The sequence below is a fragment of the Vitis vinifera genome, chromosome 18, assembly GCF_030704535.1.
Source record: "Vitis vinifera cultivar Pinot Noir 40024 chromosome 18, ASM3070453v1".
In the NCBI taxonomy this organism is placed as follows: Eukaryota; Viridiplantae; Streptophyta; class Magnoliopsida; order Vitales; family Vitaceae; genus Vitis; species Vitis vinifera.
The window spans coordinates 32,188,328-32,249,275 of record NC_081822.1 but is presented as its reverse complement, the minus strand read 5'-3'; the positions used below and the strand labels follow the sequence as shown (position 1 = coordinate 32,249,275).

General features: G+C 35.7%; 3 protein-coding genes across 4 annotated transcripts in view; all 3 read right to left on the bottom strand.

Annotated features, from left to right (window-relative positions):
* Positions 1–9,979: 9,979 nt before the first annotated feature.
* Positions 9,980–26,002, bottom strand: LOC100248299 (phosphopantetheine adenylyltransferase). Of its 2 annotated transcripts, none has more exons than XM_059734614.1 (7): positions 25,800–26,002; positions 23,895–24,043; positions 23,720–23,791; positions 11,678–11,737; positions 11,035–11,129; positions 10,494–10,563; positions 9,980–10,366 (listed from the first exon to the last, which is right to left on the bottom strand). In XM_059734614.1, the coding sequence occupies exons 2-7, from the start codon at positions 24,012–24,014 to the stop codon at positions 10,250–10,252; spliced, it is 534 nt and encodes a 177-aa protein (XP_059590597.1). In that variant the 5' UTR covers positions 24,015–24,043; positions 25,800–26,002; the 3' UTR covers positions 9,980–10,249. The 2 variants fall into 2 exon arrangements, with proteins under 2 accessions (XP_059590597.1, XP_002278835.1); XM_002278799.5 differs by having other exon boundaries at positions 9,980–10,357; positions 25,800–25,959.
* An 8,356-nt stretch (positions 26,003–34,358) lies between these two features.
* On the bottom strand, positions 34,359–40,024 carry LOC100246517 (immune-associated nucleotide-binding protein 9). The gene is made up of 6 exons (XM_002281960.5): positions 39,814–40,024; positions 38,389–38,621; positions 37,902–38,179; positions 35,287–35,451; positions 35,067–35,201; positions 34,359–34,793 (listed from the first exon to the last, which is right to left on the bottom strand). The coding sequence occupies exons 2-6, from the start codon at positions 38,618–38,620 to the stop codon at positions 34,581–34,583; spliced, it is 1,023 nt and encodes a 340-aa protein (XP_002281996.1). The 5' UTR covers position 38,621; positions 39,814–40,024; the 3' UTR covers positions 34,359–34,580.
* An 18,887-nt stretch (positions 40,025–58,911) lies between these two features.
* LOC100241390 (putative methylesterase 14, chloroplastic) overlaps positions 58,912–60,948 on the bottom strand; it is a 9,440-nt gene continuing 7,403 nt past the window's right edge. The window contains exon 5 of the mRNA XM_002282000.5: positions 58,912–59,674. Within this exon, the coding sequence (XP_002282036.1) occupies positions 59,402–59,674 (273 nt within the window). The 3' untranslated portion in view covers positions 58,912–59,401. The remainder of the gene's footprint in view (positions 59,675–60,948) is intronic.

The following is a 60,948-nucleotide window of genomic DNA, read 5'->3' as shown; positions in this document are numbered from 1 at the left end:
GGACTTCTTCAATTTGCACACTTTCCCAACTCCAAAACTTTCTTCAAAACCTGGTGGAGGACTCATGAGCACTTCCTCCTCTAGGTCTCCATTAAGAAAGACATTTTTAACATCCAATTGGTGTAAGGGCCAATTAGAATTTACTGCAAGGGACAACAAAACTCTAATTGAGTTTATTTTAGCTACGGGGGCGAAAGTCTCTTGGTAGTCTATCCCATAGGTTTGAGTAAAACCCTTTGCCACAAGTTTGGCTTTGTATCTCTCAACACTTCCATTTGCTTTACTCTTTATTGTAAACACCCATTTGCACCCTACAACTTTTTTTTCCCTTAGTAAATCTACAACCTCCCAAGTGCCATTCTTTTTTAAGGCATTCATTTCCTCAAACACTGCCAATTTCCAACTCGGTTCATCTAGTGCTTCTTGAATATTTCTAGGTACCACAAGTTTTGAAATATTTGTAGTGAATGCTCTATAGTTGTCAAAAAGGTTACTATAGGAGATATATTTGGAAATGGGATGTTTAGTGCAGGCTTGGGTTCCCTTTCTAAGAGCAATAGGGAGATCAAGGTCAAGGTCCTATGCAAGAACAATTGGGGCTAATCCTAAACCGGGTTCGGGTACAGATATTTCTGGACTTGGACCAAAGTGTGATGGTAAACTTAGATCAGTAACAAAAGAAGAAGAAACATGTATATGAGTAGGAATAGAAAAAGGGTTACCTGAGACATTTAGAGAGCCATTGCCCAGGGCTTTTGGTTGACCATGTGTTGGGATGATCGACTAATCTTTACTTCTTCCAGGGACTTTTTTCCTTGAATAAACCACAAGCTCAAGATTGTTTCTATTTTTTTTCATTCGTAGTATTTCTTCTTCTGATAAGCCGATTTCATATTCAGATTCAGTAGGTTTAGTTTCCTTATTTTCTTTTTCAAGAGAGATATCAAGAATTACACTAGGCAAAGGTTCAACAATTTCCCAAAAATCTGGTTCCACTAATTTCTCCCCCTGAAGTAAATTTTTGGTAAAATATGAGACATTTTCCATAAAGAAAACATTCATAGTTGTGTAAAAACACTTTGTAAGGGGATTAAAACATTTGTAACCCTTTTTATTAGGAGTATATCCTACAAAAACACATTTTTCTGCTCTTGGGTCTAACTTAGATCTTGACCTTTTTGGAATGTGTACATATGCAAGGCAACCAAATATTTTCAAGGGTAATTCAGAATTAATTTGAGATTCTGGAAATACCTTTTTCAAGCACTCCAAATGAGTGCTATACTGCAAAATTTTTGTAGGCATCCTGTTGATTAGATATGAAGCAGTTAGTATGGCATCCCCCTATAAGTATTTTGGAATATTCATGTAAAACATCATAGCTCGTGCTACTTCTAACAAGTGTTTATTTTTATGTTCAGCTATTTCATTCTATTCAGGGGTATCAAAATACGAGGATTGATGTAAAATTTCTTTCTCGTTTAAAAAGGTTTCCAAAACTTTATTAAAGTACTTAGTCTCATTATCAAATCTCAAAATACTGATTTTTGTTTGAAATTGGTTTTCAATCATTTTGTAAAATTCTTTAAAAATCTTTTCGACTTCAGATTTTTCCCTCATTGAAATGATAAAGGGTCAACTTTTTGAAATAACACTGGAAATAAATGTTTTAAATGAGAGAAACTAGGATGACCTAATTTGCAATGTCAAACCATTATTTGATCACGAACAGAAAGAGAACTAATACTACTTAGTCCTTGAGCAATTTTATTACTAGGTAAATTATCCTCGAAATAATAGAGACCATTGATCATCCTAGCACTACCAATCGTCTTCCCCGGGCTCTGGTCCTGAAAAATACAATGAGATTCATAGAAGATAACACAACAATTAGAATCTCTAGATAATTTGCTAACAGACAAGAGATTACAAGTAAGTTTAGGAACATGGAGAACAGATTTAAGATCTATTCCCTCAGAGATTTTTATTAGACCTTTTCCTGCAATAGGTGAGAAATTACTATCAGCTATCCGAACCTTTTTATTTCCAGGACACGGTGAATAGGATTCAAACACGTTTGAGGAATTGGTCATGTGGTTGGATGCTTTAGAATCGATTATCCATGGAATAGATTTAAAACGACAAGATAGAGCATATAATTCATTACCTATGTGTGCCAAAGAAACACTAGAAGTACCAGATGTCAAGTTGGATTTTAACAATGCAAGAAGATGCTCCATTTGCTTAGTGGTGAAGGGGTTGGTCTCAACCTCATTAGTAGTAGGAATAATGGCTCAGCCTGGTTTGTCACCTGTTTTTCCTTTCCAATTTGCAGGTTTCCCATGGATTTTCCAACAATTCTCACGAGTATGGCGAGGTTTGTTGCAAAAATCACACCAAACATGTGGTCTTTCATCTGATTTGCACTGAAACGCAGCAGCTTTATTATAGCCTCCACCCATGGTAACCAAGGCTGAACCTTTAATAGCAACTCCAGGTCCTTTCTTGCCCAGCATCACATTCCTCCGACTCTCTTCTCTTCTAACTTCTGAAAAAACTTCACCAATTGAAGGCAGAGGTTGTCTTCCAATGATTCTCCCCCTTACCTCATCAAACTCAACATTAAGGCCAGCCAAGAACTTGAAGATCCGATTGTCTTCCATGGTCTTCTTATGATGAAGTCCATCCTAGGCAAATTTCCACTCATAGGTGTTGAAGAAGTCAAGGTCTTGCCAGATCCGCTTCAAGGAGCTGAAGTATTTTGTGACGTTGTCCTCCCCTTGTCGTATCTCACCAAGTTTGAGGGTTAATTCAAAGATCTGTGATTGATTCCCTAAATTAGAATACATCTGATTTACATTCTCCCAAAGCTCTTGTGCTGTTAGATAGCACATGTGATGCGACTCATGGTAGCTTAGCTTTAAAGGCGTATCAACAAAATTTATACCTTAAATACTATTATTAAAGTAGCCAAGCTACTATAGCATAGTGGTTCTAGGATCGTTCACTGGGAAGGGTTTTCGCAAACACAAGTGATATTCAAATTAGGAAAATGGGTGATTTTCTTATGGATGTTAGCTTTAAAAGAAGATGAAAATGTTTTAGGAAGATTTAAACTAATCTAAGCTAACATTAAAGACTAAAATGAAAGGGTGTAAAAAACAAGTTTCTCAAAGATAGGATAGCTATGCTTTGGCTCTTATGCAAATTGGAAATCTCAGGATAGGCTCCTCGCGTTGGGGTTGCAACTATGGTGATGCTTGCTTCCCGAACCGGTATGGATTTAGCAAATCAAGTTTTAATCCTTTAAAATGACAAAACAGATGGTAGTGAATTTCATCAATGGTTATTCACCTTAGACTTCCTTTGAATGGCTCGTAAGAGATAACTAGTGGTCTAAAGCCAAAAGCTTACCAAATATTGGCAACTCAAAGTCATTCCAGGTGATAAACTCACCTTTCAATGGCCATTGAAATTGGTTCTAACAAATTAATGCAAAACTTGGAATTGAAAACCTTAGCTTCCAATAGCTCGTAGGAGATAACTAATGGATAGAAATCCAAAAGCTTATCAAGTATTGGCCGTTGGAAGTTGTCCAAAGGAAATAAAAACCGAACTTTGCATCAATGAACCATTAATGAAAAACGACTACCTTACCTTCCAGGTGCGAGAAATTTCCATGGGATTGCATCCAAGCCATCACATAACATCCATACTTTGAGAAACTAAAAGTTTTAGCCAATCATCCTCTGAGGAAAAGCCCTCAGAGGCTGTTTGGCTACTAAGAAAATAGAAATGGAGAAGAACAGGAGAAGAGAGAAAAACAAAGCTTTATATATCTCTAAGTTAATGTACAGAGGATCGATCCCCAAAACATCCCCTTTTTTTTTTTTGGAGGTGTTGTGCACCTCTATATATAGCAAAATTACAAGATAAAGCTTTATGTCGGCTGAATACAAGGTTACAAAAGGAATTTACATGAGAAAATATCAAGCTAAAAATATTTGGGAAGTCGGTGGTGCGTGCGTGGAGAAACAGAGGATTCAAAGGAATTTCGCAATGTAAAAGGCACATTGCGAAATTTTCGCAATGTGAATTACTCATGATGCGAAGTGCCATATTTTCGCATCATGAGTTAATTCACCTTGCGAAATTTTCGCAATGTGAAATTCACATTGCGAAATGGCAAAATTTCGCACCATGAAGAAAATCTCCTTGCGAAATTTTCGCAATGTAAAATTCACATTGCGAAATTGGTCATTTGACATGGTGCAGTTGTCTTCCGAAGGCCATATCTTCCTCATTTCAGCTCCAAATCATACACGCTTTGAAGCGTTGGATTCTTGACTTCCTAAGCTTTCAAATGGTATATAGCATGCAAAAAATGGACTTCGGGAAGTGCTCCAAAAGTTCAAAGAAAGACTGCAGCTGTTTTCTTCACTCTGTTTTCCTCTTCTCCATTGCTTGTGCTCGTGTTTCCACTTGAAATTCAAGCCTGTAATCATCCAAAATCCTTGCTTAACTCGCCCAAATAGCTCCTCCATCAATTGGCATGCTTGAATTGGTTCATAAGCTGATAAAAACATGTAAACTTGCCACAAAATGGTTAAAACCAATTACTAAGGACCTTAATGAATTAATTGGGTTAAATGAATATGATTACTACACAAAGGTGCTTAAAACCATTATTATTAGGTCTACAAAATAGCACTTTTTGGTAGTAATCAACATGTAATTAGAGCTAATGTCTTCTTCCATAGAATTCACAAGCCATGTCATCACCATGGAATTCTCAGCATCCTATATAGCATAGTTCGGATCATCCACTGCAAGAACCTTCTTTTCACCCGTCAAGTAGCCCATCTTTCCACGTCCTCTGATGTACATCCGAACTAATTGAGACCATCTCAGAAAGTTGTCACCATTCAAGCGAATTGTGGTGATTTGGACAGAGTGAGATTCTGAGGTGGTAGGACTGATTTTTTAAGAATCAATGATGATGGGATTGTTCAAAGAAGGTTGAGGAACAGTAGTGGACTCGTTTGAAATATCCAACATGGTTTGAGAGAACAGGGATTGAAAGAAAGGAAAAAAGAGGATTTCGACAAGCAAATTGCTAGCTCTGATACCAAGTTGAAAAATAGGGTTTCACAGGAATAATTTTCTTTCATTGAGATTATTCTTTTATAGAGTTTACATCATATACAAATCCTTCAAATTAGGAAACTAAATCACTGATTAAAAGGAAAGAATAACTCCTAACAATTACTTTCCTAAAAATACAAAGATTGACAACTAATAAATAACTCCTAATAATTACTTTCCTAAAAATACAAAGATTGACAACTAATAAATAATTTACAGCTTTACAAAATTATTTCTTTCCATATCAATTTTGGTTTTCCAACAAAAAGTCGATATCTCATCTTTCTCCAAGCAAGTGTATGGCAATGTTTGAAAATTGTAAATGTTTTGTAAACTATGAATTAAGCAAGCAAAACATGAAGTTCACTAAATTATTAGTACCATAAATGGAAGAGAAGGATATTCTAAGAGTTGGTCAATGTAGGGGTCTTATCCCATGTGTCCACCTATGAATGCTTCCACGTACCTGTCCACGTGGCACCGTCCCGTCTAGACCACGTGTCACTTCTTTCATCACTGTTCGGACCACCTTCGAGGCATCCGAGAGCATCCTATTCGGACCATTTGTGCTGCCGAGCGGCCCGCTCCTCCTTGATAACCTCAAGTCTTCTTTGGTGTATGAGACCATGCCTAACTGACATCAAATTGACTGATGAGACTTTTCTCATCCTCACGTCTGCTTCAGTAGGTAAGCATGCTCAGTCTCAGGCCATCAACAAATGTGAAGGGATGACAAGCTATGTCATGATGTGTCTTTCTGACACAACCCCCAATTGCCCTACGGTTGTGATGATTGTCATGTCACTACTACGAATCATCACTGCAAAGGCCAGCTCATCACTACAGAGCCTGGTTTTACCTTTGAACATTATAAAAACCCTACTGTCAGAGAACAATAAAGTTGACAAGTTGCTGGCAGTCGGGTTCATTAGAGAAGTTGAATATCCCGATTGGTTAGCAAACGTGGTCGTGGTCCCAAAAAAGGGAAGGAAATGGCGAGTCTGTGTCAACTACACTAACTTAAATGACGTTTGTCCAAAAGATAGTTTTCCTTTGCCTCAGATAGATCAGATAGTGGATTCTGCCGTTGGACATGGAATGCTCTCCTTCCTAGATGCTTTTTTCAGGTACCACCAAATTCCCATGTACCGACCAGGTGAAGAAAAAACCGCTCTCATAACACTGTACAAACTCTATTGCTACAAAGTCATGTCGTTAAGAATGCTGAAGCCACTTACCAAAGGTCGATGACAAAGATCTTCAAACCTCTAATAGGACGTACAGTAGAAGTGTATATTGACGACATTGTAGTAAAGAGCAGGACCAAGAGTGAGCATGCCCAACACCTAGAGGAAATCTTTCACTTGATGAGAGGATGCAACATGAAGCTTAATCTGGCCAAATGCGCCTTTGGAGTCAATGTGGGAAAATTCTTAGGATTTATGGTTACACAAAGAGGGTTCTCTAACTCTCTCTCTCTCTCTCTCTCTCTTTAAGGGTTTCTAATCTGACTTGAGCTTCGGAGGGTGTGTCCGGACAACCCATCCAGACATCTTTGTGCAAGGAAGCAAGAAATCTAGATTCCGGCGTCTGAGCGGGAGCTTTCACTGCCACCTAAAAAAGAGGAATCCATCCTCAGTTGACCTAGTATCAACAGTCAAGACTCATGATAAGAAAGTTAATTGAGCAGAATATCAATCATAAGAATTACTTGTTTGATAGTGAAGACATCACAAAGACAAAATGACCAAAACAACAATCCAATTATAAAGCATTTGAACTCCAATTGGTCATTGACCACAAAATACGATCACTGGACTTGATAGTTGAGCATACACATCATGCGTTCCTATTGGAGTAATCGGAAAACTGGCTGGGCTAGATGAACAGAGTTTTTATATTGATAGAGTAGGCGGTTAATCTTTCCAATACACCACCAGCAGGAGTAGCATATCATTTAATGATGTTATCTTGAAACTAGGGGTAAACTTCATATATGATTTTACAGAGAGTAGACTCAAGAAAACAGAAAAAGATTAGAAGAACAACAAAAATCAGCCCTATAAGTTTCTTGAGATAGAGAATAGACCTATTACTAGTTGTCTGGACTCTCATATTAACGCGAGCATCTGAAGGATGAGAGATGCTGTACCTACAGAATGTTACCCTTTGATTGCATGATAAGTATACAATCCACTTAGATAGTAATCGAATAAAAGCTTCTCCAGAAACATAAGCAATATCCAAAACATAAAGATTTCTTCTTGTATAAAAGGGAACAGTAGAGAAATCAGAAAGTGCATCCATCAAAACTAACAGTCTAAGATAGGATATTAGTTTCATAACATCTCTTCCAAATCTGCAGGACTAAATATTTTGTTTGCTTTTGCTACTAGGTTAAATGATCCAAGAATGTGGAGTCCATTTTCATAACCATAAGCAGGAGCTTACAGTGACAATTCAACACATTTGTATGACACCTTCAGATAAAACTTACAAGTTGAACATGGTTAAAACTCTATTAAAGATAAAATCACAGTTTGTCAATGACATACAGATGATACATAGAAACAAAGGCAGGATTGAATACACCATCCTTCAAGGAATTGGAGTTCTAGAAGAAAAAAATCAATTCATCCTTTTCTTTCTTCTCTCTAAAAGACATGCAGACTGAACTGGATAATACAAAGCATTGTGATATATAATATTGGTAACAATGCATAATTTGTCAAGCACGAAGTCAAAGTTGAAGTACAATGTTGACACTCAGGCGTTTAGCTAAAATCCTCAAACATGAGTCACAGTCAAAATAAAAACAGAGGTGGGATGAAGGAGCACTGACTCTTGATTCAAGGTGAATCTGATAGACTTAGCAATATGATTTTTCAAACCCTCACATCTTCCTTCTGTTTTTGCCATAATTTAATTAGTGGTTAATCTATAGATTTAACTGAAACAAAAGGCATATGATGCAAACTTGGATCGTCTACTATTCTAACTCTTTTATCCTGTACTAATACTCTAGCAATACCACCACAAGGATAATACTATCACGCAACTCATACTAAAGCAACCACACTCAACATACAGAATAAAAGGTTTTGTTCATTGAATAGTAGTTGTAGAACATGAAATATGGAAAATATTTACTTAGTGTTCGTTTGAATATACTTCCCCTTTTTAAAAAAAAAATCGAAAACTTCTATGCGAAAGTAGAACATTTTCTACAAAAAGCATAAATTTACTTTATCTTTAAACAGATTTTACAATCCATTACATTATCAATGTAAAAGTGTGTTTGACAGTGATTATAGAAAGTATTTTTAGCATTTTTAATACAAATATTGAAAACACTTTTTAGAATCACAATCCAACGCGTTCTTAGAGTCCGTTTAGTAGTAATTCTATAAAGTGTTTCTAACATTTCTAACACTTCAAAATTTTTATCACAAAAACGTTTCATAAAATCACTATCAAACACACTCTAAGTCTCTAAGAGTTATTGCATGTTATATAGAAGTTACTACTATTTTCTATTTTTATAAACAAAACAAAAAACAGGAAATGTATCCTAACAGTCTCATGCTTATTTTGTTTTTTTATTTGTTTTAAAAGGATATTCCTTGGGTTCCAATAGCGCCTTCCTCCAAACACTGGGAATCAACTACCAGCACTTCTCTATTTGCAGCAATGCTGGAAAGATCCATAGAACAATCCTTTAGAGGGATAGCCTCACATTGAAATCATCCCACCGTCTACTTGTGGCTTTCTACATATCCAAACCAATGCCTTTCTGCCCTCCCCAATGATCTTGTTCTAACTATTTATCACCCAAATCTATACCAGCTTGACCTAGATTTATACTAGCCAAGCATCATTGTAATGTCATAAATACTAGCAGAACTAGTTGCCCTGATGATTGAGAGAGAAGGGGAGACAGTTTTACAATCCATCATGCATTGATAAGTTAAAAAAACCATAATCAAAGTTCAGGTTTCTTGACCAACACAACTACCCATGTGATAATAATGGAAGAAATATGTACAGAAACCATAATGAAGCCAATCCAAACAAGAATTGCTATAAAAAAAAAACATTAAAGGATATTGCCTACCTTAATATAAGCCAAAAAAAACTATCTACCTTAATATAAACCAAAATTAAAAACCATAGAACATTTATCCATAAATATATGTCACCAACCAAGGTCATAAAACTAAAAGCCATGCAAAGACAGATACTTGAAATTCCCAGTAAAGTATGGAATGGAAACTCGAGAGAAAATAAGAAAGTTAAAAAAAATATATATGAAACTAATTCAAGTAACAATTTGATTATGTCAAGACTTCTCCCATCAAGATCATACTTCACATGATTCAGTTTACAGTCGTAAACAAAAATTGAAATCTAAATGAACAGTGATCAATCAATATTATGAAAATGAACGATCAGGCAAACAAGTAAATTCACTCAAGAAGTTTGCTCAGCGACCATCCATAAACAATACATAAAACCAAAAATCAATGGGCGGTATGAAGGATTATTGATAAACAAGAGAGGCACAAAATACAATAATTAACTAAAGAGAGGAAAACCCATAATTCCAATGGATCCACAAAAAGATAAATATATCACCTGAAAGATTAGAAAATGTACAACCAAAATCAATGGCATTCAGATATACTAAGAAAATGACCCAGATAAGCAACAAAGAAATATAGAGAACAAAAAAATAAAAATTAAAAAAGGGAAAAAGAAAAAGACAGACAAAAAAATATAGAGTAAACCCTAGCCAACATTTAAAGGGAAAGGAAAAGGAGAAAAGAAAGGAAAAGAAAAGAAAATTCACCACTCATAGGGGGTGGCGTTTTTCTCATACAGCCAAAATACTGTTATTGGAATTACATTTCCAAGTTGGCATTAAAATTAGAAGGCCTATTAAAAATAAAATATCCATAAATGACATCAATCAAATGCCCATTGGAATTAATCCTTCCTAAAGTACACAGCTTGCCTCAATTCTGTCTTAGAACACAGAAACTCATTGTCTGTTGGCTCCCGAATTTTCTGCTTCTAAATTTTCTCATATTCCGCCAAACATTATTCAACTAAAAGCAGCATTCACCATGTTCTCAGCCTCAAGTCTCCTCAATGTTGTAGAACTCAGCTTTTCTCCAGTTGATTCCTCAGGGAGGATGTCAATAACTTCAATCTGCACAAGCTACTAACAAGTAAAAACCGAAACTGACAATCTTCTCAAGTAATTAATGAAGAAATTGACTTTGCCTAAAATACATATAGTTGGGAATTTCAAATGGATCAAGTCTACAGAAACCAGAAACTCAAACCTTTAGTTGCGAGAGGCCTCTCTCAGCTCTCTTCTTATTTACTGATAGTCCCCCAGGTAAAGTCTCCTTGCTGCATGGCATCCAAATCCAACTAATAAAAAAAACCCTGCCAAAACTTGCTTGGGACAATTAATGAGAATTATGGCTCAGATCGACCAGTTCTATTCTCATAAGTCTTTTGTTTAACTCTATAATTTCATCAAGAACCATAAAGCCAGAACAACTATAGGTAAAAGTCACCCAATTGGCCCAATTCACAAAGCCAGACTGACAGAAATTTGAAAGCAAAGTTCGCATTCTTCGAGTTACAGGAACAGGAAGGGACATGGAGGAGGCATTAGACAGAAGATAGAGAATGTTCAACCATCCAATCATTAGACAACTTATTGATTCCCAATATAAATACAAGTTGCATATAGGCATATAGTTAATAAACTAAGAAAAATAACAAAAATAAATATGCAAGGGTGCTCTGCAGCCTATACATAAAAAGTAAAAGGAAATAAAGTAACATGCTATTGATGATTGATTAGTGACAAACCTGACAACAATAGCCTCCAAATTCTCATCAACGATTGAAGGACCATAGGGGTCAATAATTGGTTCAACTTGCACTACTAGCTCTGGTTTGATAGACTGAGCAAATACTTGCAGGAAAAAAAGAAAAGATAAATTGTCTCTACCACAATAAAGAAAGAAATGGTTTACTTTACACTAAATTCCACTGTTGAAGTGAGCACATAGGGCCTTTAGTACCACATTGCATCCAAGCTTGGGAGTCTGTCTTATCAAAAAATAGGTTGTGGATTTCATGATCTATGTGTTCTGTCAATTTATAATTTACTTGTATGGTAACTTTCAGTTCAACAAGCTTCTGTCATAACTCATAAGTATGATACACCAGCGTTTCCTCCTTAAATATTTTCCAGAAAAGAAAGCCCCACTGTTAGGCATGCGATGGAAGGAAATTAGGCTGAAAAACACATAATGAGACCATAAGGTGGGGAGGCACGTGATGTACTTCAAAGTTCCCATCTCACCTACGATCAGCAGACCTGCCTATACACCCCTTATTATTGTACTTCGGCATATGAAACTCATTTCATGCCAATTTTAGGAATGACTGACATGTGAACACTGAAACTAAATAGAAGAAACAGAACACAGCACATTCTACCTTATACCTTAATATACTCTTTAACATCATGCATCCTTTTCTCAATCGGTGCTATTAGATCAGCAAACTGCAAAAGAAAAAGCAAGTTGATACAATTGTGCATATCTTGACTGTATATGGAACAAAAGAAGTATAAAACTGTCAAAAGCACAATACAATCAGACTACAATATAAAAGAAGGAAACCCACTAAAACTTGTAAAGCAAAATTGTCTCTAAGTGGATGGCTGATTGCAGCCGGAGTATAAGAAAAAACAGCACCGAAATCTTATTATTTTTTAATAGGAAGTACAACAGGATTTATAGATGACTCTAGGATTCAAAAATCCTTATATTGAAGAAACCAGAAACCTTATCCTAACAACCTGGTTGATATCCAACCCTTATTTGAAAAAATAACCCCTAATCTGATAAGATTTAAAAACAAACAAATTAACTTCTAATCTTAACAGACTTCAGTGACTAATTCAAATCAACAAATATTTGAATAATTCAAACTTCAAACTTTTCGACACTCTCCCTCAAGTTGGGTTGTACAGACTGAACATGCCTAACTTATTGACTTGTTTCTCAAATGGCTTCTGTTGAATATAATGTATGTATAGTATACTATCTTTCCTTGTTAATATAGGTCACATGTATGGTAGTTAGGACTCCTAGCCTTGTATATATATATCTCTCAATTGTAAGTAGAGATTACAATGAATGTGAATAAGGTTTTTCTCCTTTCTCTCTCTCTCTCTCTCAACATGGTATCAGAGCCAAGGAAGAAAACCTAATTCTTTCCTGTTTTCCGTGTCATCAACTCCGGGAAACCTTCCGGTGACCGTGTTTCTTTCCGGTCACCTTCCCCATCTCCCAATACTTTCCAGTCAGTCGGATCGTCGTTAGAAACCACTCACCGCTGGCAAATTTTCCGGCGAAATTTTCCGGCGAACTTTCCGGCAAAATTTCCCGGCGACCTATTTTTCCGACACCGACCATACCAGAAGGAGCGCCTGGAGGAGATCTCCAACTTTTGTGAAGGCACCAGCACCAAAAGAGCAGCCACGCGCAATTTTCCTGCCGGCGGTTGAATCTCACGCGCCGGCGCGTGGGGGCGCGTGAGAGCTTTTCCGGCGACGCGCCTCCTCCTCCAGCTTCGCCTGACGCCGATCAGCCTTCCCACTTCCCTGGTTCTCCCATCCGAGCCCTGCACGTACCTCTTTTGGGGATTTTTGTCTTCGTCGGCCCTCCAAACAGTCTTTCCGGCGAAGCTCCGACCACTTTTTCTCCACTCCAATCCCTGCACGTGCCTTGGGAAGTGTTCTTCTCCCTTTCTGGTGGTACCACACCGCGATCTGAGGCCGTCTCCCTTTTTCGGTGGTGCCACGCTGCAATCTGAAGCCGTATTAGGGCTCTCTTCGATCCAAACATACTTCATTCTCCAGATAAGTGGATATGGCTACTAAAGCTTCCATTTTTTCCTCTGTCATATCTGGATCTCCTATGATTACTTCGGAGAAATTAGTTGGGAGTGAAAATTATCTTTCCTGGTCTGCCTTTGTTGAACTTTGGTTTATGGGTCAAGGATATGAGAATCACTTGATTACACAGGAGGCAGATATCCCTGAGGTCGACCGCGTACTTTGGAGGAAGATAGATGCACAGTTGTGTAGTGTATTATGGCAATCGGTTGATCCCCGAATTCTTCTTCATCTTCAGGCCTATAAAACTTGTTTTAAATTTTGGACTCAGGCCAAAGGATTATACACGAATGATATCCAGCGTCTTTATAAGGTGGCTTCTACTATTGTCCATCTCAGCCAACAGGACTTGGATCTATCTACTTATATTGGCCAGATTGCCTCTCTTAAGGAGCAGTTCTTGACTGTGATGCCTCTTACTCCTGATGTTGGGGCTCAACAAACACAGCTTGACAAGTTCTTCATAGTCCTTACTCTTATCGGCCTCCGTCCGGATCTTGAGCCTATTCGTGATCAGATTCTTGGTAGTTCATCAGTTCCGTCCTTGGATAATGTGTTTGCTCGCCTCCTCCGTATCTCGTCCACTCAGACTTTGCCATCTGATAGCGCTTCAGATTCTTCTGTGTTAGTTTCTCAAACTACCTCTCGAGGAGGACGCAATGGTACCCGAGGTAGAGGCCAACGTCCTCATTGCACCTATTGCAATAAACTTGGCCACACTCGCGATCGTTGCTATCAGTTACATGGAAGACCTCCTCGCACTGCCCATATGGCCCAGTCCTCTGATTCTCCGCTGCCTCAGCCTCCGAGCTCCTCCGCATCTCAGACATCTCAGGCTTCTATTGCCTCTGTTGCCCAGCCTGGTAATGCCTCTACCTGCCTTACCCACACATCTTCTCTTGGACCCTGGATTCTAGATTCTGGAGCATCTGATCACCTATCTAGTAATAAGGATCTTTTCTCCTCTATTACTACTACCTCTGATTTACCTACTGTTACCTTAGCTAATGGTTCTCAAACTGTGGCTAAAGGTATTAGTTTGGCCCTTCCTTTGCCTTCTCTACCTCTCACTTCTGTCCTTTATACTCCTGAATGTCCTTTTAATCTTATTTCCATCAGCAAAATCACTCGTACTCTTAATTGCTCTATTACCTTTTCTGATAAATTTGTGACCTTGCAGGACCGGAGTACGGGGAAGACGATTGGCATAGGACGTGAGTCTCAAGGCCTCTATCACCTCACCTCAGATTCATCTCCTGCAGTTTGCATTTCCACTGATGCTCCTCTCCTCATTCACAATTGTCTGGGCCACCCTAGTCTCTCCAAGTTCCAGAAGATGGTTCCTCGTTTTTCCACTTTGTCGTCACTTCCGTGTGAGTCATGTCAGCTTGGGAAACATACTCGTGTCTCGTTCCCAAAGCGTTTGAATAATCGGGCAAAGTCTCCTTTTGAGCTTGTCCACACTGATGTTTGGGGTCCTTGTCGGACTGCGTCTACTTTAGGATTTCAGTATTTTGTCACTTTCATTGATGACTATTCTCGATGTACTTGGTTATTCTTAATGAAAAATCGAGCTAAGTTATTCTCTATTTTCCAGAAATTTTATACTGAAATCCAAACCCAGTTCAATATTTCTATTCGTGTGTTACGCAGTGACAATGCCAGGGAATATTTTTCAGCCCAATTTACTTCGTTTATGTCTCATCATGGGATTCTTCATCAGTCTTCTTGTGCTCATACTCCTCAACAAAATGGGGTAGCTGAACGCAAGAATCGACATCTTGTTGAGACAACTCGTACTCTCCTCCTCCATAATCATGTTCCTTTTCGTTTTTGGGGGGACGCTGTTCTTACCGCTTGTTATTTGATTAATCGTATGCCCTCCTCTGTCTTACACGATCAGATTCCTCACTCCCTTCTTTTCCCTGACCAACCACTTTATTTCCTTCCTCCTCGTGTCTTTGGTTGTACTTGCTTTGTTCATATTCTCACTCCTGGACAGGACAAGCTTTCCGCCAAAGCCATGAAGTGCCTCTTCTTGGGATATTCCAGACTTCAGAAGGGTTATCGTTGTTATTCCCTTGAGACTCATCGATACTTTATCTCCGCTGATGTCACCTTCTTTGAAGACTCACCATTCTTTTTCACCACTTCTGAGTCTCTTCCTGTTTCTGAAGTCTTGCCCATTCCCATTGTCTCCCCACCTGATGCTATGCCCCCTCGACCACTTCAGGTTTATCATCGTCGCCCTCGTGTCGTTGCTCCTCTCCCTTTTCCTGAGGCACCTGCTGACTCACTTCCTATCCCTTCGGCTTCACCTGCCCCGGCTCTGCCTTCTCCTAATGACTTACCCATTGTTGTTCGGAAAGGTACTCGCTCTACTCGTAATCCTCATCCTATTTACAATTTTTTGAATTATCATCGATTATCTTCACCCTATTCTGCTTTTGTTTCTACTATATCCTCTGTTTCTCTTCCAAAGAGCACCCATGAAGCTCTTTCCCATCCAGGCTGGCGACAGGCAATGGTGGATGAAATGGCTGCTTTGCACTCTAATGGCACTTGGGATCTTGTTGTTTTACCCTCTGATAAATCTACAGTTGGTTGTCGTTGGGTCTATGCAGTTAAGGTTGGTCCTGATGGTCAGGTTGATCGCCTTAAGGCCCGCTTAGTTGCTAAAGGCTATACTCAAGTTTATGGTTCTGATTATGGTGACACATTCTCCCCTGTTGCCAAGATTGCTTCTGTCCGCTTGCTTCTGTCCATAGCTGCTATGTGTTCTTGGCCTCTTTATCAGTTGGATATTAAAAATGCCTTCCTTCATGGTGATCTTGCTGAGGAAGTTTATATGGAGCAACCTCCTGGTTTTGTTGCTCAGGGGGAGTCTGGTTTAGTGTGCAGGTTACGCCGCTCTCTATATGGCTTGAAACAATCTCCTCGAGCATGGTTTAGCCGTTTTAGTTCTGTTGTTCAAGAGTTTGGCATGCTTCGCAGTACAGCAGACCATTCAGTTTTTTATCATCATAACTCCTTGGGGCAGTGTATTTATCTGGTTGTTTATGTGGACGACATCGTCATTACAGGCAGTGATCAGGATGGTATTCAGAAACTAAAGCAACATCTTTTTACCCACTTTCAGACCAAAGACTTGGGGAAACTCAAGTATTTCTTGGGAATTGAGATAGCTCAATCCAGTTCTGGTGTGGTCCTTTCCCAAAGGAAGTATGCTTTAGACATCCTGGAAGAAACCGGTATGTTAGACTGTAAACCGGTAGACACACCTATGGATCCGAATGTCAAACTTGTACCAAGACAGGGGGAGCCTTTAGGAGACCCCGGGAGATATCGACGGCTCGTAGGTAAATTGAACTATCTCACCATTACTCGTCCAGACATTTCTTTTCCTGTGAGTGTTGTTAGTCAATTCCTACAGTCACCATGTGATAGCCATTGGGATGCCGTAATCTGTATTCTTCGATATATCAAAAGTACACCAGGCCAAGGTGTATTGTACGAGAACAAAGGTCATACTCAAGTTGTTGGTTACACAGATGCAGATTGGGTTGGCTCACCCACAGATAGACGTTCCACTTCAGGGTACTGTGTTTTTATTGGAGATAATCTAATATCTTGGAAGAGTAAGAAACAAGATGTAGTGGCCAGATCTAGCGCTGAAGCCGAGTATCGAGCTATGGCTTTGGCAACATGTGAACTCATATGGTTGAGACATCTTCTTCAGGAGTTGAGATTTGGAAAGGATGAACAGATGAAACTCATCTGTGATAACCAGGCCGCATTACATATTGCATCCAATCCAGTCTTTCATGAAAGGACCAAGCATATTGAAGTTGACTGTCATTTCATTAGAGAGAAGATCGCATCAGGATGTGTTGCTACAAGTTTTGTCAATTCAAATGATCAACTAGCAGACATCTTCACTAAATCTCTCAGAGGTCCTAAGATTAAATATATTTGTAACAAGCTTGGTGCATATGACGTATATGCTCCAGCTTGAGGGGGAGTGTTGAATATAATGTATGTATAGTATACTATCTTTCCTTGTTAATATAGGTCACATGTATGGTAGTTAGGACTCCTAGCCTTGTATATATATATCTCTCAATTGTAAGTAGAGATTACAATGAATGTGAATAAGGTTTTTCTCCTTTCTCTCTCTCTCTCTCAACAGCTTCTTTGCAAGTGCCTTGTAAGCAAATCAGTTACGTGTTCACTTGTGGGAACATAAACCATACAAATGGTGTCATCTTCAATTTTTTCCTTCATAGAATGTCTATCCACTTCTACGTGCTTTGTACGATCATGATGAACCAGATTGTGTGATATGCTAATTGTTGCCTTATTGTCGCAATACATCTTCATTGGTCCATCTTCTTTTATTTCCAACTCTTTCAAGAGATGTTTTAGCCACAAGATCTCACATATGCCATAAGCAATTGCCCGAAACTCTGCTTTTGCAGAGCTTCTTACTACAACCAGCTGTTTCTTGCTGCTCCATGTTACCATGTTTCCCCATGCAAGAGTACAATAGCCTGAGGTTGATCTTCTATCTTCCACAAAACTAGCTCAGTCTATATCAATTATCCTTCAATGCTCCTTCATTCTTCCTAAAGAAAAGTCCTTTTCTAGGAGTCCCCTCAAGGTACTTTAGGATTCTACAAACAACTTCCAAATGCTCTTCACAAGGTGCATGCATGTATTGACTTACAACGCTTATTGCGAAGGCAATATCTAGCCTAGTGTGCGAAAGGTAGATTAGCTTCCCAACTAGGTGTTGATATCTACCAATGTCAACGGGAGTGCCACTCTCTCGATCTCCTTCAGAATATCAAGAACATACTTCCTTTGAGATATTGTAATACCAGATCTATTTCTCACCACTTCCATTCCCAAAAAATACCGTAGCAACCCAAGGTCCTTGATTTCAAACTCGGTAGCAAGTTTATTCTTCAGCCGCTCTGTTTCTGCTTCATTATTTCCTGTTATAATGATGTCATCAACATAAACAATGAGAATGGTAACCTTCCCATCTAGGTGTTGGTAGAACATAATGTGATTTGGTCCGTGTCTGGTTGTAACTTTGCTGCAAAATTGTCTTAGAAAACCTCTCAAACCAAGCTTTTGGAGATTGCTTCAACCCATAAAGAGATTTTTTGAGCCTGCAAACCTTCCCAATTCTTCTGTCTTTATCAAATCCAGATGGCAAGCCCATATATACTTCTTCTTCGAGATCTCCATTTAGGAAAGCATTCTTTACATCAAGCTAGTGGAGAGGCCAATCTAGATTGGCAGCAAGATATAGAAGGACTCTCACAATATTAAGCTTAGCCACTGGAGCAAGCGTCTCTTGATAATCAATTCCATAAGTCTATGTGAAGCCTTTCACCACTAATCTTGCCTTGTACCTCTCAATGGACCCATTTGATTTGTATTTCACTGTAAATACCCACTTGCACCCAATTGGCACCTTTCCTTCGGGCTTCTTGACCAAATCCCAGGTCTGATTTTTCTCCAAGGCTTCTATCTCATCCATCACAGCATGTCTCTATTTCAGATCCCTTAATGCTTCTTGAATGTTTTTGGTAATTTCAGCACCCAAAAGTCTTGAGACAAATGCTTGCAGTGATGGTGAGAGATGTCTATAAGATACAAAATTAGAAACGGAGAGATGTGTATAAGATACAAAATTAGAAATGAGATGTCGGGTACAAGTTCTGACTCCTTTTCTAACTACAATGGGAAGGTTAAGATCAGTTACCTCAGGAAGAGCATTCGGATCTGATTCTTGGCAGGACTGAGGGTCCATTTTGTTCTCCACTCCTTTGGGATTGCTCCTACGCAAGTAGACCCGTTTCCACTGTGCTGGGATGCTGTTGAGTCGTTGACACTCCAGATTTGGCAGGAAATGGCACAGCTGTTTCTGGGTTGGCTGTTTCTGGTGGGCTGTTTTTGGCTGGTACAGATGGATTGGCTGTTTTGGCTGGTGCTAGCAGCAATAATGGCACACAGAATCTGATTCTTTTTTGGGTGGCTGTTGCTGAAATTGGCGAGATGAAAAAACTGGCAGAGCTGAATCCCACTCCCAAAAATTCTCTTACTCACACTCTCCCCTCTGAAGTGAATTTTTGGGATAATATGGCTGATTGTCAAAAAACGTGACATCCATGGTGACAAAGTATTTTCTTTTTTCTAGAGAATGGCACCTATAGCCCTTTTGTGTGACCGAATATCCAAGGAAATTGCATGACAAGGCCCTGGGATCCAACTTGTTTTGGTTTTGGTCATGTATATGGACAAAAGCTTTACATCCAAAAACTTTTAGAGGTAGCGAGGTTACTAATCGAGTATGGGGAAGCATTTGAGGAAGTTGTTTAAGGGAGTTTGGTATTGGAGTACTCGGGTTGGCATACGGTTTATAAGGTAGCAAGCTATAAGAATTGAATCTCCACAAAAGGTTTTTGGAACATTTGTGGTAAACATGAGGGAATGGGTCACTTCTAATAAATGTCTATTTTTTTCTTTCGACAACCCCATTTTATTGGGGTGTGTTTACACATGAACTCTGATGAATAATCCCTTGTTCCAAAAAATAATAATTAAGTATAGTGTTGAAATATTATGTACCATTGTCAATACATAAAATTTGGATTTTTGCATTGTATTGATTTTGAACCATTAAATGAAAATTTTTAAAGGTTTGTTTGACCTCACTTTTTTCTTTCAGTCAATATACCAAGATGACTCATGTGATCATCAATGAGTGTGATAAACCACTTTTTCCCAATTATGTTCTAAGTGCAAGATGGCCCTCAAATGTCACTGTATCATGGAAAACGGTTTGGAAGATTTGTATGATTGGGATGGATAAAAAGAGTGTTGGTGTTTTGCAAGTTAGCAAATTTCGTATTGAAAAACATCTTTACTTCTAAAAAGAGATGGATACAAATGTTTTAAATACTGAAAATTAGGGTGGCTTTATCCAAAGTGTCACAACATTATTTCTTGCTTCCTAGACAAAGTTGAAGATTCACAACTAGTAGTTAGAGTGTGCTCATTCGCCTTGCTGCTTTCCTCAAAATAGTAGAGTCTATCACGTTCCTTAGCACTGCCAATCTTTTACCCCGGAGTCACTTCTTGAAATTCACAATGAGATTGTAAGAAATAGGCAGCATAGTGAAGATCTTTGGTAAGTTTACTAATAGATGGTAAATTGCATTAGTGTTTTGGAATATGGCGAACAACAGAAAGAGTTATATGGGTCCCTAGAATTATTTTACCTATCCTTGCAACTGTTGCAAGGGATCCATTTGCAATTTTGACCATAAGGTGACTAGAATCAAGAGTATAAGTGGAAAATAAATTTGCACATTCTATTATGTGGGTAGTTGTTCTTGAATCTATGATCCAAGGAACAATTGTCTCCAATGAAGTAGTCAAGGCATTTTGAAATGTACCTTTCTAGGCCAACAAGTATCGATTTGATTTTGAGAGGCATTGGTGATGGATGTTAAAGGAACAACAACCAAAGATGGGGTTTGTTAGGACGATTAGTCTACATTGTATGTTGGCAATTTTGTTCCATTTTATTTTATGGCTTAGGAAACTTTTTAGATAGTAACTTATTCTCCATTGAAGATTCAAGGTTATTATTCGTTCAATCAAAAAGTCATAGGTAAAAAGGTTTGGTTTATGACAAGTTAGCTGTTTAAAGGGTGAAAAGTGAATCGGCATATTTTTTGTGGTTAGTTTATTATTTTGGAAAAATAGGGGACGGTCAAGCAATGGAAGTAGCACTTCAACGCTTATATAACACTCAAGCAGTTATAAAACGCCTGAGGCGCTCGAGTAGTAGGTAAGTATAATCGAGCACTCATCCCAAATATGGCAGAATATTTTTTGGAAATTCACAAATATTGTATTTGGAAAATTTGGGATACCGATCTCCTTGGGCCTAAAGGCTTATATAAGCCCTTCTTTTAACCCATTTTGGGTTGGACACTTACCAAGAGGTTTAACCTAACTTGTCTTGCCATTCCCAATCTCTCGAGAATGATTCAAAACAGTGAATCTTAGGTTGCTAGAAGACCTACATCCCTTCAACGAGGTTGAAGAGAATTCGTTAAAGCAATTGGAGATTATTGCGTCGCAAACATAGATCAAGTTATAGCTTTTGGAGAGTAAGTCTTTAGGGTAAAACAGTCAGGTAATTCTGTGTGACTTGATCTCATATAGTGGATATAGATTTGAGATCTTAAACCCTTTGGTTTTTTATCTCCACGATTAATATGAGGATTTTCCACATAAAAAAAATCTTGTGTCCCTTGCATATTGATTTGATTTTGGATATTATGTTTATCCCTAATATCTCTTGAATTAATATGGGTATATAAATTTCAATCCTTATATTATAATTTTTAAAAATACATTCATTCAACCCTCTCTAGGTATTACCTTACGGACAGTGGTTTTTCAAGGTCAATAGTTTATATGACTGTTCTAATTGATTTTTATTCAAGTGGACATTGAAAGGGCTCTCTCCCTAGTTATTTCCAGCTTCGGATGAGACTTGCTAGCCTCTGGACTCCCTCCTATTTCCACAATTATCATTCCAATTAGGCAGTTTACCATGCAACTCTCAATAGTTCTCAAGCTATGATTTGATCGTTAGCAATGGTCGCACCAAAGATTGTCATTCTTGCAAGTATTACGAGCATCCCCATGAGAGGCATCAAGCCTGCAAGCAACCAAGGCAAAGTTATCAACAGGTACATTGGGTGTTTTAGGTGTTCCAAGCATAACCCGTTTTCGGGCTTCTTCACAATAGACTTCAACGAAAATCTCTTCTATTGCATGAAGTGGCTTGATTCCAATATACGTCTCTGTACTTCGTCAAGATCTCTATTAAGTCCAACTAGGAAGTCATAGCTCTTCTCCTTGTTGATTTGAGCTTGGAAGCATTCACTGTCTTTGGTACAATTCCACTTAAAGTCATTGGCGACATCTAATTCTTGTCATAGTTTAGAGAGCATTGTAAAGTACATTGTGACATCAGTTTCTTCCTAATTCATATTTCAAGCCATATTTTGTAGTTCAAACAGTTGGGCTGAATTTTCCTTGTTGGAATACAATGGATTGAGCGAGTCCTAGATTTTCTTTGTTGTTGGGTAGCATAAATAATTGTTCTGTATTTCGTCCGTCATTGAGTTCACTAACAAAGACATGACAATTGAATTGTTAGCATCCCAAATTGGATACAAAGGATCATTCTCTCCTGGTTCACAAATGGAGCCATCAGGGTAACTCATCTTCCCTTCACCTTAGATCACCATCTAGACAGCACACAACCATTTAAGAAAATTTTGCCCATGTAATTTCTTTGTTGCAATCTGAAGTGGAGCATTTTCTGAGATTAAGACGGTGGGAGCAATTGTAGGGGCATCTAACAAGTATCCGCAGACTCTTTCAAAACGTTGTCGCTACTTGCTCCAATCATGGCCATGTTGACCATTGTTTTCTCTCGACTACTAACCGGTCGGCTCTAATACCATGAAGTTGGAGTAGAAGAAAAAACAGAAAGCACCAAAATCTTATTATTTTCTAATAGGAAATACAGCAGGATTTATAGATTGACTCTAGGATTCAAAAATCCTTAAACTGAGGAAACCAGAAACCTTATCCTAACAACCTGGTTGATATCCAACCCTTTTTTGAATAAATAACTCCTAATCTAATGAGATTTAAAAACAAACAAATTAACTTCTAATCTTAACAGACTTCGGTGACTAATTCAAATCAACAAATATTTGAATAATTCAAACTTTCAAACTTCAAATTTTCCAACACCGATTCTTAAAGTGTACTCAAAAGCAAATTCATGGGAAAATGAGTTCTAATGACCATTACAATTGAGATGCAAGTGCTTAAGATCAGTGAAACAATCTCCAACCATTAGAAGAGCTTATTCCATAAAGTTTACAAGAAATTGTTATTGATGTAATTCTTAAATGAATAGTTGCCACCAGCTTTCCAGAAGGACCTCCCAGGAGATCATTTTAAAGGAGGTGGTTTAAGAAGAGCTAAACCAGAACTAGCCATTAAAAGTCATCCTAAATTCATCCTCCATGAAACAAAATTTCAAAAATCCCCTTTAGGTTCAATTAAAAAATATATATATATATAACTTTGTACTTTAGGAGATCAACAAGTGAAAAGTTTGTAAGGAATAATTTAAAATTTTTGAAAGTAAAAATAGACTACCAGATAATAAGAGGTTGCATCAATGAAAATTGTAAGTATAGGATAAAATCAAGATAGAATAAGCTCAATGCATGCAACAGTTGTTGAGCCAATATGCAATAACATCCAAAGTTTATCAGGGCTAGGTTGGAGTTCATAGGGAAATAGTTACAAACACCACATTTATGCAACAGCCTACCTAAACATTCATGTACACCCTCTCTAATGAAAAGGCTAAAAACAAAGACCAGTTGCCAGTCAGTAGCATGCAAGAGTTAATTACATACATGGGTAAGTAATCCAATAATATATGCAAGGCTGACATCTCACCTGTTTTTTACTCAACATGGGTCCATCACTAACCCCAATGACAATGCGATCCCTTGCAACCTCAGCCGATGCCTAGACCAAGCATTTCACCACCATTAAAGAGAAACAAAGAGGAACCAGAAAAGCACCATTTTTATGTTTTCCAGAGGTTTCTGGCAAATCAAACTGAAGGAACCTTGAGAAAAAGCCGGTGGCCATCATGCAATCTATCAAAAGTTCCGCCAAGAACAACAGCTCCATGTGAATTTGGTGGAGAGATATTCGAATAGGCAACAGAGTCTTTCACAATCGCCATCAGTGAAATGAGGTCTACAGAGAACAACTCTGGTCGTGGAACAAAAATATAAATTAAAAAGAATTAAGCCTTAGGAACTTTCAGACAGGATTTTCATTTCATATATCAGGAAAGGAAACCCAGAATTCACCTGCCCCACCAACCACTTCACTCCCCAGGACACATTAACGTTAACATTTTAAATATTAGCATTTTACCAATCTTTAAGAAGATGCAAGGACTTGGATTGTCATGAGCAATACATTGTCAAAGATCTCTCAACCATTTGGTGGGCCTATATTTGTAGAAATTTGACTCAATGTGCCCTGACCAACCCAAGATGGACATTTAACATACTACTAATATTAACATTTGTTGGGGTCCAAATGAGGTCCATCCACATAAGGTTTGGTATCTTCTACTATGATCAGTTTTTGGCTCTTCAAAGTGGTGAGCAAGCAACTGCATGTTAAGCCCAAAATGGGCCGATTTGGCTCTTAATTTTAGACCCAAAAGTGGGCAGCAGCTGACTTGTTTTTGCAGGCTAATTGAAATGGGTATTAGTTGGTAATGAGGACAGCAACAAGGGAGAACTTTGGGAGTAACCCATGCAGTATAAATTGATCTTTACCTAGGGAAATCTCCAACCAAGCAATTTTTTACAAGCAAGACCCAACCTCAAAGTCACAGTTTCAACCATGAAACAGCACAAAATAAACCTGCCGATAAACAAGCACATACACTGACAACCCACCAACAACTCCATATTACTGGGATGCACAACCTAAAGAATGACAGTAGCTTTCAGTCCTGGGAACTGACATTGCAAGGGCATGAGATGGACATTAAAGGATCAAGTTGGACCTCGCCCAGCAATGATGTGGCAGTTCTCCCACCTAAAACTCCTAAAATATCCCTACTCATCACTGACTTAGAAGGTTGAGGGTGTCTGGCTACTACCACACTGTTGTCTAAAGCAGGCTCCTACACCTGAATTTTCAACACCTGACCAGAGCTTGCATTAAAATCAAACAAGAAGAATACCAATATGGGGCAAACCGAGAAATGGGAGGCCGGTTGACGTAGGATATAGAGTGCAATTCTTTATTTTCACAAAAAAATCCTGTTAACTTGTTTACAAGTCCTTGAGGTAGAAAATTCACATACCCACTTCAATCTCAAAGCCTCAAGTTATATCTGATGACTGTTAAGAATTAAAATGCAGCTCAGCAAACATCTTGCAACACATTCTGTACCACTAAAGCATAGACAATGCAAGATGCTCAAACAACCTAAAAAACAAGAAGCAGGTGATAACTCTAAGGAGATGTTTCCATGGTCAATAATCAATATTGACCACCATGTAAGAACTATCAATTCCACACAGACAATGGCATAGTAATCAATCAAAGAAATACCAACAAAATTAAGGAGATTTCCAATGGCTTTCCTTTTCTAAATTGTCCCAAGTTTTAAATCTCTCAGTACTCCAAACAAACCAATCCAAAACACCATTGAACATAGGGAGGAAAACCCAATTCGCAAAGTTTGTCACAAACCAACATCATTCAATAGAGCGAGAAACAAACAAAATCCAATTAATTAAACCCATGTGTTGAATGACAATGAGAAAAGGAGTTTCTGAAGAAAAAAGAAAGAAGCAACAAACCCACATTGAGAACTAGATTTCAAAGCGGAGAGACAATGAAAGAAACACACACACACACACACACACACACACACACACACACATATATATATATATATATATATATATATATATAAAGAGAGAAACAAACCGCTAACCTAAGACGTAGTATAGGTAAGGATTTGACGGTGGCGCAGACGACGTCGTCAGCGGTGGCGATGTCGGCGACCGCGGAGAGGAGTGCAAACTAGTAACTACAGAGCTAGCTATGAGTTTTTCTTTCCATGGAAGGACGAATGTGAGCGTGTTTTCTTTCCAAGCCCATTTGGGCCGGAAAGATGAGCCCTAATGAAATGGGCCTATTTTCACTATACTCATATCTTTAAAGCAGGTTCATTAGTGTTGCTAATCTGATTTTTTTTTCCCTTGAAAACAAGTTTTTAATCTTGAGTTTAACTTGAATGCCTTCAATTTTATGGCTTAACCTAATATAAATACTTGTTTTCCCTTGAAAACAAGTGTTTAATCTCGAGTTACAATACTTCATTTAATTTAATCCTAATATAAATTCATAGATATTTAATCCTTCAAATATTATAAGATTAAGGCGGTATTTGTTTTTTAGATAAATAGAAAATGTTAAAATATTTTGCTTTTTCTATTCATTTAAATGTAACATATTGATATCAACCAATATAACTAAACTGAATATATTGATAATGAGTTCACTTTAATTATATTGATTGATATCAACATATTACTTTTAATTGAATAGAAAAGTCAAATATTTCGATTTTTTCTATTCAACCAAAGAACAAACACCATCTACGTTATTGAGTTCAATTTTGTTTCTGTCATACCATGTTCTCCTAATAAACTCATATGTAGCTTCTTGCTATCATTGAATTACTTTACTTCAGAAGCAATTGATGACTCAATTGTGTGCCATTGTCCGATTTTCTTAAAATAGTTATTCCAAATATAATTAAGTTGTTTCACTAGCATTAACTTGCCCTAAGTATGGAAGAGGCTAGAAAAACCTTTTAAAAGAGTATTCTCTTGACATTTCCATCTCATGTTCTTTATATTGTATCTAATCATTTTTCATGTAATCCATGTTCTTAATGATAGGACAATTTATCTAGATGGTTTCTTCTTCTTGTATGTAGTCATAGAAAAATTTTCTTCGTTTTCATTTTCTAAAGGAAAACATTTACTAGAAGGCCCTAATAGAAGGCATGGCATAGTATAGAAGAAGTATACACAAAACGTCTAATGGTGATAAGGGAAATGAACAAAAAAACCCTTCACCTTATACTCTACAAAATCTAATATAGACATTAATCTTAGATCTACACAATGAAAGCAATTCCAATTTTTAAAAAATTGATCTTTAGGATTAAAAATCTAACCTTTAGGCTTGAATATTTTCAAACCTTAAATTCCAAATGTTTAAGTCAACCTCGAAGACCTAGAGATTTTCCACTTGATGACTCGCCCTTAAGTTTTGGCATAGAAATGATGGAAATATCCAAAAGTGGAGGCTAAGGTTCTCTTTAAAATGTAAGGGACAAGAATGAAAAAATGAAACCCTAACCTTATAAAGGGTGTTTATAAGATTCCTATTGGGCTTAAGTGACTTGAGCTCATCATGGGTTTAGGTCACTTAATTTAACTCAAAAATAGTCATAATTGATTAATTAACTCAATAGGGCTCCAATTAATCAATTAACTCAATCCGAATATGTTATTCACTAATTCCTGTGCAACCTTACATAATTACCAAAACACCTTTATACACATAAGTGAATTTAGAGTTGATCTAATCCTCATAAAATATACTAACAAGGTATATGAGCTCAGATGGGAACCACAAGGACCCACAGACAGTACTAGCTCCCTCATAATCCAATTTTAAAGTTGACTCAACATCCCACTATAAAGAGTCAATTGCACTTCAATACCTTATGTGTGTTACTACGAGACATAAAGTGCTTGAACCATAACTCATTATCCATTGTATACAATCTCCCCATAAATCGGTGTTCATAATCTAACAAAGTGAAAGCTATCAACCTCTCAACTTTACCTCTACCATCCTTGAGTTTCAAATCCTCTTATAGTGTGGTCAATGACATATTTTAGCTCACCAAAGCTAATGTCAAGTTCCAGTTAAGGAACTACTATGGTCATAACTTACCTGAACACACATTCTTAGGATCACCAAGGGAACACATTGTCTCAATTTCATGAGATATTATAGTACCTCTATAAAGAATACGTACTTCTACCGGTTTTCACTAATAATGACCCAATCCATAGGGAATATGTGATCACTTTAAGATCTTACCTATAGATCAAAACCACTACTAAAATTGGCACAAACTTGGTATTCTTTCAAAGTTGAGAAGCAATGCACCATAGTAGTTTAATGAAGTCATAACTACCTAATAGCCTTATGTCATGACTCATTGTAGGTCCTATCTAATGTGTAACCATATATACTAGTGCACTCACCATGAAAAAATTATTTCGATGACCAAGACCAATCATCTCTCTAATTAGGAGGTAGTGCAATACAACCTCTAATGGGTTGCCTAGGCCCATAATCTGGTTGTGAACAAAACATCTATTTGTAAGGAACCCATTACTTGAATCATTCATGCAATTCTTAATACATCTAAGTCATGTACAATGAAAGAAATGCTAGGTGAAAATGCTCATAAAGTACAATACATAGAATAAGGATAGATAAAAGTGAAACTTAATTATCATTAAATAAATAATAAATTTCAAATTTCTTACATCATGTTATACTTTTAAGGGCTCTATCCTAACAACAATGTGATCCTCTACATATACCTTAGCCCAATTCCCAAAAAAATATAAGAAAATGGATTTGATTGTGTAGTTAAACTACTTAACATCATTAAAAGCCCTTCGATAAACATAAGAGATCAACCTTCCACACTTTTCATTCATTTTTTTCCCATCAAAATAGTCATACCAACCCAACAAGTTCTCTATAACTGAAAAATGCATAACCCACTACACTTCAAGAAGAGAAAAAATCAAGTACCATATCACTCTTACTTTAGAACAATATAGAAGCAAATGATCTATTGTTTCCTCCTCACTTTTGCACAAGTAACATCAACTCAAGAGAGTCCAATCCCTCCTTTTGAGTTGGCTAAGAGTAAGGATTCTATCCCATGACACTTCCCAAGCAAAAAAATTAACCTTCATTAATACCTAAGACCTCTACACTTGAAAATTAACTAGAAAAGACTCTTTATGTCCCCTAGAAAATGAAGAATATAGAGATCTAACTAAAAACTTATTGTACTTGAATTCACTCTAACTCAATTTGCCCTCTACTCCTTTTTTAATTAATAATGATTCTAATTTATGAAAGAAACACTCCACTTCAACCAACTCCTAATCATTAAATCGCCTTAAAAAACAAGGGCTCCAACCAGCCTCATCCCATCCAACTCTAAAACCTTTGTCACTTATCCATCTTTGTTGGAAGCTAGAGAAAATAAATGCAAGAAGGCTTCTTTCAAATTTTGATCCTCACACCACAAATCTTTCTAGAATTTAATATTTTTCTCATTCCCAACTAAAAGGCGAGACCTATTCTTTATAACCTCTCATTCATGTCTAATAGCTTTCAATACTCTCACTCCATAATCATTTCTCATCCCTCACAAACACCATTCCATGTCCTCCTCTTCAAACTTCCCTGTTATGATTTGTTTCCATGAGGATTCCTTCTTTGTAGTAAATCTCCAATTCTACTTACCAAGCAAAGCTTTGTTAAGGATGGAAAGGTTGAAAATTCCAAGGCCTCCATCTTTCTATCTTTCTTTTCCAAACAAACAAACAAAATTCCAATTACCTAAATAACACCTTTTCTCTAGAGCTCCATCTTCCCATAAAAAAATATCTTTAGACATTTTCATGTTTTAAACTAACCTTACTTAAGATGACAAACAAGGGCATGAAATAAATCGAAAGACTTGATAAAGTGCTTTTGATCAAAGTGAATTTCCCACCCTTAGAATGGAATTACCTTTTCCACATCACTATTCTTTTCCTAAATCTCTCTTCCACTACATCCTATACCCTGGAAGATTTTAAAAAGGCTTCTAAATGTAGGCCCAAATAAGAAGTGTGCAACCTCCTAATTCTACAATCTAACATCAAAGCCAATTCCTCCACTTTAGCTACTCTTCCAATAGGAATAATTTCAATCTCATCCAAATTAATTTTGAGGCTAAAAAATGATCTCAAATCACATAAGCACCCAACTCAAATATCTTGACTGATCACAATTGGCGTTGTCGAAAATCAAAGTATTGTTGGCAAATAAGAGGTGAGACACTTCCAACCTCTCCCACCTTAAAACTTATAATGAAGCCCTCATGCACTCTTGGCTCTAGTCAACATTTGACTAAGAGCTTCCATAGCTAAGATGAACAAATAAGGGGATAGGGGATCATCTTGTCTCAAATCCCTAGAACTTTGGAAGAAATCAAAAGAAGTGTCATTAATGAGAACAAAAGAGCTTGTTGTAGAGATACAACATTTTATCAATCTTATCCACCTTTGTCCAAACCCCATTTTTAGACATGACCACAAATAGGAAATCTCAATTGACATGATGATAAGTCTTCTCAATATCCATCTTTAGAATAAGCCTAGACAAGTTGTTTTTATTCTTAAGCCATTGGCTTTAGTATAAATAAGAATTGCATCTAGAATTTGTTTGCCCTCTATAACAGAATGTTGAAAATCTAAAACTACCTTTCCCACCACTCTCTTAATCTTGTTTGCGAGCACTTTGGCTAGTAACTTGTACAATCCCCCTACAAGACTAATGGGTCTAAAATCTTTTAAATCTTATACCCTACGCTTTTAAGGAATTAACACCAAGAAGGTGGTGTTTAAGCTTCTTTGGGAAGTGCCTTGAGAGAAAAACTCCCTAAAAAAACCTATGATCTCAAGATTGATGAAGTCACAACAAAACTACCAAAAAGTCATAACAAAACCATCTAGACATGGATCCTTATCCTCGCTAAGATTGAAGAGAGCATCAAAGACTTTCCCCTCTAAAAAGGCTCCTCTAAGCTCTTGGAACTATCACTCCCCAACACCTCAAAACCTAAGTTGTTGATGCTCGATCTCTAATCTCTCATCTAAAAAAGAAGAGCATGAAAAGCTCTGCACACCCTTTCCTTAATCTCGTTAACCTCCTTTAAAATAGCACCATTTACTCTCACTTTGGTCATCAAGTTTCTTCTACTTCGTGCATTGGCCATTTTATAGAAAAACATGGTATTCTTATCACACTCCCTTAACTAGGTTTCTCTCGACGTCTATCACTGTATCAACTGATTCATGTCCAGCTGGTGCTCCTTGATTGAGGGAGTAATCAACAAAATTTATAACCTATTACACCATGAACTAGGGTAGCAAAGACAAAGCTACTATAGCATAGTGGCTCTATGATCGTTCACTAGGAAGGGTTTTCAATTCATAAATGATACCAATTCAAAGTGAATTGGTGCTTTTTCATTTCAAGGTTAGCTTAAGAAATAAAACACAAACTTTGATTGAAAAAGGTTTAGGTTTAAGCTAACGGCAAAGGAAGTAATGGAAATTACTTATGAAGAAAAACATTCCTTAGAGGTTTAGGTTCACAGGGGAGGTTCCTCATGCAAAAATAGAGCTCCGATCATTTGGTTCATTTCGTCGCATTAGAGAATTAACATATAGTCAATTCTCTAATCGGTGTTGTATAGATGCATCCTTTAAATGGATTTCAGCTCTAATTCTCTCTCACTGATGCAACTTGCAATGGCTCGTGCCTCTCACCTAGCATTTGCCATTCAAGGTGATCTTTAACTTTGGACTTCCCTTCTCAAGCTCGCAAGAGATAACTAATGGATGTCTCCTTGGAGTCCAAAAGCTTACCAAGTGTTGGCAATTCTAGAAAATCTTACCTTCAAGTCACTTCTCAAAAGCTCGCAAGAGGTAAATTAGTGCATCTCCATGGACGGAGATCACTTGCCTTACCAAGGGTTGGCTCAAGTGAATTGAAGGTGTTTTAAGTTAACTAAAAACATAGAAATCATTAAAGGATCACACTTTCTCTTCATTAATGGCTGAAACCATAAAGCTACAAATTCTTGCACTTGGAACCTTTCCCGGCAACCTTAACTCCAAGGAACTAAAAGTCTAGCCACTCATTCTCTGAGAAAACATCCTCAGAGCTTGTTTGGCTAGTAAGAAAATATAATAAAAAATGATAAGATAAAGCAGAGCAAAGCTCTGTATTTTTCTTCCTTTGAAACTATACAAAAGTTGTGTCGTCCCCTTGGGAACAGGCTCCCGAGAGATATTTATATGAAAATTACAATAATAATATATACAAGGTTATTCGTCCTTTTTCCAAACTTAATAACTAAGGAATTCTATAATTGGTGGGTTACAAGGAGAGTTTGGGGATTTAGACATCAAATATCTAAAGAAAAATATCTCAAAATATCTAAAGTAAAATATCTCAAAATGTCGGTCGCACATATCGGGAAGCTTCAGGAGAACACTGCGGCACTGTGCAAAATGGCTGCAAAACTTTCTGGGTAAGCGCTATCAGAGGATCCAGATATGTCTAACCGGGGAAGTTGAAACACCCTCCTTTCCCATCCGGCGTCAGGCACCGGATGTGAAATATCCGGATGGAATGACGGCGGAGAAGAATTTCGGATGTGATACATCCGGGTGGAATGTTGACGGAGCAGAATTCCAGATATGAGACATCCGGGTGGAATGTGCGATGCCACACGTCGCAAGGAGGCCGTCTGCGTGTGCAAGGTGTAGGGACCCCTCCGAATGACACGAAGCCCACATCGCTATCCGGAGCAACTCCATCCGGATTTCCCAAGAGGACACATGGCGCGCTCCCCTATCCGGACTCCCTCAGGGAGAAGCACACGGCACTCGCGATCATCACACCCGGACGATAGCATATCCTATCCGGATATGTTGTCCAGATGAAAAAGACAACCTACCACAGCTCACGCGGCACTCCGATGGTGTGTCCGGACGCCCTGTGCCTTACCATGGATTCCAAAGAACTCTCTTCAATCTTGGATTGCTTTGGTGATCAAAAAGCTATCAAAACACCAAAACTTAACACAATTTGATTAGAATTGATTGCAAGGGTCCTTAACATGTTAATTGGGTTAAAAGGTGGTAACTACTACTCAAAAGTGTTTAAAAGAGTTAATTACAAGTTATGAAATAACACTTTTTGAGTAGTAATCAATCACCAAGAGGTTTCTTCTATTACGACCTACTTTTTGTACTCCTCCAAGGCAACCCTTCTAGCCTCTACCTCCTTACTTGAGAGAGGAGAGACTATCTTTAGAATCCCAAAATCTAATATGAGAAAGAGCCTCTACCTTGTTAAAGGACACGTTTTCAAACACTTCTTTATTCCCCACCTTAAGATCCTTTTTAAGGGCCTTTAGTTTCACTTCAAGGCAATGACACGTAGAGCCATTGGCAACATAACCCATCCACCAAAATCTATTGAGATCTTTAAATCCCTCCACCTTAAGCCATATATTTTAATGATTCTAGATGTATTAAGAGATTGAATAGTTTCAAGCTCATGTAGTTTGAAACTAGTTTTGAGGTCTCAGTTTTAGCAATATATGTAATATATGCTTCCATATGAATCTCTACATTTGGACTTCTTTTCTTTCTTTTTGCACTACAGCAGTATTCTGAGTCTCCATTGTGGTCTTATGTCACTATAGCACTAAATCTTTTTTATCGTACAATATAAGAAAATGTTAATGAAATCATTGAAATGATCAAATTTTCATGTTTCTCCAGAATGAATGTTATATTTGCATACAGAACGTCGTGGTTAGGATCACCATTCAGGCAGACCCTTTGATAATTTAGTTTCAATTTGGAGATCTTACATGGCATGCCAAAATAAACATCTTAATTTATCTGCAATGCTGTCATCTCATGATTCAAGTCTAACATGAAACTACTTCAATTACTTTCATCTGTATTAGCAGATTGTTTTTAGTGAACTTGAACTCGATTTCTTCTCCCATTTCAACCATTAAAAAGAGAGAGAGAGAGAGAGAGCAAGCCTATTCCGTATGGCCAGTATTCTCCAATGAAGTTTGCGGTGAAGATAAGTCTCTAACATTGGGGTCCATCCGTGGACATTAATGACAAGGAGGGTTCACATGGCTTTGCCTCCCAACTAATAATATGATTTTTGGTGGTTTTCCTTCGGAAACTTATCTGCTGGGATCACCATGGCCTGCCTGCTGCTTAACTAGCAAAACAAACTTGAAAAACCCACTAGAAATTTTGCTAATTTACTTGGAGTGAATTTTAATACCAGACATGAGATCCAGAGAAAAAAACTGCTGCTCAGACGAGTCTCCATGAGGATTTTCTAGTGGAAAACCTCTCCCCCTCCCTCTCTATATATAAACAATTAATATTTTTTGCAAATAAAAAAATAAAATAAAGGTTAAATTTGTCTTACACGGATGGATATACAAAGTCAGTTAATTGGTTGGAAGGAGTAGTGTGTGACACTCCAGCCTGCCCTGCGAGCTAATAAACCTACATTCTCAGAAGAAATGGAAATCAAATTTAAAAAACAACCCAAGAAAAAATTAAAAGAAAAATATATAAGACGTACCTCTCTATATCTGGATCTATAATCTCTCTCTATGTCTAAGAATCCTAAAAACCCATACTATAATAGAGTAGTAATTTACACAGAAGGATCAAGTTATTCCCCAAGACTGGAGAAAAAGAATTCACTCTCTTGGATCACCGTTCATCCAAAAGCAAACCAAGCGTATTATTTATTTATTTATTATTATTATTACTCATAAAATGGCACACTTGCCACTTTCAGCTCGCTTCCGGAGCTCCTCCGTCTCCCTCTGTGCTCTCTCTAAATTCTCCCTCAGCTTCCGAATCTCATCATTTGATGCCAACTGTGCTCTCTGTGCTATCTCTTCTGCCTTCAGCCGTGCCGCTTGCTCTTCTGCCAATTGTCTTTCCAGCTTCATAGTTGTCTCTCTCAGCTTCACCTCAACCTACACAATCACCAACATCAGAGAAATGGTTCAAGTAAATCCTAATACATGGAGTAAGAACAATAAGAGAGAACATGATTAAAGAAATTTGTTTTGGAACTCAAAAGATGGGGTATTAGGATTTCAGGAAGAAGTATAAAAAAAAAAATATTCGGACCATTTCCGGCTAGTTTCTCCAAAATTTACAGACTTAACCCTGAATATAACTACAATTTAGTCTATTTAGACACAACTACAGGGAGGTTGAAAAGAGAATAGGGGTAATAAGACTACCATCTCGGTTATTCGCTTCAGTTGTTCTTCATATGATTTATGCATCTGCTCCTTCAGCACTAATATCTCTCGCTTAGAGTACCCCTCCAATGAATCCACCTCTTCAGTTTGGTCACGCAGTTTCTGAGCTCCTTTCTGTGAAAAGAATATTGTGGTCATCATGATATTTTTGTAGTTATATAGCATTGCAACTACTAAAGATTAGGAATGGCCAAGTCACCTTCAATTCCATGAACAACTCATCTGTATATGGCTGTCCACCATTCTGCAATATGACTGAATTTACAAGGGACAGAAGTTTCTGAACTTGTTCATACTTCTTGGCTTCATCCTTGGTCTTGTTGTCAAAAAGTACTAGTCGATTTTGACAAAGGAGGAGAGTTTGCTACATCAATGTGATAACAAAATTAAATTTTAGTATGTTTCAAATTTTCCATCAGTAACATTAAATGGCAAAACAAATTATAAAACTTAAATTTCAAGATGCACACCCAGTTATTCTTATAAAAAATAAAATAAAATAAAATAAAAGATGTACATCCAATAAAATGTAAGCTAATTGCTAATACTGCATTTAAAAGCATGATATATGCTAAATGTGCTTCCTACAAAAGAAATTATATCTTACACATACCTAAGCATAAAAAGCTCAAAAAAAATCAACTATGTCATGTAAAGGCCAATGTCCAAGGATGGACACACGAGCAAATGAGGAGGGATAATAGAGGCAGAAAAATAAACAGAGGGATAAGAAAAAGGCAGAAAACCAAACAGGGGACAACTCTGGCAGAAAAAAGAAAAAATAGCCTCCAAAATCAAGGAGTATGGTAAGGGGCCTCTCTATTGCTATCCAAGATGAACCTCTCCACTAGCCAAGGCAGTTCACAATGTATTTATAGATTAGTTTGGATCTCTGTCAAGATTTTCTTTCAACAACTTATGAGCTATTACATGGTTTCAGAGATTAGTTTGGTTCTCTGTCAAGATTTTCTTTCAACTACTTATGAGCTACTCCAGCAATTTTTATAACTTTTTGATCTGGTCATTTTTATTTCAAAGATCATCTATGATTTTTCTTGACTGTGAACTCATCAACAGTCTATCAGGCCCTATGACAGTTGAGATTAGCGATAACTCCAGGAAAAGGTTAAGTGATCCAATGGTTGGGACTCACACCATGCCAAATTATGATTATAATTCTGGTATAATAGAGAGAGAGAGATGAGTAAAGAACCCCCCCACCCACACACACACAGAGGGTTTCCTCATGATCCTTAATTGAAAATATTCCACTGTGTAACAAAAATAATAATAAAAGAAGCCTATCAAGTAAAAAATGTCCCCAAACTGGTATGCATCTTCAATTGTTTGATGTTAGGCCCAACAGTGAACCACTTCCTGACAATGTAATGGCAGTTTAGGTCTGTTTTGTCCATAAGGCTAAAAGACAAATTGTTATACCTAAAACTACTCAGGAAAGGGTAGCAGAGGTCAGTTAGTCCAAAATAGCCTTAAAGACAATTTTGGCTACCTAAAAAACTACAGCAGTGCATTAAAAGGCCCAAAACCTCTCACTTTCCTCCTAAATTGGCAAAATGTGGGTTACAATTAAATGAAAGAAACTGAGAATGGTGGGAAGCTTACAGGATTACAGCTAAGTCTGAACAAAGGATCCTTCTGTAAAAGAAAAGGACAGAGCAGAATGAAAAGGAAACTGTGGGGGAGGAAACTTTCATTTGCCTCATCGGATGCAAGCTTTGATTCTGAACCTGAACACATGCAATGCAAACCACAATGTACTGATGCTATTATTGAATGAGGAACATCCAGAGGAGATACTCTACAAGAGACAGGTTAAGCTCTCAGCCACCCTCAGTGGGGAGAGGAAACTTAGGTATTCCTTGTTAATAATGGGAATGGATTATGGCCTTGTCACTCAGCTCTTTAATTCTATCAACTCAAAAAACATCTCAACTTGCAAGAATTCCTCTCGAAGATTGCTTGCCTAACTCCCTCGGTCCTCACACCGCTAACACCTGTCCAAAACTCCTATGCGATGGTTCAGCTAAGGGCAGTGAAATCAGCAAAGAACAGGATGATCCCAAGAATACCAGATGAACCTAACTCTAGGTAACCTCAAGAAACTCTTACTGGTGCTTTTCCTAACAACAATACCCAATAGATCCCAAGCATGTCATGATCCTTGAATAAGGTTTGATCCCACCAATCATGACCAAAGTCCAGATGGACTGATGATCCAACATTAGGCCCAGAATTGCCATGAACCATGCAGATCAAGATGCCTTTGGAATTTGGCACATCAACGCATAACAAGAAAATTTGCCCCTTCTGATGGGTTTTCAAGATAAAAACACAGAAAATATCATTTATAGGTAGTTCTACAGTTAAAAACCTTAAACTCCCAGGTTTTGGACTTAGTATAATTACATAAAAACCCTTAATAGACTAAACTCGAATAACCTAAAATGAAAATATAAATGGACCAAGGAAGAACTTAAGAAATCAGCCACTTAAGTCTTCTATTTTAAGAAGAACCACCTGGATTTTATTCTCAAAAGAGGCTCCTTAATCTTGATTGCACTTTTCCAATGGTTTTTATTATTATAAATGTTCATATAAATTCAATGTATATAAACACCATTAATTTTTACTCAACATTCAAGTGCTTGATACTCTCACAAATGGAAATTCAGCACACAAGAAAGGACTAATTGACTTATTGCATTAAAATGAAAATGAACTACCAGATCATAAGGAATGATGAATGAAAAAATTAAAAAAGTTGCAAAGTTCAACAGAGTATTAAGATGTAACCTTCAAAGGCTCAGGGCACTCACGGCCCAAATAATCTTCCAGTGTCTCATCGTTATCTTCAAGTTCATCCCCACCAGTAAAAACTACAATCATGTAGTCAATAATTTTGCTTCCAAACAAAGTCTGCAAGCTATGAAGTGCAGCTTCTTCTTCCTTAGAAAAGCGAGTCCTAACTGAAAAAACTACAAGCACTGCATGGACCCCATCCTTTGCCAAGTCAATGCATTTGACAATTTCTTTGCCAACAAAGTCAGATTCAGCAGACAAATCAAACAATCCTGCAATTATCAACAGTGCCAGTGGTTCTTTAAGAAAAAGAAATCAACTAACTTAGAAGATGGTTGCTTATGAAAATTAGCAAGATAAAGCACTTTTAGCAAATTAACTGTTCTCAGCATTATGGCTAAAAATAACAAAACAGATGTCAATATCTAAAACAATGAAATTAAAGATTCAAATGAAGATTGCGGAATAGGCAAAGTCATACCAGGAGTGTCAATGACATTAACAATTTGGCCATCTCTCAATATAGTTCTTTGTAATTCACAAGTGCTTGTAACGCCAGAAGAGCTGGCCCTTGATTTAAAGGACTTTCTTCCGAGAATGCTATTGCCTGTTGCACTTTTACCATTGCCTGTCCGTCCAACCAAAACCAGAGTCCGAACCCCACTGGAAGGAGCAGTAAACTCCCATTCATCATCTATCGAACTTCCACCCATTCTATAAGGCAACAAGAACCAACTTTAGCATAATTTTCATCAATGATTAACTATTAGCAGAAAACCATGCATCCCAAGATACAATTTTCTTAACTCTACACACCATCATGGGACACAGACATAAATATGGTAATACACACTACTACTACCATCACTCATCTTCATCAGTAATTTTACAATAAGAAGAAAACCCATGATCTCAAAATACAATTTGGTTATCCTTATACCCAAACACAGTACCCCACACACAATATAACATGGATATCTATAGATAATCCTAACGTGATTACTGTTATATTTTCTTGTTATAGCTTTTTCCTCTAGAAAAATCATGGCAATCATCCTACATATTTATATATAATATACTGTTATATAGTGAGCAAGAGAATAATTGGTGTGGTTCATCACCCCATTTTACATTATTACCCTACAACTCTCAATTAGAACTTAACCTGCCTTATAAAAGATTTTAAAAATAAAAACCAACAACAACAACAACAACAAAAAACAAACAAACTACCAAAGTCTCTCTTTTATTTCAACATCTCAAATGTTAGAAGAAAATGTTCCTCTCTGCACACATATAACATATTTCACTATCATCAACTAACCCTAGCTAAACATCTCATGAATTGAGGTGCCATTGACCCAATCTCTCAACAAAAATAAAATGGGGCTTTTTTCTTTTTAATATTTCATTAATTTCGTTTCCTTTGCTTTTTTGTTATAGATTTTTTTTTTCTTTATTTGGAATTCAACTTGGTGGTGAGTAATTGTCCATTGCGCACGATGTGATTAAGTTTTAAGATTTCCCAAGAATTTAAAAACTAAAACTAAAAATAAAATAAACTGATAAAAGTAAAACCAAAGGAGATTTCTGAAAAATCAAAATATTCCATTTCTAGGTAATTTTCACCGTTTTCCAGGAAAAGAAAAAACCCTAGGGAAAGTAAAAAAAAAATCGAAAATTCTGAAAGATCAACAGACTCGATTTTAAAGTAATTTCCAACATTTTATCATTTTTTTTTTCCTTTCCTTTCCGTAGATCCAAGCAAATCGTAACCATCAAGCATGGCAAAATCACATGGAGTCGCACCTGGTACTATGCATAGGAGTGAACTAAATCAACAATCAAAAAACAGATACAGTTGACTCCAATAACAAGAACTTAAAAAAGAGATCAGAAAATTCACCGGTCCTCCGTTTGGCAGCCTAGAAAGCGCAGTAGAAGAACAGATTTCGGAATCGCTTAAGAGCCAAGGAAAGAAGATGGAAGAAGACTTCGTGGAAGGTAGAGAAGTCTACAAGCAAAGAAAAGATATATAAAAGAAATAGTTGAAATTATTCTAAATAAATAATTTAAGAGAGAGAAAATAAAAATTTAAAAGCCGACTTTTTGTTTCCCCTCTTACTTTTTTTTTATCATGATCCACTCCTTTATTTTCTCGAAATTACCGGATCCACCACAGTAAAATTCAAAATTAATATTTACTCCTTGTTATCAATTTCATTAAAATAAATTATCATTATATTTTTGGGATAATTAGATAATTTGATAAGATAAAAATATGATTAGGAAAAAAGAAGAAAATATTTTTTTGTTGGTTTAATAAATAGTATGGAAATAGGAAAAATAAAAAGGGCTTTTTTTGTTTATATATATGATGGTTGGAGGACTAAAAAATAAAAAGAAATATTTATAAGAGGTGTACTAATTTAGAAAAAAGAGGAACAATTATTAAATTTATAATAATAAAATAGTTGTAATAAAATAATCAAGGGAGACAGAAAAAAGAAAAATAATTTTTGTTTGTTTAATAAATAGCATAAAAATATAAAGCTTATGTGGCACATAATGATTGGAAGAAACAATTAATAAATAAAATAATTTAAGTAATTCAAAGAGATGTACTTATTTAGAAAAATGAGGAGTAATTATTATTTATATTGCCCTTCTTTTCTTTATTTTATTTTTTGTATTAACCCTTTTGTGCTTTATTTTTATTTATTTATTTTGCGTTTAATGTGTCTCAATATAAAATAAAAGATTAATTCAAAGTGTTTTTGAAAAAAAAAAAAAAAAGAGTTGTTTGTTAATGATTTTATAAAACACTTCCAATATTTATGAAACACTTTTCAAAATCTGAAAAAAAAAAATCATTTATAGTGTTAAAAAATTACTTATAATGTTTTTATAGAGAAATACTTTATATGTAATTCTCCTACAAACATTTTCAAATAAAACACTTCCATTAAAAATATTCCAAGTAGAAACATTGTTAAACGCACTTTTTTAGAGTACATTTGACAATATTCTTAGTCGAAGTGTTTTTAGTGGAAATGTTTCATCCAAAAGTGTTTTTGAGAAAATCAGGTATATAATAGTTTTTTAAAAAAACATTTCAAGTGATTTTTCAATACTATAAATAATTTTTCAAAATTTTAAAAATGTTTTCTAATTTTATCATACATTTATTTTTATTTTTAAAAAATACAACAAAAAACGCTTCCTAAAATCATTGTCAAACGGACTCTTACACCATCTAATATTTATTTTAAGGTAATTAATTAAGGTTAAAGTTTTAGGATTAATTATTTTAAAAGTCAAATTTTAGGATTTTACACCCACCAACAAAAAAATGCCAAATAACACAAAATAATAAGGAGAATTACTTTTATTGAATAAACATAATAAATAAAAATGTAATGTTTTCTAGAACAAAATGAGGGATAAGTATTATTTTTGTAATCATATAAGTGATGAGTAACATCATAAAGTTAGGCCCATTTGGATGTACTTTTATTTTAGCTTTAATTGCAACCCAAATTTATGATTTTAGAAAAATATAAATTTTAATTAAATATTAAATCATCTATGGAATAAGTCAAAAAAGCTAATAATATAGCTTTTGCTTCCATATTAAGCTATTTCCAAGACAACAAAAAAAATTAATTAATTAATTAAAAAATAATAAAATCACTTAAAGATAAGGTAGAGGTCTTGTTGAATTTTGAAAAAGAGTTTTTATAACATTTATGTGAATCCAAAAAGTTGCCACTAGGAGTAATGAATGTTATTTAAATACTAAGTTTTTCTCTAATTCATTAAGGATATGTTTGGTTGGCGAAAAATTTGAAGAAAAATATAAGAGAAAAAAATAAATGAAAAGTTAAAGGAAAGAAAAAGCGACCAAAAATTAAAAATAAATTTAAAGTCAATAAATTATTTTATATGACTCTTTAAATTTATTTAACTTATTTTAAATCATGTTACAAAAATTAAATAATTTAAAAATATATAAATTTTCTAACGTATTTTAATTATATTTGATTTTCTTTCTTATTTTCTATAATATAACCAAACATGAAAAAAATATTTGATCATGCGGGAGAAGCACCACTATTTAAAATTTTGTTTGGTAATTCTAATTTCTCTATCCACAAAAAAGAAAAACAAAAAAGTAGGGATGATTTTTTTCAGTAATTTTATAATTGGAAGAAAGTCAATAATAAATAGAGAAATAACTAATTTTATATTAAGAGTAGGTTTAGTGTCTTTAGAACATAAAAAACTTTAAAAAAAAAAAATTGGAGGATTAACAAAATTTAGAAAGTAATTTTTAAAAATTAAAAAATTACTTAAAGTTAAAAAAAAAAAAAATAGACTTGTAGTAGGTGTTGGAGAAATACTTAGTAGATAATTATCCCAAAAGTACTTTTAGGCTATATTTAATTCCTGAAAATTTTGATGGAAAATACAAGAGAAAGAAAATAAAGAAAAAATAAAAAGAAATAAAAAAATAAAGGAAATAAAAAATAGGTTTAAACTCAATAAATGATTTATATATGATGTTTTAAATTCATTTCACTTATTTTAACTTTTAAATATAATGGTTAAATAATTTGAAAATGTATAAGTTTCTAACTACTTGGGATAGCGGACCACAACCACCCAGCTAGAAACACACATTTAGAACGAGGTGTCCTTTCGTACCTCATGCAACCACAAGCTATCTCACATTTCCTTCACATTGTGTCAGGGCTGCTACACTCAAGGTGTCTTTTCCCAACAAGTGTCAAGTAATTCCCTTCAAAATGTCGTTTGCCAACAATTGTCAAGTAACCACCCTCTGTAATTCAACCAAACAACCCCTACTCTGAGCAAATCAAACCAAGATAATGTTTGGTTCATGTTTATAAGTTGGCCTTTGTCAATCCGGTTTCTTGTCCTCAATGCATAGGAGTTAAGCAAACACCTTAATTGTGTGCCAACCAATCCAAACCAACATCTTGCCTTAGCCATCTGAGCATGTTCAGCCTTCTTTGATGAATCAGTGTGTTTTCCCCATCCATTGGCGCCCACCCCTTGTTCTATGTCAAGGTGCCCATGGAACAAGGGGCTTGTTGTCTATGCCATTGACTAGCATGTCGCAAGGCCCTCCTATGCCTTGCTCGTGTCAGCCATGCACCATTATGTCTACACTTGATCTAGTTGTTGCAATGACACTCCATGCCATGTCCAAGCTATCTTGATTGTAACAATGAGTCATGGCATTACGCCCATGGCTTGTCATTCCCATGCATAGGGGCATTGCACCTCTGTGTCATGCGCCAACCAATCATCTAAGTTAGTCATGTTTATTGCAACATCATCATGTCATGGCATTGTGCCCATGGCTTCACGAATCGCCTCAATGCACAAGGTTGAATGTCCTCATGCTAGCGTTAAGAGGGAGAGGTTGCATCATGCCTCATGTCATCGCAACCACAAGTGGCACACCACACATGTCGTAGAGCCCATGTGTGTGTGCTAGCTGCTCATTCGAGTGTTATGGTAATTCCCAAGGTCATGTCTCAATGCCTCCTTCCCATGCCTTGCCTTAGTGTCCGCCTTAAGTCACCTACCCCCTTCCCCCACCCCTTGTGTAAAGACTAATTTAAACCAGGAGCAAAGCCACCTTATGCCTAAAAGAGGTACTAAGCATGCCACTTGGGACATGTGTGATGCTACTATCAACCTAAGTGTTGCCTCAACACTTTGCCATATCAACTAAACCTCCATGTCTTTCTTGCTCCTCCCTAGGGCCCTCATAGGTGCAAGGCCCACCCATGAGACCCTTAATACATTCCTCTAGGAACTAAAGGGCTAATAGCAAGCTTATTTGGCAAGTAAGAGAAAAATTTTCAATATTAAAACACATTTAATGATGCATAAAAAAATATAAGCGTGTACGTTCTAGGAAAGTATTAAGAAAATATATATATATATATATATATTAAAAAAATATTTTCTTAGATTTGGTTTATGATAGAAAAATACAAAAAATAAATAAATAAAATTAAAATTAGTTAATAACTTATGTATTTGAGAAAATAAAAGCTATGTTTAATTAAGAAAAACACCCAAAAAGAGGAAGGAGGAGGGGGGGGGGGGGGGGGAGAGAGATGAATTAGGTTTTTTTAAATCTTTTCAAATACAACAAGTTCAAGCACAATATAACACAAAAATAAAGAGATAGATTTAGAGAATTCAAACTCGGGTTTTATAGTGGTTCGACACTTCCTTGCCTACGTCCACTCTCCTCAATCTCCTAACCGAATGAGGGTTCCACTAACTTGAAACTTCAACCAAGCTTCCAATCTTCTTACACTTGGATTCCAACTCTAATGGGCTCTTACACAATCTCTTCAAGATTCAAACCTTAACACTCATTTTTTACAAAAATGAATCCCTCAACCTAGCTTAAGGATAGCTCAAATACAAGACAAAGCTAGGATGACATACAAGAGTGCACTAAAGGATATGCAAGTGATGATTTAATACACTAAGAAAGAAATGAGAGCTTTTTGGTCAATAACAGGTAGGTAGACAATCGATTGCAAGTGTTCTCTTATTCATAAATGAAGTGAAGCTCTCAATTTATAGGTTTCTAAGCTCGGAAGCCAAAAACAGCAAAAGGTAACCTTGACCGGTCGAGCTAGGGCTCAATCGAATCACTAGTCGTTGGAGCATTTAATGCTTTGACAGGTTACCGTTGCCTCGACTGGACCTCGACTGGGAAGAGATGAACCTCGACCAAGAAGAGAAGACTACTGAGAGAGAGAGAGAGAGAGAGAGAGAGAGAGAGAGAGAGAGAGAGAAGATATTGGGCATCCCTTGACTGGACCTCGATCGGACAAGGACAACCGGTTGACCGGTTACCTAACCAGTTGAGTCGGTTAGCCATAGCCTCGGCCGGTTGAACATTTCGGCCCCGAAAACCTATCTTTTTCAATTCCTTTCTTTTCTAACACTTAGGCATGGTCTTTAGGTGAATTATCATGTCAATTTTAAAATATTTTGCCTAAGGTATATTTGATAAAACTCAGGTTTTAATGAAATTGAAAGTTTAAAGGATAAACCGAGTTTTTAAAGATGTATGAAATGGTATGAAAAACTTAAGTGCACTCATGCATTCATCTTACATTTGTTTCCTATGATCACAAGTCTTCCAAAAGTCTCGATCTTGTATCCATTTGGTCATTTGGTGAATTTTTGAGTTTATGCCTGAGATTCTTAATCATTAAACCAATTAGTCACTTAACCATGGTTTGTTATCATCAAAACCCAATTAAGAGAACCCTTGAGCTAACAATCTCCCCATTTTTTATGATGACAAACCTTGGTTATCTAAGAGAAAAAAAAAAAAAAAATTTCCCCTCAAACCAATCATGGATCAATCAATCAATTTTCAATAAGAAATAATGTAAAGCATGAAAATTTGAATAGGAAAAAATTGATCATGAAAATAGCATATCATATATATATATGGTGACATCACATGTACAAGAAAACATAATATATATGCTAATCCAAATAGATATGACAATGATATGCATGAGGGTCTCCTAGATCCTAGATATTTCTCCCCCTTGGCAACATCAAAAAGAGATTGAGGGGGAACTCTAGAGAAACTCAAGGTTGAGGGGGTGGAGGTGGAAACACGGAGTGGGGGTAAGCCATCATCTCCTCATGTTGACTTTCCTAGCAACTCTCAATGCGCTCAATACTCTGCTGGAAATGCTCGAATGTAACCTGCTACTGATCCATACACTCCTCTATACGCTCAAATCTCTGCTAGAAGTGCTCAAACTGAGAAGTAAAGCCAGTCTGATACTGATATATGCGATCCTCCATAGAGTAGAATCGAGTATCACTGACTAAGGAAAAACTCCTCTATACGAGTCCCAAGTGAGCTGATCTGAGCTTATAAATCCATCAAAGGCGCATGATTAGGAGCGTGAGGTGCCTAATATGGTATCTTTGTATGAGGAAGCTTGATGAATGATGGTTGAAAGGATGGTCCCGCTGTGTAAGACGGCTCAGTCATCATAGACTCTGAGAAAGTGGCATCAAAATGAATACCCTCTAACTGAGGTGGAGAAGGAATGTCAAGCTCGGGCTCTCTCTGCTCAAAATCCCTTTAAAGGTCTAACCCACCCTCCATCTCTCTTATCTCAGCCTCCTCTTTTACTCCGAGATGTATCTGTCCCTGTCCCCGAGCCTATGCTAGAGGTCACTCAGCTCTCCTAATCCAAGAGCAATCGGGGGCCTTCTCGAACTTCATCCGTCCCAAGGACTACTCATCGTATGTATCATAACTAGTAAGGGCCTCGAAGTCCGTTTCTCTGCTCAAATCAAGCCCGACATCCTTGAATACTCGAGTAAGGAAGCAGTCATAGGGGAGTACTTGGGTCGTGTTCTCACAGCAGGATATCATATGCATCATCATTAATATCCCACGTGAATTCGTCTCCTCGTTAGAATCGAGTCCATAATGAGTGCCTCAAGGTAGGAAACCTTGTCTCAATGTCCGCCCCGTGGTAATATGATGGAGCACATCATGTGATGAAGGACTCGGCTGGTCACTGTCAGGCTGTGTACCGATGGTTTGCCCATCCCCTGGGCGTCTGCAAGTCCGCACAACCTCTGAATAGCCTTTTTAAGCTCGAAACCCGACACAGTGGGCCAAACCTTGGACTCATACACCCGGAGTCCAACTGAAGGGATGTCGAAAATGCGACAAATGCTCTCCGGGCTCAGTCTGATCTCAACACTTCTAACAGTGGACATGATTGGTCCTCCAAGTCCATAGGTCACCTGTGAATAAAATACACACACTAGAGTCGGGAAGATCAGCTCAGAAATCGTCACAACTGGAAGGCATCCCATCCAACTGAAGAGTCCCTCAAACTCGAAGTACTGAAGTTGGGAGAAATTGATACTTCTCCCTGGAACAACTTTCCTCTAGGCGAATTTTTGTTTGTATCTCCGATACTCTTCGACGGAACTGAAGAGGGTCGTATCATACCTCTCCTTTCGACGAGCCTCCGTTTGATCAGGCTGAAATGGCTTAGCAGGGCGCTTGCCCTGAGCCCTAGAGGCAGTCGTCTCTCTCCTAGGCGCCATCAGAAAAGCAAAAAAGGAAGAAATGAAGTCGAAAGAGAGAACGAACCCAAACAAAGGAGAATGAAACCCAACCAGAAGCCCTAAGCTCATGGAAATGGAGCTGAACCTGACTAAAGCGCACGGTCAGAGAAGAATCAATCCAAAAACAGAAACCCTAGGTCCAGATCCGAAACCCTGGCCTCAAAAACATCTCAAAATCAACTCCAAGGCCTGAAATCGATCTAAAATCTTGCCCAAACTGGTCTCTGGAAGCGGGAATGTGAAGAGTCTTCAAGGAATGGAGGCGAACAGTGGAGAAAATGAAGCGTAAGAGCCTCTTTAAATCCCCAGCCTCGACGAACCGGTCAACCGCTTGGTCAACGGTCAACGCTCCAATTTTTTTTATGCTTTTTCTTGTCTCGTGATCCTCCCCTTGCCCTTTTTAGTTGAAATCCCCAATTTTTTTATGTCCAATGCCAAGAGAATTTTGATTTTTGGTCAAAATTTGACCTTTTTCCTAAGAGTATTTCTATATGATGCATATGATATAAAATTCATGCAATCATAAGGTATATTCAACAAGAATTCATCAAGCAATCATTTGATCATAAAGAAATCACCCCTAGTTGTCTTCTAATATCAACAAATTGCTCTTCACTTAGAGGTTTTGTAAAAATATCGGCAAGTTGATCTTTTGTGTTTACAAATTCAAGTATAATGTCATATTTTTGTGCATGGTTTCTAAGAAAATGGTGTCTAATCTTTATATGCTTAGTCTTAGAGTGTTGCACGAGATTTTTTGAAATGTTCATGGCACTAGTGTTATCACATTTAATAGGAACATGCTTAAAAAAACAAATTGAAATCACTAAGTATTTGTTTCATCCAAAGGATTTGTGCACAATACAAACCGGTTGCTATGTATTCGGCATCCGCCGTTGATAAGGCTACCGAATTTTGTTTCTTACTATGCCATGAAACAAATGAGTGTCCTAGGAAATGACAAGTGCCACTAGTGTTTTTCCTTTCAACCCTACAACCAGCGAAATAGGCATCCGAGAATCCAATTAATTCAAAGTTATCACTCTTGGGATACCATAAGCCTATGTCCATTGTCCCTTTCAAGTATCTAAGGATTCGTTTTACTACACTTAAGTGAGATTCTTTAGGACAAGATTGAAATCTAGCACATAAGCATACACTATACATGATGTCGGGTCTACTAGCGGTCAAATATAGCAAAGAACCTATCATGCCTCTATACATAGTTGAGTCAATGGATTTACCTTTCTCATCCTTATCAAGCTTGATAGATGAGCTTATTGGAGTCTTCATTGTTTTGGCTTCTTCCATGTTGAACCTTTTGAGAAGATCTTTTATATATTTTGCTTGATTGATGAAGGTTCCTTCCTTTAGTTGCTTGATTTGAAGTCCAAGGAAGAAGTTGAGTTCTTCCATCATGCTCATTTCTAACTCACTATGCATGCATTTAGAAAATTCTTCACAAAGAGAGACGTTAGTAACACAAAAAATGATATCATCAACATATATTTGCACCAAGAGCATGTCATTTTCTTTGGATTTTATGAAAAGAGTTGTGTCAATTTTTCCCATTTTAAAACTCTTTTTCAAAAGAAATTTACTCAATCTTTCATACCATGCTCTAGGTGTTTGTTTCAAACCATAAAGTGCCTTTTTAAGTTTGAAAACATGATTAGGAAAGTTAAAACTTTGAAAACCGGGTGGTTGTTCTACATATACTTCTTCATTTATAAAGCCATTTAAGAAAGCACTTTTCATATCCATTTGATATAAAACAAAGTCTTTAAAACATGCAAAGACAAGTAGCATCCTAATGGCTTCCAATCTAGCTACGGAAGCAAAGGTTTCTTCATAATCTATCCCTTCTTCTTGATTAAAACCTTGGGCTACCAATCTTGCTTTATTCCTAACAATTATGTCATTTTCATCCATTTTATTTTTAAAGACCCATCTAGTTCCAATAACACTTTGATTTTGAGATCTTGGCACTAATTCTCATACTTCACTTCTTTCAAATTAGTTTAACTCTTCTTGCATAGCAATGATCCAATTTTCATCAACTAGAGCATCATTTATATTTTTAGATTCAATTTGAGAGATAAAAACAAGATTATTGCAAATATTTCTAAGAGATGATCTAGTTTTTACCCCACTAGATGGATTACCTATAATTTGATCTTGTGGGTGGTTGATGACAAACTTCCAATCTTTGGGAAGGTCTTGGCTTGACTCACCTTGCACTTGTTGAGGAGGAGGTAGTGCCAAAGGTGATTCTTCTTTCTTGGGATCCTCTCCAATTTCTTCTTGTTGCCTTCTTTCTTCAATTTGTAATTTTCCCATGGAGGTCTCCAAGCCTAAATCATCATCAAAACTCTCTCTTTCTTGGAGAGAATTGTTAGATTCATAAAAAATAACATGGATGGACTCCTCTACAACCATGGTTCTTTTGTTAAAAACTCTAAAGGCTTTACTTGAAGTTGAATAACCAAGAAAAATTCCAACATCCAATTTTGCATCAAATTTTCCAAGATTGTCTTTGATGTTTAATATAAAGCATTTGCACCCAAAGACTTTGAAATAGCTAATGTTGGGTTTCTTGTTTTTCCAAAGCTCATAGGGAGTTTTCTTAAGAATAGGCCTCAATAAAATTCTATTTAAAACATAACAAGAAGTGTTAACCGCTTCGGCCCAAAAATATTTTGGTAAATTGTTTTCATTTAGCATGGTTCTAGCCATTTCTTGAAGAGTTCTATTTTTTCCTTTCAACTATCCCATTTTGTTGAGGAGTTCTAGGAGACGAAAAATTGTGGTTAATACCATGCTCATTGCAATAGTCTTAAAAATCAATATTTTCAAACTCTCTCCTATGACCACTTCTTATACAAGTAATTGTAAAACCTTTTTCGTTTTGAACCTTGTTGCAAAACTTTGAAAACTCATAAAAGGCTTCATTCTTTTGACTTAAAAATAAGACCCAAGTGCATCTAGAGAAGTCATCCACAATAACAAATGCATAAGATTTTCCTCCAAGGCTTGGTGTCCTAGAGGGACCAAATAAATCCATATGCAACAATTCAAGAGGCCTAATTGTTGAAATGAAATTTTTGTTTTCAATAGAGTTTTTGATTTGCTTTCCCATTTGACAAGCTTCACAAACTTTGTCTTTTTGAAAATTTATTTTGGGAATGCCTCTAACAAGTTCATCTTTGTTGAGTTGGGAAATGAGGTCCATGTTAGCATGTCTCAACCTCCTATGACACAACCAACTTTGATCATGCATGCTTGAAAAGCATCTATCATGGTCATCATATTTTGAAATATTTATAGCATAAACATTATCACATCTATAGCTCATGAAGATGGTTTTATCATTTTGAATATCTTTGATGATGCAATGAGATGCTTCAAAAATCACTTTAAAACCTTTGTCACAAAGTTGACTTATGCTCAAAAGATTATGTTTTAAACCATCCACTAATAAAACACTTTCAATAAGAGAGGATGTGTCATTACCAATGTTGCCTTGACCAATGATCCTTCCTTTTACATTGTCTCCAAAGGTAACGTATCCTCCCTTTCTCTTTGTAAGGAAAACAAACTTGGACTCATCCCCGGTCATGTGTCTTGAGCATCCACTATCCAAGAACCACTTATCATTCTTGGATTTCTCAACCCAAACCTTTTTAGTTTTAGCATTTGAATTCTTTTGAGAACCATTTCTTTAGGGACATGTACTACTAATGTGCCCTCCTCTTCCACAAAAATTGCAAGTGGTAAAAGGACTTGCACTTGCGGATTCTCTTACAAAGTAGTTCTTAAAATACTTTTGATTTTTTGAAGATTTGAATCTTAGCCCTTATTTGTCAAAAACACATTTTTGGCTAACTAAGATCATTTCAAAAGATTTTTGTCCATAAGAGAAAATTGAAAGAGAGAAAGTTAACCATTCATTTTTCTTTTTTAAAATCTCATTTTCATTTCTCAAAATCTCATTTTCTTTTTCAAGATGAGTTTTAGACATTTCAACAATTGAAAATTTTTCTTTCACTTCTTCAAGTTCTTAAATTTTCTTTTTAAGAAAATTATTTTTCAAACTAAGTTTTTCAAAATCCTCATATAATTCTTCAAAAACATCATGCATATCTTCATCACTAAAGTTAGAGTTTACCTCATCAAGCTCATCTATTGCCATGAAGCACATGTTTGCCACTTCCTTCTCATTTTCTTCTTCGGAGGATTCTTCACTTTCACTCCAAGTGGCCATCATTGCCTTCTTCATTTTTCTCTTGGCTTCACTCTTGTAGAGAGGACAATCATATTTAATGTGTCCTGATTTTTTGCATTTGAAGCATATCAAATCTCTTTTCTCTTCCCATTTCTCCTTGTCACCATGAGATGAAGATTCCTTTTTAGAAGGATCTCTTCTAGAGGTGAACTTTCTTCCTCTAAACCTTTCACCTCTCATGTATTTATTGAGCTTTCTTGTGATGAGGGCTAAATCATCATCTTCATCACTTAGTTTTTCTTCTTCAACATCTTCTTCTTCCTTGGTTGTAGCTTTGAGGGTTATGCTCTTCTTCTTTTTGTCTTCACCCTCTTGTAGCTTCTTTGCCAAATTGATCTCATATGTCATTAATGACCCTATGAGCTCTTCCATAGGTAGCTTGGTCAAGTCCTTTACTTCTTGAATTGTGGTGACCTTTGTATGCCACATTGATGGGAGAGACCTCAATATCTTCATCACCTTCTCGGATTCCTTATAGGTCTTTCCCAATACTTTTAGACCATTGACAATATCGATGAACCTAGTGATCATCTCAACAATAGCCTCATTTTCTTTCATTGAAAACAATTCATAGTTATGAACAAGTAAATTTATTTTTGACTATTTTACTTGATTTGTTCCTTCATGAGTTATTTCAAGCAACCTCCAAATTTCTTTAGCCGATTTGCATTGACATATTCTATTATATTCATTTCTATCCATAGCACATTGCAAAGTAAAAATGGTTTTAGCATTTAATTGAAAGTTTCTTCTATCAAGCTCATTCCATTCTTGTTTGGGTTTTGGAACCAAAACTCCATCAACTAGTTTAGTGGGAAAAGTTGGGTCATCTTCAATGACGTCCCATACATCTAAATCAGTTGATTGTAAGTACCAAATCATTCTAGTTTTCCAATAGGGATAGTCGGTTCCCGTAAAGAATTGAGCTCTATGTTTTGAAAAATTTTCAGTTTGAGATGAGCTTGATGGAATAGTCATTTCCTCTTAGACGATTAAGTCTTTAAAACAAGAGGTCTAGCTTTGATACCAATTGAGAAAATAAAGGTTATGCTTAATTAAGAAAAACACTCAAAAGAGGAGGGGGGGGGGGGAGGGGGGGAGGGGGGTTGAATTGGGTTTTTTAAAATCTTTTCAAACACAACAAGTTCAAGCACAATATAAACAAAAATAAAGAGATAGAGTTAGAGAATTCAAACTCGGGTTTTATAGTGGTTCGGAACTTCCTTACCTACGTCCATTGATTGCTCAAATTTTCGTCGTTTATTGGATCAAAACAAAATTTATAACCTAATTCACTATTCTATAGTAGCTTGTACCCAATCAAAAAGTGGTTTTAGTACAAACTACTATAGTATAGTGGTTTTTAAGTATCGTCCACAAGCATGGATTATTCTTGGTAATTAAGGCTTGAATGAGATAATAAGAAATGATTGTGATAAAGTGAAATTGATTTGAAAATGCATGATAAAATTTCAAAATAACAATTATTTCAAATTGAGAGGAAAATGAAGTGTAAAATAGAAGAAAATTAATAGGAGGTGAAATTCTCGGAGTTAGGATTTTCTAGAAAGCAATTTCCAAGGTGAATGGATGTTAAGATCTAATTTTCATCAAGTTAGATTGAAAACCTAAATTTTCATCTAAACCGATTTTTGATTTAGTTTTAGGTCTAGATCTAATTTCTCTTCAAATGAGGTAATCTAATCCAAGAGATCAATTCAAATCATATATTCAATTCATCTTAAATTGTCTTCTAATGATTCACATAATGCAACTATTCAATCTCATCAAATCTAGCATTAAGAATTTGATGAATCTACCTAACTTGCATTATAGTAATCATCTAAGACAATTTGAAGAGAAAAATCATCAAATTTCAATTAATCAATCAATTGGATCAAATTACCTTTGCAATTCAAGATCAATTATCTAATTCACCATAGATCTTGCCTCTATATCCTCACTCCTTCGAGAAAAACGAGATTTGGCCACTCATGCTTGAAGATTTGATCTTACAAAACATGTTTGGCTACCGAGAAAATGAGAGAAAGTAGAAAATTATATAGAAAGAAATCTGGAAAGTTCTACAATTCGGAAATATCAAAAGTCTTTGAATGAGTCAATCTCGTTTCTATTTATAGGCCAAGGTCAAGTGGACACTTGGCATCATCTAAGAGGTCTTTCGGAGGCTTCTTCATCAAGGAATCTGGAGAAAATACATTTTCGCACGAGCCCCAGCAATTTCGCACGATGGTGCAAAGTAGAGGATCCATCAGCATTATTTTCGTCTTCCTTGAGCGTTTTGCATGACTGTGCGAAAATTTCGCATGGTCATGCAAAACTGCTTTTCACTTTTCCCTTAGTGTGCTGCAACCAAAACCCATTTTTTTCATTTCGCATGACTATGTGAAAATTTCACATGGTCATGCGAAATTGAAAAATATGTTTTTTCGACTCCTCTTTGCAATTTCTCTCATTTCTTCATTTTTAATCCACCTCCACCACCTTCAATTTAACTCTAAAGCTTGGTGCAAACCGATTGCATTGCTTCTTTCATTAAGCATTTGGATCATCATCAACTTTATTTGTTCTCTTTAATTTGATTCATCTCTTTTGTCATCAATTTATCAAAATCATACCTTGAAATAACTCCAAAACTTCATAAAACTTGTTAGTAACTCTTGCAAAGGCAACAACATGTTAATTGAGTGTTTTAGGCATAATTACTACTCAAAAGATGTGAAACTCATGAGAATTATTATATAAAATATGCTCTTTTTGAGTAGTAATCATCCACTCTCCTCAATCTCCTAACCGAGTGAGGGTTCCACTAACTTGAAACTTCAACCAAGCTTCCAATCTTCTTACACTTGGATTCCAACTCCAATGGGCTCTTACACAATCTCTTCAAGATTCAAACCTCTTGAAGGCTTTAACACTCAGTTTTTGCAAAAATGAATCTCTCAACCTAGCTTAAGGATAGCTCAAATACAAGACATAGCTAGGATGACACACAAGAGTGCACTTAGGGATATGCAATGTGATGATTTAATGCACTAAGAAAGAAATGAGAGCTTTTTGGTTAAGAAGGCAATATTTTTTATACTCTTTTTTTTTTCTTTCATTTCTTATACATCATTTTTTATTTTACTTTTTTAAAAGTAAAAGGATATGAAATTATTCATTTTTCTATTTTAAAGAATAAAAAAATTGTTTTCTAACTTCAAATCGTATAACAAACTTTTGATCAAAAATAGTTTTTCAAAAATAAATTTAAGGCATTTTAAATTATTTTTAAAATTTAATACCTGAAGATTTGATTTATTTTTTTATTTTCTCTTTTTAACACTTAAAATGATAATAAAATCTACTTCTCAAATCAAATACCCAAAATGTATTAAGGACAGGACAAATACCGGAAAAAAAACCCATCCATTATCAATTCCTAATGGGAATAGATTTATAACATGAAACTAGTCAAGAAACTTGTTTGATCAACTACATACCATTATATATCAACTATATATCATTATATTTGGTTCCATAAAATATTAAGAAAAGAAAAAAATATACAAAAAATTGTTTTCTCATATTCAGTTTATTATATAGAAAATATAAAAATAAAAATAAAAATATTAAAATTTTATATATTTTTAAATTATTTAATTTTTGTATAAAGGGTAAAAAAAATAAATAAAATGATTTTAAAGAGCATATAAAAATCATTTACTAATATTAAATTTAATTTTCGTTTTCTTTCACTTTTCCTATTATTCTATTTCTCCTCTATATTTTCTTTCCTTACATTTTCCTTCAAAATTTTCAAGAACGGCATGGGATTGAGGAAATAATGAGGATTTGAGATTAAAAAGAAAATGAAGATGGTAGGTTGAGGGTTATTGTTAATTTTTTAAAATAAAAAATAACAAATTGACTATTTCTAAAAAGCTTTGAGAATGAAAAAGCTATTTTTAAATTGTTCATGACAATAGTTTTATCTTCTTCAAAATAAAAAATAATTTTTTTTAATTCAAAATACACGTTTTACAAATTTTGACAACTTTTTTTTTCTTTTCTTTTTTTGAGAATTTATTCTAAAAATACTTTAGTTGAAAATATGGAAAGTGATTTAAAAAAAAAAATTTGTATTTGTATTTTACAAAAGTAGATTTTACTTTCATGAAGAATATGCCAAGAAAAATATGTTTTTATATTTAAGTTTCAAGCTAGAATTTTGTTTTGAAAAAAAATTAAAAACTATTTTCAAAACTTTACCAAATAAGGCCTTAGTTTTCTAAACTATAAATAAAAAATGTCCAACAACACAAAATAATCACAAGATTTGCTTTCATTGAATGTACATAATAATACAAATGTAATGGTTTCTAAAACAAAATGAGATGTAAGTATTATTTGCTTCATGACATAAGTTATCAATGATTTTTATAGAATTAGGCCCATTTGGATGTCTTTTAACTATATGTTAAAACACATGCCAAGTTATGATTCCAAAAATATAATATTTGTCTTTCGAAATTTTCATAAAATATGAAAGATTTTATTTTATAAGATGATGTTTGTTTTTTAGCTGAATAGAAAAAGTTAAAAATAACATATTGGTATCGACTAATATCATTAAACTGAACCTATTGATAACAAGTTCACTTTATTTAAGTTGGTTGATATCAACTGGTTACTTTTAGTTGAATAAAAAAAATCAAATATTTTAATTTTTTCAATTCAGTCAAAAAATAAGCACCGCTTAAGTCTTTTGCTATGTTATTAAACTACTTTTTTATATTAAAATTTTTCTCATTAAATTATTCAAGCATATATTGAAGCTCTTAGTGAGGTTTGAAGAATAAATTTTGGCATTAGCAACCAATCCAAAAGAATGCCTTAAAAGAGTAAAATTATGTTAACATAAAATGCTTTTCCAATTTAATGGAAAATGTTCTAAAATTTATTAATATTACATATCTTGTCATTGACCATGTTGGAGAGGCTTTTTCTAATTTATTTGTCAAAGAAGTCAATATAAGAGGAAAAAAAATCCATGTTTGATAATAAAATATAATTTTTTAATATTTTACAAAATATAATAGAAAAAATTTAAATAAAAGAGTATATAAATAAATTTATATTTATATATCTTTGAATGATTTTCATAGATATTGAGGGGTTAAAAAATATAGCCAAAGCTCATGTTTGTATCCTATTATTCATTGCATGTGGACTCTCCATGAATTAGTGTTCGTAATCTATCAGGATAGTGCTATCAACTCATCAAGATTACCTCTCTAATATTGAGTTACAAATTTTCCTATTATATAATCAATTAACATACTCTAACTTATAAAAAACATATATCAAATTTCACTTAAAGAATTACTATAACTACAAATTTTATGATCACATATATTTTGGATCACCCAAAGAGATACGTTGTCTCAATCTTATGAAATATCATGGTACCTCTATTGAGAATACCTATTGCCACACATCTCCATCGACAATAACCCAATTCGTGGAAATATATGACCACATTAGGCAAGGTTGCACTTTTCTAGATTTGACTAATTAATTAATTTAAGCCCAATAAAGATTTAATTAAGACCCAAGTGAGTTGGATTAGATAACTCAAGCAAAATTGGGTTCAAGCCACTAAAACCTATTAGGAGTCTTATATAAATCCCCTTAGGAGTTTAAGGTTTAAGATTGTTGTTGTTTTGTTGTCTTCTAAAGAAAGAGATTTTAGAGAGAAACTCTAGTCATCCTCTAAAGAGAAAAGTCCATACTTTTCTTGTGCCTAGATCCCTACAAGAAGAGATTAGGTGGAAGAACACCGAGAAAACAAGCTCTACAATGTTTTTTGAGGACTTGATTGACTTGGAATCGATTTAGGAACATCTAGATCACATGTATGGTTTTTATACTCTCTAGATCTACTGCATTTTTTTGTTTTGATGTCATGTTTTTCCATTGCATTCTAAAGAGCCCTAGGGATAGTTACATGCACCCTACTAGATCCAAGGTTAGGGAATGGAAAAATTCGATGTTCCTAACAATTATTTGCACTAGGCCAAACATTTCATATACAATTAGTATAGTGAGTAGATATATGGATTACCTTAGAAAGATCCATTGGCAAGCAATGAAATGGATACTTCAATACTTGAGAGGAACAACACATGTTGACTTAGTAATGATAAAAGCAGTGACATTTCTAAGGATTGCATTATGACCTAGCCATAATGTAAGAGATGTAGGTCATAATGCTCGAGATGCAAGCCATAATGCTTATAAGATACAACACATGGAATAAGGATAAATTAAAATGAGATTGAAACTTTATTAAATAAATAAATAATAAACTTCGAATTTATTATATCATATCATACTTTTAAAGTTTTTATCCTAATATAGACTTATACAATATCCAATTGAATTTGATTATTAAAGAGGAGGACCTGATTATTAAATGGGTTATTTGACATGTTATTTGTTTAATAATTAAATAGTATATGAGTTTATGTTTTTAACACAATTATTATTTGTATTGGGTTTGGGTTAATAACGTAGTAGAATACCTAGATTTCAATACAACACAAACACAACCCACTTACACAAATTGCCACCCTAACCATGTCATTTTCTTCAAACTCAATGTCTCTTGTTACCCATCGGATTAGGGTCATATGGATCATGATTTTGCTTCCAAAATACTGATTAGGGCACGATTATTTTTGAAAAAACAATTTTGCACCTTCAAATGCTATTTTTAACACGTCTTACAATGTATTTAACTAAACAATAAAGCATTTTAAAACAAAATAAATTTGAAAATTTTTGAAATTTAGAAACCAGATTTAGAATGAAAGCCTTTATGTGCGCTTTCTAGCAATCAACCACATTTTATATAATATAAGGTAGAAGTATACATCCATATTGGAGGTGAAAGTTTGATACTATTCGTCACCATGTTTGTTTTTTCGTGGGTTAAGGATAAAATATAATTATGTTTAGATAAAATTCATATCAACCTGTATAACCTATATAATAAATAATTTTTTTTTTATCAATCTACATAACATGAGTTTGATCTGAATTGACCAATTTAATAATCATATTAGTTAACATGATTATAATTATAACATATTTAACTCATTTGATTCATTTAAAATTTGATTTTAAATAAAAAAATCAATTAAGTCATAAACATGAGCGATTAATCACACATAAACTCATATAAGATCTAACTCGATCTTTTTATCAAACAAGACAATTATTAAATGATTTAAATGGGTTACATGATATATTATTTATTTAATAATTAGGTCGTGTTTGGATTTATATTTTTTATCTGATTATTATTCGTGTCATGTTTAGGTTGACCTATTTAGTAGAGTGTCTCACCTTTAACAACCCACCAACATGAATTGTGACCGCTAATCCATACCAGCTAAAATTTGTTTTACTACCGGTTTGAGATTCATGATAAATAAATAAAATAAAAAGGCTGTAACTAGAAGTTGGTTGCTAAAGAGAATATGAATACATTCACTGATAAAAACTACAAACAGTTACAGAGAAGCATCATGAGCTGTAACTACAACAAGAAATCACCCAGAAATGGACTCAAATCACCAAACCTACCAGGGACCTCTCCATTTTCATCAGTACAATTTCGCTTAGAAAATGAAAATGAACAATAATAGCTGACAAGCTTATGAACATCAACTTTAATCTTTACCAGCTATGTTTAATATGACATTGATTCGTTCGGAGAATAAGTCGATACCCCTATTTCCTATATATATAATCAATGTTTTGAAAGAAAATGAAAGATCCTATAATCCATGTTTTGAAACAAAATGAAAGAAATGGCATACTTCAGTCAGATCACTGCATTTTCTACATACAAGAAGGGCCTTCCTTGTTGTCAGGCCATGTGAGTAACCAACAACTACCCTGCTTCTCCTTAAGAAGAAAAAAAAACTGCCCTGATGTTTCTGGAGATGTATGGTTATGGGATTTGAGCAATTTCAAGTAAAATTTTGTGCAGGGACTGTGGCTTTGAGAAGAATGGGCAGTGATCACTACCTTTGATCTTGAAGACTCCTTCAGGTGGGTTCTCCCTCACTAGCTTTTCTTGGACATCTGGTGAAAGTGCACGATCGTCCAGCGTCTGGATGAAGAACCGGCGGCCTTTTCCATAGTTTTCAGGGGAAAGGGACAGCTTCTCCATGATAGGCCCCAGAGGGATGGGTCTCATGGAAACTGTTGCCAGAGCAACATCCTGAAATGAACCATGTTACATGTTAGTTTCATTACTCTATGTTATTAGGACATCTTCACCCAAGGAAAAGGACACAAATTCTTTGTCGACTGGAGAAAGTTAATTCTCTACTCATCAAGCAAGAATAAATGTGCCGGTTTGAGATGGTGGATCACACAACCATGGTACTTATTGTTGATACAATTACAAGCAACCCATCTGTGAAATGCATATCAAAAGTTTAAATGGTAAAACAATCAGCCCGGTTTTAAAGCATTAAGAGAAAAAAATCTAATCAAGAGGATTTTCCTCAAAAAGTTTCTTTGGCTTCAGGAATTATGAATGATTATCTTCAAACTAAGAACAATTATGAAGGTTAGGGAGTAAGTTTCAAGAAGATGTGCTAAGTACGTCAAAGCTGTGTATAACAGAGAACTGACTCTAGGGGAATGCTTGGTGGAATTACAGTTTTTTACAGCAGTTGATGGCTAGGAACCTTATTGATGCAGCTCATGTTAAATGAGATTAGAAACAAATTTAATTATTCCGAGGAAACATTTTGTTATAGTTGGAAAAAGGGGTAAGATGTGAAGGCTTGGTTGGATTGACCGAGTCTCAGATACTCACTTTGAACAGGCTTTATACCCAGGTCTGACTGAATTCTTGGAGTATAAACATTCAAATACCAGCGAGTACTGGTTATCAAGAGAGGATTCCATCAATTCTTCTTAGTTCTAAAAGCATACAAGACCTTTTTATTCATTTATTTGGTTTAACAGAAACAATATATGTACACAATGAAAGTGAAAACCTCGCTGTCCCTGTAAACCCAGAGTCCTGATGAAAATGAAAGCCATCCCAAGTCCATGGTATATACCCACACAGAAGAATTCACCACTGGACTAGTTAACATCTCCCAAACAAGCCCTTTCACCAGTGGCATACATTGGAAAACTAATAGTTCTTCATCACTAATACTAAGCTCACCCTTTCTTAAAGCTCATACCTCAGAAGAAAAAAGGGCTTTGATTATTCTAATGAACTCATGCATTCTTCCGACTTTCAAAATTAATTGGAGACTTACCTAATTCATAAACTCCAAGAAGTCAACAATAATACTCTTAAAATTTAATGACTCTTTTACACTCTCATAATATAATTACCCACGGAAAGATACTCTAGAAATCCACCAATTTAGAGGAATACTAATTGCAGCTATAGGTTTAAAACCGAGATTAATTACCATGACCATATTTTTGCCTCAACTGTGACACGTTTAATATGAGGCCACAAAC

Coding starts and splice junctions, on each gene's coding strand:
- LOC100248299 (XM_059734614.1), bottom strand. CDS start 24,014: ATGGCGATTGTGAAAGACTCTGTTGCCTATTCGAATATCTCTCCACCA. Junction 11,738..23,719: donor CCATGTTGAGTAAAAAACAG/GTGAGATGTCAG, acceptor TTTCTTTTGCAG/TTTGCTGATCTAATAGCACC. Junction 11,130..11,677: donor ATGTTAAAGAGTATATTAAG/GTATAAGGTAGA, acceptor GTATTTGCTCAG/TCTATCAAACCAGAGCTAGT.
- LOC100246517 (XM_002281960.5), bottom strand. CDS start 38,620: ATGGGTGGAAGTTCGATAGATGATGAATGGGAGTTTACTGCTCCTTCC. Junction 38,180..38,388: donor TAATGTCATTGACACTCCTG/GTATGACTTTGC, acceptor TGATAATTGCAG/GATTGTTTGATTTGTCTGCT. Junction 35,452..37,901: donor AGTGCCCTGAGCCTTTGAAG/GTTACATCTTAA, acceptor ACATTGATGTAG/CAAACTCTCCTCCTTTGTCA.